At 31.2% G+C, this 72,089-nt stretch overlaps 1 protein-coding gene across 1 annotated transcript; it reads right to left on the bottom strand.

Annotated features, from left to right (window-relative positions):
* Nucleotides 1–37,920: 37,920 nt before the first annotated feature.
* Nucleotides 37,921–50,910, bottom strand: LOC123660462 (neuropeptide CCHamide-2 receptor-like). The gene is made up of 7 exons (XM_045595536.1): nt 50,714–50,910; nt 48,678–48,897; nt 45,654–45,817; nt 44,676–44,869; nt 41,887–42,007; nt 38,912–39,094; nt 37,921–38,424 (listed from the first exon to the last, which is right to left on the bottom strand). The coding sequence occupies exons 1-7, from the start codon at nt 50,908–50,910 to the stop codon at nt 38,262–38,264; spliced, it is 1,242 nt and encodes a 413-aa protein (XP_045451492.1). The 3' UTR covers nt 37,921–38,261.
* Nucleotides 50,911–72,089: the final 21,179 nt, after the last annotated feature.

Here is a 72,089-nt window from a genome sequence, read left to right as displayed (position 1 = left end):
TTACTGATTTTCATAGTACTTCTGTCTGTCTCTCTGTCGTGTGTGTTTTCCTAATTTTTCTATTCAACCCGAGTGGATCCATGTTTGACATTTATATAATAAGTTAGACGGAATATAGGGATCATTATCATTATAGGATTGCATTACATCGGATCCGATCAGTCAAAATCATATCATCAGATATCATATTTTCTGAAGTCGAATCGTCTATATCAAAAAAAATGAGGTATTTGAGAAGACAAATCAACTGTTAAAGATAGATGAATTTATCTCTGTAAAACATGTAAAGGGTCACGATAATCTATCCTCGAATTGTGTTAAAATATGCACGCTATCCGTTAAAGATTGAAGAAGGAAAATTGCTGTCGATGAAAAGAAGAGAGATAAGCAAAATCTTTGTATAAGCCGAGGGTGGAATACTTTCATAAATTCGTATATTCATTCATCAATTTACAACTGTGACTCGCAAACGAAATAAAAAACGATTTTAATTGACATCGACAAGTAATACAACATAGTAAGCAATTAAATACGCATCGTTAGAGAAAACTCAAAAAGTTCTGGTCGAATCAGAATGGGACCACACGACAAGCACTAGCTGTTCTGTTTGCTAGCAAACGAAAAATACCGACTTCAATTACATATTAATTAATATATACGCTCGAATTGAGTAACCTCCTCCTTTTTTGAAGTCGGTTAATAAATATATGGCTGTAGTTCTTTGTAGATACACAAGTGTAGTTTCTCTCTTATAATTTTTATACAAATAGCGTAAAAGTAACTTTTTTTTATCTTGCTAAGCATGAAATCGATTATTATCCTTTTGAACTATAGTTACGTCAAGTTTTCCTCGTAGTATGTATTTGCCTTTTTGATAGGCATAAAAGTTAGTCATACGGTGCAGTTTAGAATTTTTTTCTTTTTATAAAAATTGTTGAGAATGTAAACTACTATACATATATATTGGTTGTTAATATTTGATAAAACAAATCAACAAATATGGGTATTTTTTAAACAATCATAGAAACGACTTCCATGGGATATCTGGTGGATGGCAAGTACCTCTGTCACACAAACATCGTGGATTATGTACGGGTAATTTTATGAGATACCGATTTTTACTGAAACATTTGAAATTATCAACAAAATATATGACAATTTAAATAAATAAGACAGTCAATGATGGTTTTACAATTATTTTTAAAATTTTGATCAAATTTAAATTTGGTAAAAGAAATGGGACGCTTAGTAGAAGAATTTATCCATAAGTTTCAATGTCGATTAAAAATGATTAAATCATAGCTATGTTTTCTTTTAAATCTTTGAAATCTAAAAGCATATATTTGCTTGAAACTGAAACTAAATCCATTAAAATTGACTTATATAAAGTTTAGTTTCCATTCCATTATAAGCGTGCTTAGATCCGTGTTAAGTTTATTTAACAATTTATGTACACCAGGATAGCAATAGAAAATAGCTCTTATAAACAATGCTGGTACAAAGGTACTACTTATCCCATGATGGAATCTCTTCCAGTAGTACTGCCACAGGAAACTAATAAAACAGTCGCAAAATTAGTGTGTACAATCTAAACATGTTGAGAATAAAAATATAATACATAATAAATACATAATTATACAATATATAAATGCACACATACATAATAATGTAACACGTTGATGCAAATAATATGATACTTATACATACACGCATACACATATACGATACATAACAATAACGATAATATATTCCAATACGCATATAGGCACTTAACTAAATTGATTTTTTAGACTACGATTGATTCAGGTAGAATTTTCTCACTCTTTTCTTAAATAGCGATAGTGTTTTGCAATCGCGAATTTCATAAGGTAGGGAATTCCAAAGTCTAACGGAATGTACAGTAAAGGAGTAGAAATAAAAATCGGTACGGTGGGTGGGCATCTGAAGAAGAGAACGCTTACAAGATCTGCACGGAGAATCATCATCGTGAAAGAAATAAAAGCGGTCTCGTAGATACGAAGGAGAACAAGAATTAAAAGTCTTAGAAAAGAAACAAAGTATTCTAAAATTTCTACGATGGCGGATAGGTAGCCATTAAAGCTGCTTACGAAAGTGACTTACATTATCATACTTTTTTAAGCCAAAAATGAAACGCAAGCATAAATGTTGTAGTCGCTCAAGCCTGTTAAAGTAATTCTTCGATGACCTCTAAACAAGTGACATCAGCGTAATCAATGATCAGATGTATGAGAGTTTGCACGAGAGAAACATTAGTCTTGAAGTGTAAAAAATTTTGTAGTGTTTACTTACATTTGAAAAAATACTTGAATTTGTAATTTAATAGTACATTTAATTTTGGCTAATTAGAAAAATAGTTAAAGCCCTCGAGATTCATACAAGAAAAACAAAACCACGCTGACGTGTTAATGTCATTTGATTGAAATGGCTGACTGAAAAATTAAAGTACTATGGAGCTTATTGGATTATGAATTATCTATACTCTACACATTTAATTAAAATGTAATCCACGGATGTCTCCGCAGGAACGAAATTTAAGAGAATTTAAAGAGAGAACAGTGAAAACTAAAACAATAAACTTTAGATTTTTATCTATCTGTATGTTCACATCTTGCAGTTCTGCTGCACAAATACCTAAAGCGTCGTCGTTACAGATGTGATTCTGAAGATCTAACATAAACTTTCCTTAATTTGTAGGGAGCTAAAAATAGAAGCTAGAAATAAAGATACTACTTTTTAAGCAATTGCAGATAACGTAACGAAGTTAACTACAAACAAAGTTTTTTTTTTATTTTAAATATACTGCTTTTTTATTTAAATATAAAATTCTACTTCATTACTATAATTTAATGTATAATTTCAGTTTTATATATATGTTAATACAAAAAAAAATTAAGTATTGCTAGTGCGTATAAAAATCGTATTATGATACGTTTAAGCAAGAAAGTATAAATTAACGTAAAGGCCGGTAAGACCGCATACTTTGGGTAGTACCTATATACATTGTAAAATTAAATAAAAAATGTTATTTGAATAAAATTATTTTATTAAAAAAACTGTATACAATGACTTTTTGAATATCCAATATAAATAAATGCAATAATAGACTAACGATTCGAAGAATATTGATCACAGTATAATTGTAAAAAATTAACAAATACAATGGCACATAAGATACATTACAAAATTAACAACATTCACACAAAAAATGAATTCACTTGAGAATATCCTATCTTAATTAGACAATAATTAAGATTAATGGTTTACACTAGCGTCAAGACGACAGACAGATGATTTCGACAATGTCAAGTAGAATAGAGAAGACACAAAGGGGATTGATTAATATGTTTGAGGTACAATGTAATACCTAAGAAAAATTGGTCTTGTTAAGCTGACAGTGCAACTCTCAATCACAATTTCAAAACTGTACATCTTATATTTGGTAGCAATTTTTCTCTTAATCTAGAAAAATATTTCAGTCTATATTCTGTTGCTAAATACATTAGGCTTTAACGGATAGGTTTGTGGCTTTTGCATCATATCCCTGTACTGTCTCCAGTTTAGAAACCAAAAAGGTTGTTTATCTACTGGGAATGAGTTCAATCTATTCACTAAGCCACGGTCGCCTCTAGCTTCAATAGGAACGTCTTCACTTTCAGAGAATCTGTTGGTAAGGGCGTTAGATTCTACTTCTGGATATCCTACAGCTCGCAGACCAGCGTAAAATGGCCTCTGTGCCTCCACTGCCACGCTGATCACCAACATCGCTAATGCAATTTTATATACGGCCATTTTTCTGTAAATAAAAAAAAAGTTATGGCACATTTAATAAAAAACACCATTAAAGAAAGCTAAAATAAAACCACAATAAAACTAATATCATATTATTTTAAAGTTTATTTACCTCGAGTGTATGAAGTTGTTGTAAATAAATTTTAAATTCTCGCCACGACTCGTTTCTGCTGGGTGTTAAGATGTTATGAATGCGAGTGGAGCGAAACGTGTATATATACTGCGCACACGCCTTTATCATATGAAACGCACTGCACAAAGAATTAGGAATACACAAGAAGTTGCTATTTATAATTCAATCTCCATTTATTATCTAATAAAAATATTAGATCGCATATTAATCGCATAAATAACTTTTTGACTCAGAAATTGAGACCGGAATGAAGAGAATCAATTAAAAATAACATAATGAACAGTGTTTGGTATAAAAACGTAATACTTTATTTTACAAAACGCTACGAAAGAAGTTAAAAAGTCGTGTCAAAAAAGTTAGTAAAGTTGTATTATAAATGATTATCAATATTAAATATTTATATACTTCTGTACATTTTTCTTTCTTACTTTTACATGGTAAAAAATATTGACCCTAATTTTTAATACTGCATGAGAACATCTATTCGTTCCAAAGCCAACGTAAAGACCCAAGCGTCATACGTCACGCGGGATTACTCACAGTTCTCGTTGATGACGTAACATATCTGAGACGCAAGCGAGACAACACTTTAGTATATATATATACCAATGATCTATCTATTATTTTTGCTTTTTATACACATTGGTTTCTCAGTCTAATAATCCAACTACGTTTCTACTAGACGATGGTGTGTTTTTGTTCTGAATCATCGCATTGATTTTGCCTCGTTTGAACTATGGATTTGCAGTCATAGATTTGATCTACGCTGCAAAAATATTTGTATGATATGACGTCTTTTGTTGTGTTACCTGATACTCAACACCAGATTATATTATTATAAATTTTTTTTTTGCCAACACGGTGGCAAGAAATTTTAAGTTCCACCTAATTGATTGAAATTTTGATATTTTTTTATTTTTATTTTATAAAAGCCACGGGTTGCTACTGCCATTATTAAACGTTTTGCAATTGACTGCTTATTCGTGTGTGTTTTTTATTATCGTTAAACTTCAGACCAACACTTCTCAAACTGTCTTGAAGAGTTAGGTAGTTAATTTTAATTTGTAAATAAATACGTTGTTGATCTTTATTGTACCAATGAATTACTTTAATGAACGAATATTACCAACTTTATATTGACTTCGTTGAAAATATGTTAGGTACAAAGTGAATTTGCTGCAACGTTTGAGTTCAACTATATAAACCATATTTCTGTTTTACAACATCGTCTTAAACAAAGACTGCATTTATAATATTAATTTTGCAAAACGATATTTAAGGAAAATTAAAAATAAAACGAAATTGATGACAACATTGCCTTGAAATTTGCATAATAACAAAAGATCGATTTCTTTGTACATCACGATTCCTTATAAAAGATTTTATCTTTATGACTAACTTTGGCTTACCTAGATTTATTTTAATCTTAGCTATCTTAATATAACTTAGTTAGTAATATAATTTTACGTCGAAGTTTTTCCCTATTATGTTTTAATATCAAGGCTCACACTCAACATGGAAAAAGTCAAATCAAACAAACGATAGCAATACACAAATTTTAATAATTGAACGCAGTTTTTATAGTTTATATCTTTAAGCGTTTCTTTTTTTGAAGTTGACGATGGTGGTTTGGTAGATATATAACTAAAAGTGTTTGAATATCTTAAAGAAAAGTATTTTACATTAATGAGAATCACTAGACTATTAAGATTTTACCAGAATATCTGTCTTAGAATATATACTAATACTAAGTCAATATACTAAGTTGATATCCTAAGAATAAACGTATTTTATAATACGTTATTTGAATTTGTTAGAACGAGATACAGTTTTATTTCCGTAAGGATCAAATTTGATATTTATTTTAATGAATAAGTTTCATTTGGTATCGAAAATAATAAACAGATTTTTTACTTTCTTATGTATAAATAACCTTTTACTACTACTTGCTTACTTGCTTGCTGTAAAACGTTGATAAGCTGGCGAAAAACATGTGTTATTTGTTTTAATAGTATTTAAAAATGTTTGTTACAGCGAGATTAATTTCTAAGATTCTATATTTTTACATGTTTTATTAATTGTTACGTATTTATATATACTAAATATAAATATTTACTAACCAGAAAACATTAAAATTATCTGTCCAAATAATTATAAGAAAATTATTTGAATAAATTTATTACTTTATTGAAGATATAAAGCCTTCATAAAAATGTACATTTATGTATTGTATTCTAATACAAATAATACAGAAAACCTAAGTAAAATTAAACTTATACTATTTTCAATAAAAATTTGCAACTTCATTTGTATGCACTTATTTTTATAAAATATAATGTTTCGACGCATTTAACAATATCCATGACGTTATTTGAAAATAACAAAGAGTTAAAACATAAGGTAAATAATAGACATATGAGTAACTTAAGATAAGAAACTTCTAGAAGATGTTACTACGTAATAAAATATCAACAGAAGGACACAATATTTCAACACAATGGGGATTTTCTAATCGAATCGATCTGTTTCCGTGGTTTCCGTGGTTTCCGTTCCTGGTCCTGGGTATAGATTCAATTTCATTGTCTGTGCCCACTCACAAATATATATATATATATATATATATATATATATATATATATATATATATATATATATATATAAAAGAGAGATAGGATTAAAGAAGAAGTAATTGGAGAGCAAACTGTCACTAATTACAAGTTATCCAAATACAATATCTTAATATATATAAATCTGGTGTCACAATGTTTGTCCTCAATGGACTCCTAAACTACTTAACCGATTTTAGTCAAATTTGCACACCGTGTGCAGTTTGATCCAACTTAAAAGATAGGCTATATTTTATTTTGATATATTATGTTATTATTATATTTCAGAAAAAAATAAGGTGATACGAAGTTCGCCAGGTCAGCTAGTTTTCATATAAAAACATACCCGATACACGATTTCATTTCCCGTATTGCACGCCTCATAAGCGAAGCGGACGAGGTTGTGCTCTACACTCGCCTCACAAAAAACAAGCGATTTCTTAAACTAAAATTATTTCTATTTTTTTTTTTATCGCACTTGTAGAACAACATTTACATATAAATGTAATGAAAAATCACTAGTTTCAACACTTATATCATTTTTCAAAGACATTTAGCATTTTAAATAAATTATAAAACTGTTAAAAAAATTATTCCTTGTTCGTCAGGCTGTCAAATTTATGTATGAAAACTGGCGTGGTCATGATAACTGCCAAAAAACTTAACTGATCAAGTCCATTTATTTTTTATACGCTTAAATATGATGTGAAATTAAGTCCTTTCGAAGATCACGGTCTAATTCAATGTAGTTTGTGTCACTTCAGACTACCGCAGTGCACTGCTGGATATAAGCCTCCCCAAGTTCACTCCAGACATTATGGCACGAACTCATGTGTTTTGCACATAGTCACCACGCTGGGCAGGCGGGTTGGTGACTGCAGGGTTGGCTTTGTCGCACCGAAGACGCTGTTGCCCGTTTTCGGCCCGAGTAGTTGGATAGTTATCCCGCCATCGGTCGGCCTACTAAGTTACCTTAGTAGTGGAACTGTGCTATCCCTTAGTCGCCTCTTACGACACCCACGGGAAGAGAGGGGATGACTATATTCTTTACTGCCGTAACTACACAGCACAGCTTATTTATAATTAACAAAAACTTTATTATTTCATGATCAAAAAGTCTCAGGCAGAGCTATCCACCGTATAACGGCATACAAAAGACAAAAGCTTCCGATATCCTTTATCTACTTCACACTACACTCTGTCAGATCATTTTATTTGCAACGATCGAAACTAAAAGATGTAGTTTATTAGTCGGAGTAAAACCGTATGTGTGAAACAGGACCTTAATTTCAATCATCCATTACAAAACGATTGTCCAAACAATTTTAAGTCGAATTTTCTTAGATAGTTCTAGAAATCAAAAATTATGTACACAGCTGTTTAATGAACTACTTAGGTAGATCGTTTGTCCGCACGTGACGTAAAGAAATATAATTTTCATTGCTTATAATAACAGTTTCATTATAAAATTCGATTAAATGTTCATATAAATAGAATCAAATATTTGAATTGTTTATAAATACTTATTATATAAAATAATTCTTCTTTTATTTGTGCCAAAAGGTAAAATAGAATATCGGATGGTTTTAAAAGATAGATAAGAAAGCAATCTTTTATTTTTAACGTTTCGTTTCTAGAACAAGTTATTTGCATACGTATAATAGAATAGCACAAACGATTTTACAGATGCCAAGAAATGAAGAAATAAGTTTAAAATCCACGCTGAAAAGTTTTTAGTAGTCACATAACGTTATTCAGTACAAGATTATGTAAATGACAAAGATGTGTTATTAAAGTCGCCTTATATGTAGGGCATACATATTACTGAAATCGTAACGATTGAGAAAAGCATTGCAGACTTTTAAAACAGTAATCATTTTGTTTCTTGCCGGATCTATAGGCATGTAAAAACCAAGTAAATATTAGGTATTTATGTAAGCGGGGTTGGATATTTCATTGAATTAAGAAATATGTTTTTTCCCGTATACGTATTGAATTTGTTACAGATTTTATGAAAAATTCTTTCTAAGATTTCCACATTTAAAATGTTCCGAATGCTAAAAAATAATTATACGTAATAACAACTGGATTTTTACTTAAAAACTTTATATTTTTCAGTATAATAAGTTATAAAACTCTTTCTTTTATTTCTCTGTTTGAATTTTTCTTTTGTTATCAAATTATTGTGTTTATTATTTATGTGTGTTAGGTATTTGTGTATGTGTACATATGAGTATTTGTGTTGGCGTATTTGTATGTATACGTGTATGTACGAATATATATATATATATATATATTTATATATTTCTTACTAAGTTATATATATATATATATATATATATATATATATATATATATAACTTAGTAAGAAAGATATATATATTTATATATTTCTTACTAAGTTATATATATATATATATATATATATATATATATAACTTAGTAAGAAATATATAAATAAACAAAAATGCAAAACTGATTCATTAAAATGGTGTCACATTTCTGCCATTCAATTTTCTGTGTTAACACTTCTATTTCCTCTTTATATGTGATTGAAAGTTTTGTGAATGTAGTTTCAGTCAGTACTAGAAATAGACCTGTCAGTAACAAGAATTCGCTTTTGAACTAATTTAGATTTCGTGTCCCTTACTTAGTAATAATGATTTATTTGAAAATCAAAATACGAAATACGAGTATCTTCCTAATGTACTTTATTGTTTTTAGTGAGCACTGTTAAAAATATTTGTAACAGTTATTGAAGATGGTTTTTAAGAAAAAGAAAATAAATTTTGTTATTCGTATGTTCGATTTTATTTTTTATTTTTATTTTTTGTTTTATTTCAATAGGATAGTAAAAGTTCATAATAAGTATATACTACTTCTACTACTACAATACTAATTCAAGTATTTTAATATTATTTTTACTAATATTATTGCTCGAATGACCGAATGACAACAGTACAAAACTCCGAATTAACTTATTGCCTATACTTTTATATAAAATAAATTATAATTCTAATAAATAACACAAACGCGTAGTAATTTAAAATATGTTTGGCATGATGAATTATGTCCTAATTATATATAAATAAATAAATATTTATAACATACACACATGGTCAGGTCGTCTGTTCCTAAAGTAAGCAACTTAATGCTTGTGTTATAGGTAACAGCCGACTGGTATTTAGCTACATATTTATTTTTTTATATAAACATACATATAAATAATAGACTCCAGGTCGAGTCGGGTCAGGTCCAGACTCAGGTTGGGAATCGAACCCAGAACTCCCGGAGCAGAAAGCAGGGTTACTACAAACTGTAACAACGGGCCAGTATGTACCTATATGTATAATAATGATAATAATAATAATAAAAACTCTTTATTGTACACCAAGAGTGAGCAAAAATACAAAAATAAAAACAGGAGTTAAGTACAAAAGGCGGCCTTATCGCTAATGAGCGATGTATGAACATATTAGTCGGGAAATACATACACTACAACTGACATGGAAGTGAAAATTGTACGAATAATGATTAAGAGGTAGTACAGAAATAATAATAGCTTCACTGAAATAACGTATTTCAAATAGTATCACAGTCAATGATTCACCAAAATAACGTTGAAATCTAACTTGCTGCTCCGCTCACGTGTATACATTATAAAGTCTTTTGTCTAACGTTATTGTTGGTTTACTTTTTCACAAATAGTTTATTTTCAAGTCATAGATTTAAAATAAATGACAATAGTAAGAAGTTCTATGTAAAATAGATATTATTAAAATTAGGCCTGAATTAAACCTTCCCTAATGGTGAAAACTGCTAACCTACTACAAAAAATTAACATTATAATCGTATATTATAAAATGGTGATAACGTAATTACTGAAAAACGTTGCTAATTAAAAACGTTTAAAAGGGATATTAATTTCCTTCTTTGGCGGAACGGGAAATGACCCTAACATGCTTAATTACGAGTAAATAATCAATATAACACGTACATAGCCACGGACAAGCATAATCGGGTCAAGCTACTTTTTTATAACATGGTAATGCACATCATGAAATCTTGCTTAAAGTTTGGAGCAGCTTGTCTGGGATAGTACCTTAATCTTACAAGATAAATAAATAAATAATAAATAAATATCTACACAATATACACACGGTCATCTGTTCCTAAAGTACTTGTGTTTTAGGTAACAGCCGACTGGTTTATATTTTTTTTCGATAAACATACTTATAAATAATAGATATATAGATATATAAATAAATATTTATATTACATCCAGACTCGGGATGGGAATCGAACCCACAACCCTCGGAGCAGAAAGCAGGGTCACTATAAACTGCGCCAACGGGCTAGTCAAACACATCAACAGTCAAGTCATCACAGTCAAATTACATTCATCTCAAATTAATTCCAAGGCAAGAGTGGCTATATTGAAATATATAATTAAGTTTGCTAGCAAACGAAAAAAACAAGTAATACAATGTAAGGAGACGAAAAACATTGCAAATGCACTAGTCGTCATTACGATTTTCGAGGGTACACCTCGATGTCTCTGGGATACCATCATCAGATCCTGGTTTTCTTATCATGGTACCACCCTTGGGATATCTCCTTTCCAACAAAAAAAAAAAGAATTATTAAAATCGGTTCATATATATAACGAAGTTATCCTTGAACATACATAATATATATGCGGTCGACTTGAGTAACCTCCTCCTTTTTTGAAGTTGGTTAGAAATAGAATTAAATTTTCGAAGAACCGTAGTTCGTAGAACCGGCCAACGTGGTTTTAAAACATTCTTTGGCTACGGTGTCCACTTACCATCAAGCGTATATTACGCTTATTTGCTACCCTTGTTTGTACGCTTGTTTGTACCCTTGAATATATGAAAAAAAAAACAACCAACAGTTTGGAAACGATGTGTAATCATTAATAATGTTAAACTTAAATTTCTTAACACCGTTGTCACGTCTCGAGCACGTCTATCAAGTGGCCAATAAATGTCGTGGAAGGTAGATACTTCGTTTGAATAAATTGTTTTCGTATAAAATATTCTGCATGATTAAAATTAACTGATTTTTTCTAGAATCGTTTGTTGTTGTTGTCGTTGTCCTATTTGTATTTTAAAGAAACTAATATGTACTCCTATCTACCGACTGTGATGCATGAATTGTTTTTTTTTTTAATCATGTGACATCTTAGAATTACAGACCTATTCGGGAGGTTAGTCAAGCGTACTTGATACGTTTAATACTATTTGACGAATACATTCGATGCCGAAATGGCAAATACTGTAAAACTTATACACTAGAATATTGCAGATCACACATAAAATCGAAGATGAGAATTTGCCACTTCGTAACTTTTATAGACTATGAGAAAGTATTTGGATCGGCGTAACGTCGATACAAAAATGCCAAATCGATTATAAGTTCATCCAAGTACTAAAATATTTATACAATACAATGTTTTCGCAAAACTAAAATCTACCAGTCCGTAAAACTACAGGATAATAAGACAAATATAACTGCATTACGACACGTAGACGTAATTTACCCAAAGATGTTTCCTGCTTTTTTGAAAGACCTGTACATATAAGCTTGTTAATTGTAAAGGATATGTCATTTATATTTATGGCGAGTAGATCATTATTATTTGGTTCCCCTAACACATAATTATGATTTACAGCAATTTACAGGCAATATATTTATGGGATTTTTAATATCAAGTAAGGTACTGATAATATTGGCTAGGCTATAGACAATCGGTCTATAGACTTACCCATAATATTAATTGTCATGATTATAGTACTATATTGGCTATACATAATAGTCTCTTGAAATTAATTGGAGACTAATATTAAAACACACAGGAAATGTCGATAGTTTAATAAACTTTTCACAAAAGTGAAATTTACTAATAGTAAGTAGTACAAGTATAGGGACAACTAGAATCAAAGATCAGGTAAAAAATGAAAAAAGTCATAACAACAACTTATAATTTAATTGACCTAAAAATTATAATGATTTCCTGTTAATTAAATAAATAAATAAATTATTTTATAACTAAGTAGGGTACAGCAGGAAATTTCCTGCTCAAAATATGGAGCAGCCCGACTGGAGTAGTACCTAGACCTTACAGAAGCTAAATAAAACTGTTTTCAACCAGTATTGTGTTCCTGTTGGTTAGTCAGGTGAACAGAGCTCCTGGGGGGAATTGGGGGTAGGGTCAGCAACGCGCTTGCAACGCTTCTGGTGGTGTAGTCTTCTATAAGCTCATTTAGTATTAAGTGACTCGTACGCTTGTTTGCTGACATAGTTATATAAAAAAAAATGTATATATATATTTACAACATACACACACGGTCATCTGTTTTCCTAAAGTAAGCAACTTAATGCTTGTGTTATAGGTAACAGCCGACTGGTATAGCTACATTTTTTTTGTATTTTCTACACCCAGACTCGGGATCGAAATCGAACCCACAACACCCAGAGTAGAAAGCAGGGTAACTACAAACTGCTCCAACGGGCTAGTCAAATGTTTTACGCTTAGATATAATTTAACCTAAAATTATTGTCAAACGAGCTGAATTAATTTATATTGTTCCATTGACTAACAGGCTTCAGATTAATAAACATCAATAGAATTTAAAAGCTATCTCTAAATTCAAATTCTGAGAAGGTAAAAAAATATTTGAAGAAGTATGTACGAGTATGTCTCTCCTTTCTTATATTTAAAACTTCTACACAAATTTTATAGCAACTTTTATATCAAAAGAAGACATTCTTTATTTAGAAATAAGCATTATTATTTTAAGAGTTCACCGCGTGAAACTCAGGTTAAAATCAGATTGATGAACGTTTATTTACTTACTGATCCAGTCCTTTGAGGTATACTGAGTATATATGTACTCTCTTGAATATGATATTACGCCGTAAAAATGTGTTTTAAAGCAGTACAGTAAATGTCGAAACAAGCTTATTGTATATTTATGAGAATCCTAATACTTTATTTGTATCCGTATTTATCTTAATAAGTTACACAAAATAAAATAACTCAGCGCATGGAAGTCAATTAACTTATAGAATTCGATAATTGCTGTTTATATAATATACAATGATTTAAAATTATCGACACCAGATACTACGCCTACTTATATTTCATCTAGTACATGGACGTAAAAGAGAAAATAACTTCAATTATTCAACTCATATTCTCATCAATGTTAAAGTTGTTGTTGTTCTAACAGAAGTTTTATTTACAAATCCATTAAATTTATTAATCACTTCAGCCTATATCGCAGTCCACAGCTGGACATAGGCCTCCACAAGTTCGCGCCAAAATTGGGTGACCTCATGTGTGTTACCCATAGTCACCACGCTGGGCAGGCGGGTTGGTGACCACACGGCTGGCTTTGTCGCACCGAAGACGCTATTGCCCGTCTTCGGCCTGTGTATTTCAAAGCCAGCAGTTAGAGGGCTATCCCGCCGTGGGTCGTCTTTATAAGTTACAAGGTGGTAGTGGAACTGTGTGTGTGTGACTATAGGATAACAATCCTTTAGTCGCCTCTTATAATACCCACGGGTAGAGAGAGGATGTCTATATTCTTTATTGCCGTAGCCACACAGCTTATTACCATATCTTATTTCAATTTTTCAAAATAAACCTGTGGTTTGCACGAATTGTGAAATTTATGAATCCAATTTAGTTCAAAAATATAACTACATAAAACATAAAAAGATACCTAAAAAATATTTTATTAATAATATAGGTACACCAAAACCAAATCTTAAATTTAAATAAAAAGAATTTAATAGATAATTGAAAACATAACTGAATTAAATTAAACTGGTTGATCGGTCTATCGGAAGACAGCGTTTAACCGATTGGTGTGTGACGATTATTATAAATAAATAAATCTTTAATCAAACATTTAAAAACTTCTTCAGCGTACAAATATTAGAAACAGTGCATTATAGTTAACATATATTTATACAATACATATAGGCAATACGATTATAAAATACATTTATTGCATTGCCATTTATTATTGGAACATAACAGTAATCAACGACAATAAAAACTATAAAACAACTCAATAAATAATTTTACAACAGTGAGTAAACAAAGAGTAATCGCATCGTCATCGTAAACAATTTTTGTACATCTATATATTAATGCATGAAACAAAATCTTTGTACCCCATTTTTACGAAAATTGCGCGGACGAAAGAGTATAAAATTTCGCAAACTCATAGTGTATATAGGGAAGAAGTGCAGAATGCTATTTTTTTTTAAATTATTTATAAAAATATGTTAAATCAATAAAAAAATATTACACACGTTACTATATTATACTTTTTTGTTAATTGTCAAAGTCTGTAGTCGAATGGAAATAAAATTTAAAGAATGTTCTTTATTTTCATAATTTTATGGTTTTTCCTTGATTTAAATGTTTAATTATGGTCGAATTTCAACCTCTGGGCGACTACTAGTATATAAAATTAATAAAGGTTGTGATAGTAGAATGGTGTACTATAGCATGAAGTCGAATGTGTAGTTGTGTACCTACTGATAATATCGACAACACTGATGTCCGGTTAAACTCGAATGAGTTTATGTGACATCTTATTATTAGGGATAATTGTAATAATTGTGTTTGCTCGCAAACGGAAAAAAAAACGCTTCAATTTCATCGACGAGTAATACAACGTAGATCGACGCAAAAATAGTCAAGTAACTACGCGTTATCAAAGATTACGCAAAAAGTAGTTATCAGATCTCAATAAAATTTATATGTGACTACATGACAAACATCAGCTATCGATTAAATTAAAAATTATCAAAATCGGTACACCCAGTAAAAAGTTATTGCGGATTTTCAAGAAGTTCCCTCTATTTCTCTGGGATTCCATCATCAGATCCTAGTTTCCTTATCATGGTACTAAACTAGGGATATCTTCTTTCTAACAAAAAAAGAATTATCAAAATCGGTAATCCAGTAGAAAATTATGCGGTATAATACAACGTAGGTCGACGAAAAAAGCGTCAAGTAAAAACGCATTATTAGATATAACTCGAAAAGCAGTTGTTAGATCTCAAATAAATTTAAATGGGACCAATTGGCACACACCACCTTTTGATTAAAATAAAATTTGTCGAAATCGGTCTACACGGTCAAAAGTTCTGATGTAACATACATAAAAAAAAATACAGTCGAATTGAGAACCTACTCCTTTTTTGGAAGTCGGTTAAAAATTATAAAATAATTACAGGAAAGCAATTTCAATACAATTGTTAACGAAGCAGCGATCGTAGCACTGCTGCTACGATGTATGCTTCTGCGGTAGCGGTCATAGGTTTGATGGCTCATGACTAAGATTTGTATCGTACAGATGTTTGTCAAGATCGACGCTTTTGTCTTAGAATACATTTAGTAACACCGGAATAAGTCTTACTGGAGGCCGTTTAGTGTTTAGTTAAGCGTATATTTCATCATTTATTTCAATTATTTATCTTTATTTATTACATGTTCTGAGTTGAAACTGTAATGTTACTAAACATAAATGTTTGAGATTCGAAGTTTTAAACTAACATTAATTGGTAAAAGACTTTATTAGAAAATTTATTTAAAAAAATATGATTTAAAAATTGAGTAATAAACCTTTTAACGAAACAATGTTGTAGGTGACCTCAATTTAATATGTAAAAATTTTCCAAAAGATTTTGAAATTTAGTAACTTCACATAAAGGTTATAAAACTTGCAATTCAAAACACGATTGAAATAAGGGTTAACAGGCAACCCACTCAGCAAGCTAAAAACGTTCTTTATTGATTTTTTTACATCGCTAACGAAGACTTCAAATGGAATTTTCGGCTTCAATTCTTAGGCGAAATTCTGTCAAGAATATTTTTATCATACTAGCGGTTGCCCGCGGCTTCATTTACGTAAAAAGTGATTATATTTAAATAGAGGGGCTAAAATTGTTAATAATCCCTATAATATAATATATAATATATATAGAGCCCTTTAAACTAGCCCTTATCGAAAAATCCGTTCTTAGCGGACGCCTACTAACTAATAACTATCTCCCTGGCAAACATCTTTATGCGTCCAGCAGTTTTTAGTGGAGTTAATGACCTAAAAATTTAATATATATATAGAAAAGAATATTACATTGTTATATGTACTATTTATCATCAGTAAATAGTAGTCATAACTAATTTAGAATTCATATTTTAGAACTTTCATTGAAAAAAAGAAGAGGATACGTATTGTACGTATATTATATATAAATTTTGCACGAGCAAAGCTGGAAAAAAACCTAATATACAATAAATAGCTAAAACTAACTTTAAGAACGATCGTTGTATTATTTCAGAATAGCTGCCTAACGAATTGAATTGAAATTGAAAAGTTATTATGAGATATTTCTTATAAAATCTGCTTGCTTCAGTATGCAGAGCTAATACTTAGCGCGACATTCTATAATACTTTACCGTATTTTACATGAAAACAGGGATAACGGTAATCTGAGGAGATACCGATTTGTAGAATATTTATCGTTATTAGCGTGAATTTATACTGGATAAGAAGGATTTTTTTTTTTTGAATGGAGACTAATTTCTTTGGTTTGCTTATTGTGTGTATCAATTCTCTCGTTACTTTTTGTACTAAATACCTACCTGGTTAGATTAATAATTAGAATGAGGTGGAATTTTATTTTATGATTTGTTCTTGGTGTCTAGCGAACTAGTACCGGAACAAATTTTTGGAGGTGTGAGATACATCGCATCGGGTTCACCAGTTTGGAGGAGCGCCAGGGAAACAGGGTGTTAAGTTCCAAATCCACCATCGCAAAGGGAGGATCCTTCGACCAGACGGGAGTTGTTTCTGGTGGGCTACTGCCCCAACGGTTGTTGTCGGGTTCTTGTATATATCTTCAATCGCTCCTGATAACTTTAATATTGCGATGTAGGATACGTCACTTTTAGTTCGTATGTTGCGAGATAGATGTCGCTACAAGTTATTTAATATGTTCCCATGTAATAGAAGGACCACTTCATACAAAATCAACCGGACCCGTGCGTACCTTAATGTTCGACCATAAAACGCTTTTCTTCGCAAAAGCACGTGATCAGACCCTACCAAAATTAATAACCACATCAACACTAATTACGAAGGATATTTCACGAATTATAACCACATCAACACCAATTACGAAGGATATTTGACAAAATTCACGTAGTACGTGTCGTCTACGCAATTATTAAGGACACTGAATTATGAGACTACATTCCCCGTGGTAGGTTTATGGTGCGCAAATATATAATAATATAGAATTCTGGAGACCTGGCAGGAACGATTAAATGCAATGTTTGTCATTCACAAATTCAAGTATATCTGATATATGTCTGATTCTCGTATCATAATGCTAATTACCATACTCCTCTAAAACGACTGGACCGATTTTTATTAAATTTTGCGTGCATATCGGGTAGATTTGAGAATCGGCTAATATCTATTTTTCATACCCTTAAGTTATAGGAATTAAGGAGGTTAACAACATATATGGCAAAACAACGTTTGCGGGGTCAGCTAGTATATAATAAAGAAGTAATCACTTTTTTATTTCGTACAACTAAAAGCCATTAAAATAAAGGTAGAAAAATCCTTCCTCTTCTCGAACTTTTCGTAATGACCTTTTCGATCGCGTTTTAATGGTTGTCTACTTTAATGTCTTTTTTAGAAAGCTTATTTGAAGTTTTATGTTTTTATAATTAAATAAAAAATAAAAGATTTATTTTCGGAGAGTTGACAAGTGTTAATAGAGATAGCGAAATTAAGTGACACACACACACACACACACATACACACACACACACACACACATATCTGGTAGTAGTCTATGCGCTCGCACTTATAGTTTTACGTTTGCTTTTTCCTTTTTTTCGTATATATATAGTATATATATATTTAGGTATATAATTGTAGTAAGTTGTTGAGATCAATTTCCCAATTGAAATGATACAATTATAACAACAACAACAAAGCACTCTATCAAACCTTCCAAATGAGTAACACAATCCATCCATTAATATTCGTAGAACGCAAATCAGCAAATCATTGATTCTAAGAAATCTACGAAACTCAGTAAACTTTACTTAAATCTATTACAGTTCTCGTCTAACATTTAACTTGAATTGAACTCAATCACCTAGCCTTTCGTATTACAGGTAAAGGGATTCCTAGACGGAGACTAGAAATCTTTTTGTGAAGGTATTGTGTATTTTTTGGCTACTGTCGTAAATCAAAATGCATTCTGACGATCAGTGGACAAACATAATATCTATATAAAGATTACGGAGGGTATAAACAATCACGTTCAATCATTATATAAATATGAATAGAAAGATAGACCTAAAATATACAATATTGTGAAAAAAAATCCGAATAACACAATAGATTATTAAAAATTTATATAATTATACACAAATATAAGCGTCAATGTAACAAAATTTAATCTTTTGATCAGTCTACCCACAGCTTGAAATTTAACCTTTATCCTATAATAATAATAGTTCCAAAAGTGAAATTACTGGAAGGCTTTGTAGACCACGCAACCTACCTCACAATATTCTCTGAACATTGAAACAATTTTGATGGAATTAGCTTAAATAAACACTTCCAGGGCGAGACCCTTCATCGCTTTACTAAGGCGTTTTGCCTTTTGTTTACTGTGTTTTGTACCCAAGACATCTCTAGCTATGTACATCTATGTAATACTAATATTATCATAAGTTTTTAATGAAGGTCACTTACGCTTAAAAAAAACAGTAATGTTGAAAGATATATTTTATCTTACAAAATAATTACATAATTGTAATAATAAAAAATAAAATTGTTAAAAACATCATATAAATATATATTCTTAAAATCGTGAATGAATTCGATAAAAGTGATAGTAATAGTTAGTTACCTACGCTTATTTTTTATGTGATTGCTATATGATAAACTAATACGTGGAATTATGTTAATACTAGCTGGTACCCGCGACTTCGTCTGTTCAGTATTAGTAAGTACTTCGAATAGCTTATTATCTTCTCAATATCTATCAAAAAATCGATTCGATAGGTACTACCAAATGTACATTAGAAATATATTATCAATTTTTATTGTATTTATGGTTCACTGTTTTTGCGATAATGGTTTACTCATAAAAGAAAGATACGAGTATATGCTTTCGCTGACTTTTCTGTAGGAATAATTAAAATAAACATTTCTCTCATACATTATATACGTGTAAACTCTACAGTTTTTGCAGCGAACGCCAGAATAGCTCGCAGATGGCAGATTTTTTTCCGACTTACTTGACAATTATCGTTATATTTTGGAGAATTCACATACTATCTGTACAAATTATAGCCTACGTATTATTCTAACGTATAAGCTATATTACTGTAAACTTTCATTAAAATCCATTAGGTAGTTTTTGCGTGAAAAAGGAACAAACATTCATAACTCCATACATCTATACATCCATACATACTAACTTTCGCGTTTATAATATTAGTAGGATGAAGTTTGCATTTTCGATATGTTTATCGACACTCTTCTGTCAAATAGAGAATAAAATTTTTGAAACATTTCAAGTAACGTTTGGAACAAACCCAATAACATTAATATGAGTTTCATATCGAACTGTGAATGAACTCAAACTCTATTGTTTCGTCCAGAGCAAAGGATTTACGGTACACTCCTGCATTGATATTAAACGGATATGAGGTGTCTCGTATCCCGGATACTAACCACCGACCTTCATATATAGTGCCTTACTCGTAAATATAGAAAATGTTTCTTATTGTGGTTACATGATATCTTTTTTTAAAAGTCAATAACAATGGGCATCACGAACGCATTTTTTTCATTAAAGCTACTACCTACGCGTTTTTTGCTTTTATTTGTGTATTAATTTCGAAAACTGTTAATCTTATATATAAAATTTTCGTGTCACAATATTAGTTACCATACTCCTCCGAAGCGGCTGGACCGATTTTTTTGAAATTTTGTGTACATATAGGTTAGGTTAATCGTCCAACGTTTATTGTTCATATCCCTAAGTTATAAGGGGGCAGGGATTAAGGGAGTAAATATCATATATGTCAAAACAAAGTTTGCAGGATCAGCTAGTATTTCATATAAAAACTTATACGAACCATCGTTCTTGAGATCAAAAAGTATGGAATATTAGTTTTGTATCTTATGTAATAGGAGGTATACACAAATAAACAAAAAAAAATTATAGACCTGCAAAACAGATGACACGTGCATATAATTACAATTTTTACTTCTATAAGCGTTAGGCTCAAAATCCATGAGCATTTAAAACATATAAATATATCGATAATATATCACTACTATGAATCTCGCTATCAGGTGTACATGATAACAGCTGAGACTGACAGTTTAACGTGCTCTCCGAGGCAGGGTCGGGAAACCCACAAGGAAATATATCCAAACCTAAAATAAATATTTTTATAAATAGAAACATCCATCTCAAACAGTAATAGAACCCTCAAACCGTTGGTATTTGAGGCAGCTACACGGCACAACGCTCCACTACACCATAGGGGTTGTTACTACTGATGTAGAGTTACCTATTTTTCAAAAGCAATACATACTTAGATAGATAGATATATAGATAGAATTTTATTCGCCATAGGTGTTTTTATGACCATCAATTGTGTAAAACCGTAAAATATTACGGTGGAATTAAAAAAAATTGATCTGATTTCGATTCCTATTTCTGATTTTGACCGAAATTTGCGATTTTATTTCAATGATTTTGTATTACCTTTGAAACTTGCATTGTAAAGACTGTGCTTTTATAATATTAATTATTTATTTATTTATTTATTTACAGAAGAAAAAAATATACAATTTATGTGATAAACAGTGCAGCAAAAACAATGAATAGTTTAACAGTGCACTGTGTTTCTAAAGTAATAATACTAAAGTACATACGATATTATATACTAACATAAAAATATGATATAAAGCTATACAAATATAGATTATTATACATGTGAATATAATTGGAAAAAAAATAACATTAAGTGGTTAAAAAAAAAGTAATAATCATAATAAAAATAATAAATGCGGTCATGTCAATCTCTCTCTTTAAGTTGGTCTAAAAAGAATTTTTTAAATGTGTTTTTATAGTTATTTTTTTTGTTTTTTTTTTTTTTAATTCGATGGCAGATTATTTATTAAGAAAGGAATAATATATTCAAGCGTACGTTTTCCATAAAAATTACTATGCCTAGGTATTTTTAATGTGTGATTTGTAATATTTCTTGTTAGTTTATAGTGACTCATTTTTATTTGAATGTTTGAATTAAAATATTGTTCTATTAATAATGTATATTTTATTTTAGTGTGTATTGGCATTACTTTGCAGTAGTTAAATAATTTCAAGGCGTTGTTTTTGTATTTATTTCTTATGTATATTGGTACGATTGTTTTTAAGATTCCTAATTGGAGATGATAGATTCTATCAAGATGTGATTTAAATGTAAGACCGTAGGTGCTTAGTCCATAAGATATAATAGATTCACCTAAAGATTTATAAAACATTAATAGTGTTTATTATATTATAATGCTTATTGGTAATCAATCACAATTATATATAAAACTTACTATATATACATATATACATGAAAATCTCCGATTTCGTGTGCAGAATCCTAAAAACAAATATTTATTTGTGCCAAACAAATTAATAAAAAAAATTATTCAATCTTATATATAAAATTCTCGTAGTCATGTACATTTTTTCAATCTTCAAAGAAATTCGAAATGAAATAGTACAAAAATCAAACCAACAAAAGGTTGGTTTTAAAATATAGAAGTTTATTATTTATTCTGACACTCTTTAGGAGGCTGTGTGGCAGCAAAGAATATAACCAATAATCAACCTCTCTCTTCCCGTGGGTGTCGTAAGAGGCGACTAAGGGATAACAAAGTTCCACTACCACCATAGAACTTTAAAAGTCGACCTATGGCGGGATAACCATCCAACTGCTGGCTTTGAAATACATAGACCGAAGACGGGTAGCAACGTTTTCGGTGCGACAAAGCCAGCCCTGCGGTCACCAACCCGCCTGCCCAGTGTGGTGACTATGGGTAAAACACATGAGTTCACGCCATTTTCGGCGAAAACTTGTGGAGACCTATGTCCTGCAGTGGACTGCGATAGGCTGATTTGTATGTGTATGTGTGTTAGTACCTATTGCAACTGTAAACATTTTATTCAAATATCTATTATTTGGATTCGAATAAAGAAAATGTCATTCCTCATATTTAATTTGTCAAGAGATACGATTATAAACAAAGACATATTTTTTTAATGATATCAATTATATTATTATTTACTTTATTTTTAATATTTCAATTATTTTATTAAATATTACACAGATTTACAATTCATAATAAACCAGAGGTAAATATTTATATGTATCCCGCATAATCCGTTATGTCAGGGAAATTAATTGGGTAAGTAATAATAACGGGTATCAATATCTTTATTGGTTATAACGCTTTATTGCCATTCCCACTGGATTTAGTTTGTCCCGACCATTTTGCTCCATAATCAGGATTATCCGCCCGAATAAATTTTATATGAACATTATAATACACAGATACTAATAATAACACACATATTTATTTAAAAATACCTTAATATAGCAATCTCGTATGTATATGTATAATAGCATAATCATATCAAGTGTAGTTTGTTGATGCCTGTAAACGTCGTACATGTAACAATCAGACTAGATACAGGCCCCCTTTTCTATAAAGAAGATGATTTGAAATTAAGCTGTTACTTCATATAGGTAAGCGTATTCCGTGTTAGGGAATTTTCCTAAAAACTTACACGAGTCTCATTGCATATAATATGTTTATGTGTTTAGTGTTCATTTATTTTAGTAATTCTTACCGTTACTACAGCCGTCCGTACATCGCTGTTTACTGTCGATATACTTTTTAAATCCTGTCAACTATTTCGTAACTTATATAAAGTATTTTAACGTTCAGTACAATGGAACGTGTGCCGTTTAGCGGCCGAACCCAATATTCAATCTAAAGATAGAGATAGGTAGTTATCATCGACTGCTAATAACTAGCTATCTATCCTTTGTAGTTGTCCCAATAATTCGCATAGAGGACTACTATCTCCAGTTAGCTGTAGATAGACCGGCTACCTGAGCTCTTCCTTACATTCCAGTATACGCAGCGTCACAGACGGCCTTAGTTATGTTACACAGATGTTTTGTAGTATTTAAATGTGTCATACAAATTTTATTCATATTAAAGTAATCTTGTTTTATAAAAATATGGACAAATTAATTTTTACACAGAATTTTTAATTTATAATAAATGATATTATTTTAATATGGAATGCATGGTAAATCTAGTAACGGAACGTTTTAACACGACACGAAAAGACGCTACGACGCCATTACGCTTTATTGAATCGTTGTTTCGTTTGAATTTGTATAATTTTTTTACAAATCAAAATTCAAATTATACAAATCATTGCAAATTATAGGTACAATCATTCACCAAATTGTTTGTTTTATTCACAAGATGAGTAAAGTAAGTATTATTTCACAAGAAACATATTATTTTTATTCAATTAATTGTTGCAAAAGAGCAATATCACTTGAACTGCTACTTGAACTTGAGTCTGCCATTATTTTTCACTCGAAATTAATTTTATTTTAAACAAAGAAAATACTTTTTGAATTAATAAATCTTAGTTATCCCCCAAAAACTATAGATCGGATATTGTTGTTACTAAAGATAACCAACGTTACTGACAGATAGAACTCTATTATTATTGGGACGCTTACACTGTCATTTTCATACGAACTGTTATCTCTAGTAAGCTATCCTCCCTCTCGTCGATAGACAGCTTTGAAGGATAAGATTGCCTATCGTCGACAAGTTTATTGGGTCAGTAAAATGAATGATAGATAGATATTTCTGTCTCTAGTAGGACATAACCAGAGATAGATTGAATATTGGGTTCGGGCGTAGGTGTCTAATGGCCAGTTTCAATACTCTATCTATCTCTAAATTTGCTTACTAGCGATAGATTTTTGACACAATTTATATGGAGTTAACGTCAAAATTCTATCTCTAGTAAGCAAATTTAGAGATAGATAGAGTATTGAAACTGGCCATAAAACACCGACGGTTGTCGTGCTCCATTGCTGCTCGGAATAAATGTTTGTATTTATACAAATTTTTATTTCCAGTTTGGATATCTTTCTTTGTGTGTTTCTCTGTCCTGTCTCGGAGAGTGCGTTAAAATATCGGTCCCGGTTGTTATAATGTATACCTGATAGCGATCATTAATCATGGTAGGAAATATATCTGCCAACCCGTAGTGGAGCAGCGTGGTAGATTAAGCTCCAATCCTTCTTCTAGACTGAGAAAGAGGCCTATGTCCGGCACTATGATGTTTAAGGCTGAATTGACATGGGTAGTGCAGATGGAGACTGATACAAATATATTTTAATTATACATATTTATAAATCTATTACATAAATTTTGAAATGGTTTTAAAAATGATTCTTTAACCACAGCTTACAATTGATGTAGACATCAGAGTAAATACGAATTGAAGCGTATAATTCTGTTTTAAAATCGACTCTCACAAAATCTGAAAAAAATATCTACTTAAACAATTACAATAGGAGTAATAATTTTAAATTTTGCTTATAAGTTTTAGAAAACTATTTAAAAATTCTATTTCAATTTAAAAATTTCTTGAATACGAAAACTCGGACAACGTTTTTTTAATTACACAATTTATCTTTTTAATATAACTACGAAAAAAGTTTGGACGTAAAGCGTCGTATCAAAAATGAGTCATAATTTACTTAATTGTAGCTCTGCCGGAGATTTTTGGAGTGACACGAGCGCGTCAGAATAACATAATCATATTACTAAAGTTCTCGTCGTATTAACCTAAATTGTGACAAGTATGTGGAGAAATTCCTTAATCTGGCGGCTTAAAAAAAGTATATCCCTTTGTTTTGTTTCGACCACCACGCAAACAGGCAAATTAATGTTTTTGTATTATCAGAAACAAGCAGGATGTATATACTATTAATATCTGATGTGATCGAGTACCTACTTACTTCTTTTGTCTTGACTAACCTGTTGGCGCAGTTTGTAGTGACCCTGCTTTCTGCTCCGGGGGTTGTGGGTTCGATTCCCACCCCAAGTCTGGGTGTCATACATATATCTACATATATTTTAGCTAGCATAACATAAGCATTAAGTTGCTTACTTTAGGAACAGACGACCGTGTGTGTATTGTGTAGATATTTATTTATTTATTCGTGACTTACTTCTCTCTCCGCAAATCAAAGAGCGTACATAATAATATATCCTTTATTTATTTTTAACATTTAATTTTCACAATCCGATAGCTTCCCACGACGCTCAAGTAAAACCACACTAAGCATTTTGGCCTCCACTATCATAACTTATTTTATTTATATAGATACACAGAAATTATATAGAAAAGAGAAACACATATTCACACATATGAAGATGACGCGGAAGTAGTCGAGTTATATGTGGATTATACGTTTTGTTTTGTAAACAGTGATTTGATGCTTGTTTTATTAATTTGAAAAAAAAAAACAATTTCTATACGTACAAAACTATATACTCGTACATAATATATTTGAAAAAAAAAGAATAATCTAAACCTAACTTAAGATATATATTTTTTTCAAAATTAATTAATAAATTAATATTCACAGATCACAGTTGTGGAGTAGCTTACTAAATCTAAAATGAAGATTTTTTTTGACACGCGGTCGATTGTTCCTAATGTAGTGTTCCTAACCCTTAATTACTCGCATGGAGTCAAAGCATTTTCTAAAATAATAACATTTTACAACAGCACTAATGGAGGAGTGGACACCAATAATCACTTGTGTGGTACATTCAACGTAGGGAGGTGAATCAAACGGTGGCCGTTAGCCATTTCCTTTCATCTGATAAATGTTTCAGGCATAAATACAATCATTGTACATCGAGTAAATACCGAAAAATCACGTACTCACATGAGGCGTAATTTCTTGCGGCAATTGTCTGTTAAACTTATTCATAATAACCAAAAACGACGACTTGAAGTTAGAGCAACTCCTATGGAGGTAAAAAAACGTCTGATGGAAGTGCATGAGTTGGAAAATCCCGTCCCGCCAACCACTGCAAAACGTGGACGTTGCAACAGCTGCCCGAGGAAATGCGATCGCAAAGTACCAACAAAATGCAAGAAATGTACAAGATTTGTGTGCTATGATCATTCTGACATATACTGTCAACAGTGTTTGTTACAAGAGTGATTCGGAGAGTTCCTAAAAAATACGAGTATTTACTATGATCTCAATATACCCAAGTACAAATTGTTGATTATTGATAATCATTTTAGTTTAACTTATAGATTTTATAGAATAAACAAAGCGCTTTAATAATAAAATAGTTTCATTTACAACTATTTTATTATTAAAGTTTCCAAATATATTAAAAACTACTCATACTATTTGCGGTCATCTGTGACCCCATGTGAGCAGTAATGTAATTATTCTTTGTGCGAGTAATTAAGGGCTAATGTAGTAGCGACATAGCGCCTTTGTTTCAGATACTAGCCAACTGATGTGCATATACACAGCGATAATTCACTTAAGGTCACAGCAAACTGCGTCATCGGACTGTCAGATTTTTTTTAAAGCGCCAAGTGTAACTCATTATTGATACTTAAAACATATTCACTATATAACTTTTTATATTTTCGAAAGAAAAGTAATATTATTTCGTTTTAAAAAAATCATAGTATTACTATATAATATATATATAAAAAAAAAAAACAATTAAACCAAATTCAAATTGTCTGCACATTATTTCTTATCATTAAAGTATTTTAACACAAAAATTAAAGAATACGATTTATAGTAATTTAATTAGTGACGGACTATTGCGACATAAATAATTCTGTCCTCCAACCTTTTTCAAATCAAAGATACCCAGAATACATGACACGAATTTCGAAAGAAATATGAAAATAATTCATAAAATCTTGGTCAGAATAAATTTCCGGTATAACGATTAGTTTAAATTAAAAATTGATTGATTGATTGATTGGTGTTTGCTCGATCGATTTAAAAGCAGTAATTCTAAAATTTAATTTTTCTTCGTAAGTACATCACATTTACAATCTAGATAATAATTTTTCGTGAACACAGTTTTTATCTATTGTGGGACTTATTTTTATTGTTTCATCAAAAAGTGCTGATTTTCTATTTCAGCATTAATTTTGAAGTTTAATATTATTAAATTAATATTATATTGTTAATTTAATATATTATTAATTTAATATATTTCAAATATATTATGTATATAGTTTTGTACATATAAAAATTGTTAAATAAATCAAAAAATAATAAAATAAAAATAAATTAAATTAAATTCATGCTTCTAAATATTCTAGAAGATTCGATACCAACCAAAACCTAATACAGTGAAATTAAACAAATATAAATTGAATACATTTTAGTATAAGAGATTCGAGATTCTTCACTACGTTTACTTTCATTACCAAACGTTCGTTGAATTTTAAAGACGATTTCAAAGTCCTCAGACTTTAAACGTCAGCAAAGCCAGCCAGAACCACATCCATAGTTATCTGGTATCAATCTATTTGGCTATCTAAATTACACCAATAAATTATTTAAGATATACATTCAGTAATTTCCGTTCAATGATATCTTCAAGATCCTACAAATTTCGCGTAATAGGTGCTTCTTGTTAGGATTATTCACATCAAGATTTTAAGGTATAAATCTGTATGTCTGGTTTCATTTATTATGTTTATTCATAGTCAAAATTAGGACTTCAAAAAGGATTTGATTGGCAGTATATTATTACGTTGTACAGTTTAATGACCGAGCTTCAGTTAATTTATTATTTTACTGTTACAGTGAATATATTAATTTACGTGATTTTTGTTTTAGAAATATGTTTACTACTATGATATAAAATGGTATACTGTACTTGTAAGTACCTATAGTGGTGCTACGTTTCAGTTGAGTAATCGTTCATATTTATTTAGTAAAAGCTGACACAATTTTTATATTTATGCGTATATAGGCTAAAGATTTTTGCAGTACTTTTTGCATATTCAAAAACTTAATGAAATAAAGCATTTCTACAAATTACGCGTCACTGTTACATGGATGAAATAAACGATTATGTATTTTTTTATTTTATTTATTTATTCTTTATTGTACACCTCATAGAGTAATTTAATACAGAATTGTAAAGTAAAAAGAATAATGCACAATGAGGCGTTCTTATGTATTATATTATAAGCTTATTCTTATATTTATACTAGCTGACTCGGCAAACGTTGTCTTGCCGCTAAGCGCTATTTAAAAATAGGGGTTGGTGGTAGAAAAGTGAAAACCTAGGATTGTATGTGTTTTTCAACGCCAAATCATAATAAAAGAAAAAATAAATAATTTATCTAAAAATTAAAAAAAACTTAGGGGTGGACTACCCTTAACATTTAGGGGGATGAAAAATAGATGTTGTTCGATACTCAGACCTACCCAATATGCACACAAAATTTTATGAGAATCGGTCAAGCCGTTTCGGAGGAGTTTAACTACAAACACCGCGACACGAGAATTTTATATATTAGATATAACTAGCCGACCCGTCCCCACTTCTTTGGGCGTTAATTATTATTTTGCTCTTGAGCACACTCTCCGAAATATATTCTGTAAAATACAAACAGACAACCTTGCGCCGATGTTCAAGACTTTGTAGTCTAGAGTTAACCAGTGGTTCGTCGCCGATGAGTCTTCTGGCGCGTCGATCCACAGAATCCAAAGCAGCAAGCTGGTACTTGGTAGAGCCATCCCATAAGTGACTGCAGTACTCCATACACGATCGAACTTTTTGTTTTGTGAAACTCGGTTGTTATGTGAAATATATATCTCCGGAGGCTGTTGGGTGACTACCTCCAAGGTCGCGAGGTCCTGATACCGAGGCGCGACGGTCTGATTCGACGTTGCGTCTCATTCGGAGATATACTGGGGTCAGTGCTGAGATCATGGCTTGGCTTGGCATGGTATGGCTTCGGTAAGTACCTGCACCAAATCGCGAGACGGTAGGCGACTCCAGCCTGCCAGAGTGTGGGGTGCCATAGAATACGGCGCTCCACGCGCTGGAGGTGTGCGCCGCGTGGGACACGCAGTGGCGCGCGCTTTCGGCGGTCCTCGGACGGGATCATGGCAGGCGGCGTCATTACCTCTTCGCAGAAGGAGGTCACGGAGCGGGCCAGGGAGAATGACGTCTCTGCTGACCCACTCTGGCGCAGACGTATGTCTCGCCCCACACAGGCGGACGACTTGTCACACATGGTGGTTTTTTAGTCAGTAGGAGTCTCTTTTTGTTTTGTGAAACTCGGTTGTTATGTGAAATATATATCTCCGGAGGCTGTTGGGTGACTACCTCCAAGGTCGCGAGGTCCTGATACCGAGGCGCGACGGTCTGATTCGACGTTGCGTCTCATTCGGAGATATACTGGGGTCAGTGCTGGGATCATGGCTTGGCTTGGCATGGTATGGACACGCAGTGACGCGCGCTTTCGGCGGTCCTCGGACGGGATCATGGCAGACGGCGTCATTACCTCTTCGCAGAAGGAGGTCACGGAGCGGGCCAGGGAGAATGACGTCTCTGCTGACCCACTCTGGCGCAGACGTATGTCTCGCCCCACACAGGCGGACGACTTGTCACACATGGTGGTTTTTTAGTCAGTAGGAGTCTGACATAACCCTCTGGCGCTCCCGTGCTGGAAGGTATCCATGATGGATTTTCCCCGCGTAAAAAAAAGGGTTCGAGGCAAATGGTGTGCCAGTTGTCGGTGATCTCCACGCGGTACACCCTCCAGTCCTGAGGGGAAAAGTGGCCCTTAGTATTAGACGGCGCCATTCACAGAACTGTCACAACGGCGGGCCTGCAAATGCTGCTGGGATTGCGGAAGTGCTATAACGTCCCTGCGATTTCACCATAAGTGCAATGAAGGGATAATTGGAAGTTGCGAGTCCGACAGTTACGTGCCGTGGCCGATTTGGTATAAGTATTGAATGGCTGATTAGCCAGTTTAGTTTCTCAGCAATACCACTAGTCCTTGAGTCAGAATCTGTAAATTAAATATTATTAAAATATATGTATGTCTTATCGAAAATCAATCTTTCTTGGTTTTCAATGTACTTAACCCACGCAATCTTTGTTAAAAGGAAATTACGAACTCCCTTGTAATGGAATCTTAGGAGAAACCGAATCATAATATCATGATATGTACTGAGGCGAGTACAGTCACTAGACTGAAATAACACTTTGAATCTTAAATCATCAATGTAAGGTTCGTTTTTGAATGCATTTTTATTTAGAGCTTTTAAGTGGCAACAAAATTGAATTTTCTTAAAAATAAGTACTTTCCCCTGAGCCTAGCATATGACATTGCTTTCCAAAATTTGCTCTTATTGGAACTAATGTCATACAGGTGAAAGATTTAATTTCAAATTTTCATCTCAATGAACTTAAGAGACCTTTTTGTATTGTGCAATTTTTTTCTTTATATATATATATTTTTTATTTTGATGCCTTTTTTTAAAGTGTAAACAGTCCACTCAATTTCAGTTGCACATATTAAATAGCCTTAATGCATAAGGTGATTCTTTAAAATCTTTAAATTACTCCAAGAAAAAGTATTGTGCAACTCAAACTAACAATTCACAGACTATAATATTTGTAACATATTCAAGTGCTTGAATGTTTAGATGTTTTTATTTCACTAAAACAAGTTTGCCTTTTTTATTGTTTCGAATTTCTCGCAAACGGTATCATCACATCAGCCTATCGCAGTCCACTGCTGGACATATATATTATAATTTTTTGTTAATAATTAGATGATAAGATCTCAAAGAAATCGAGGGGAATCCTCGAAAATCGTAGTGACGACTAGTGCGTTTGTTATTTTTTTTTTTTTCGTCTACTTACGTTATATTACTTTTCGATGTAATTGAAGTCGGTTTTTATTCTGTCATCAACATTAATCTATATGAAACTGTAGTACAAAAACTGAGTTTTTGTGTTGTTTTTCGGATCACCGGTGATAGAATCATAAGCCTTCAGAGCCGAGAGTTATTAAAAAGCGGCTGACCATAAAGTTTGGTACTGCGTTACACGTAAATATAAATAAAAACATTTCTTTTTTAACCAACTTAAAAATTAGTATCTCAAAAAGGAGTATCTTATTAAAACGAGTGTATTTTTTTCAATGTGTGCCTCATAACTTTTATTTTATTTTCAGATTTTGATGATATGTGTTTTCGTGTAAATTTTGAATGATAATTGACGAGTACTTTTGTATTACCCTAATAACATGTATTTAATTGGTATTTTTTTAACTTTAATTTATAGGTTATAGTAAAAAAAAAATATAATAATAATGATGTTCTTATTTTATTGCTTAGTGGTGTAAATTGAAGTCTATTTCTTTGTGTTGTTAACACACAAATTTGCTTGTTTTTAAGTTATTGTACTATATAGTGCAGCCTATCTTTATTGCACTATATAGTGCAGCCTTTATTTCTATTCAGAAATAAATATAGAGCTTAAGCCACACTTACGTTACTAATACATTTACGTTAGGATTTCTCACGTGAAGTTTTCTATGGTTTTCTTCACAGTAGAGTATGAGATGAATTTTAAACACAGCACTTAGACTCAGAGGCTTTAACCGAGATTTATATAGCAAGCTTCGGTTCCACTCGTTTCCTATAATACTAACTTAGTTTTACGTTATCCGAGTGACATTCAAATACCAGGTTATGAATAAAATAAGCTAAAAGCCATGATTGCTGATGCTCATTCATTTTTGTAATAAAAAGGCTGTATTAAATTATGAAATTATTTTCCTTATTATTTGTTTATCGTGATGTGCACTTAACAAACCCACATAAAATGGTCGATCGTTCTTTGTGTCTCAAAAAAAAAAATGGGTTCAAGTGCGATCGGAAAGTTACATATACATGTCACACATACATAAGGTTTATATACCACGCGATTTTATAATTAATTCATACTACAATTTACTAGCATTAAGCAATAACTAAAAATATAGAAATAAGAAGAAGAAGAAATATACTTTATTGTGCATAAAAGTTAAAGTACATAGGTAACTTAATAAATAAAAACTTACAAAATAATAATATGCACAAAGGCGGTCTTATCGCTAGGTAAGCGATTTCTTTCAGATAACCTTGGGAAAGAGGAGATTTTAAAACAATACAGAGTAGGATCACCAAATGGCAAAACAAAGTGAATCCTACAATCAGCGGTCGCGGGTTCGATTCCCGGTCACGACAGACATGTGTATCGACCATATAGATGTTAGTCGTCGTCTGGGCGTTATGTTTGTGTATTGTATGTGTTTCCGGACCCCCAACACAGGAGAAAATTGGATTGGAGTGCGAAGCGTTTATTAATTCTTATTTTACTAAAATATACACAAATAAACATATACATTTTACATTATTTATTAAGTAGGAAATGGTTTATCATAGGCAAGGCATTCCACAGAATTATTGACTGCGCTGTAAAGGAACAATTGTAGAATGGAGTATGATGAATAGGTCTTTGCAGCGTAGTTACATCATTCGAACGCAGTGCCTTGTCAGTTTTCTCTTAGATACTCTGGGGCCCGGGGATTTTTAAGTACATAATAAAGATTATTTAGAAAAGGCCTATGATAGAGTGATGAGGAATAAATTGTGGTCAGCATTGTCCGTGAATGGTGTGAGTAGTATCCTCATACGAGCATTGCAATCTCCTTTAGGGATTCTAGTGCTTGTGTAAAGATAAACGGGGCATACACTGAATGGTTTAATATCGAAAAAGGTGTTAGATAGGGATGTACACCGTGGCTGCTTAATCTGTTCATGGACAATTGTTTGACAGATTTAAAAGAGAGTGAAAGTGGGTTGAGAATGAATAAGTTACTCGTCAAATGTCTCCTCTATGCTGATGACCAAGTATTACTTGTGTCTTCGGTAACTGCTATGAGTGGAGCTTTTGTAAGAAAGGGAATGAAGATGAATGTAAAGAAGACGAAAGTGATGGTGTTTGAAAGAGATGAGGCAGTGACAGACTGCAATATCGTGATTGGAGATGAACAAATTGAACAGGTGAATGAATTTATGTATCTGGGTTCAAAGTTTACAAGAGGTGGAAAGTGTGAGAGTGATATCGAAAGAAGAGTGAATGCAGGAAACAGGGTGAATGGGACTTTGCACTCCTTTATGAGCAGTCGGAGGGTGTCTAACAAGGCTCGTTTGGCTGTGCATGAGGGGTTGTTGGTTCCGACACTCATGTACGGAAGTGAAAGTTGAGTATGGCAGAAGAAATATGAAAGCAGAATAAATGCAGTTGAGATGAGAGCGTTAAGAATTATGATAGGAGTCAAACTGAGTGACAGGATAAGAAATAGTGAGATAAGGAAACGTTGTGGTCTGAAAGACGATGTAGTGACAAAAATTGAGAAAGGTATGCTCAGATGGTTTGGTCATGTCGAGAGAATGAGTGAAGAACGACTGACGAAAAAAGTGTATAAGGCGAGTGTGAATGGAAGAGTTGGAAGGGGTAGACCTAGGCGGACGCTCCGAGACCAAATAAAGGACGTCTTAAAAAAAGGCCAAGTCAAGAGTACCCTAAACCGAAGAGCACGTACGAGTATGAAGGGAATAATGAAAGTCGGCGAAATGAAAGAAGTATGTAAGGATCGTAGCAAGTGGAAAGAAGTGGTCTCTGCCTACCCCTACGGGAAAGAGGAGTGATTATATTTATGTATGTATGTATAGTAAAGTAGTGACAGCATTCTAGTATTCCGACGAAAACAGATTTTCAACAACTTGAACTTTTTACGAAAATCGGATATGTGATCGTATTTTCGCAAAGAAAATACGAATCTAATAGCTAAATTTTGGAGCCTCACAAGTTAAATTACATTGTATTGCCTTCTGAATTCTTCGCTAAAAGAGTGTTTGTACGTGAATTTTAATTATTTGCAGAATTTTATGCGATAAATAGTTGCTAGTAATAAAAAAAAAGTCGAGGAAAAATAAATATGGACGATTAATATTGAGTAGATGGTAATATTTGTCGTCATATAAAGTATTAGATGAGTCACGTGGTTACGATTTATTAAGTATTTACTTGGTAAATATATAATTTAATTCACATGACATTAATTTAACATACATATTACTTTTTATATTTACCCTACGACCGTATTTTCTTCCAATTTTATCTTATTATCCGTATTGTCAAGATTTCTTTACAGTGACCCAAATAACCCACTGTTTGTGATGAACGAGCTTCGAATTGCGCTTTCAACTCTTTTCGTTTTACTCTTCTATTTAGTTAATATTTTCTTTTAATTTATAATATGAACATTGTAAGCTAACAAAAATAATAATTAATGCTAAAGGAGGTGGTCTCGAATGTTAGTTTTTTAGTCGCAATTCGGATATCTATCACTCAATAGAGTCTTAATATATTATACTTTAGCATCTTACCGATTTTTAAAAAGCAGTGACTTGATCACTTTTGTAAAACTATTTTAAAAAAAAAGTAATTTTACTATGTCATTTTGTGTTATAATTCTATATCTGCGCTATGAATAAATTTCTTACAATTTTTTAAAGCATTATATGGTGTTTTTACACATATAAGTACTTAATAATTAAGTTTACTATTTTTTAACTTACGAGTTTGTGTGTCGATTTTAGAATTTCATGTTATTATTTAATAACCATCCACTAACAATAGGTAAACTTTGGGTAGCGTCGCTCTATCTCTGGGTGATGGCACTAAGGCTAATTGAGAGAAGAGCTTACACTTAGCAATTTTGTGTAATATATTATTTCAAACACAAAATTGCCAAATGATTGCCTGAAAACCAAAGAACCTTGCTGTTCAACCAAAGATTGATTCTTTAATTTTATTACTTTTAAAGTATTAAGTAATGTAAAAGAATAGAACGTACTAATAGAACTAAAAATAATACCTAGCTTTTGTGAATACTACTTTTCGCGGACTGTTGCAATTGCTGTCTATTAGACCTAAGTCCTAAGCTATATAAAGTGAAAAAGCATGAAAAATTCATAGAAGAACGAACAAAGAAAATCTACCATGATGTTCAGAGTCACTTGCCTTTTTAACCGACTTCAAAAAAGGAGGAGGTTACTGAATTCGACCGCATATATATAAATATATTTTTTACGTATTTTCGGGGATAAATTTGTAGTTTATGAACCGATTTTGATAATTCTTTTTTTTTTTTTTGGAAAGGTGATATCCCAAGTATAGTACCATGATAAGGAAACTAGAATCTGATAATGGAATCTCAGAGAAATCGAGGGTAACCCTCAAAAATCGTAGTGAGGACTAGTGCGTTTGTTAATTTTTTTCTTCTACTTACGTTGTCTTACTTGTCTATGTAATTGAAGTCGGTTTTTTTTTTCGTTTGCGAGAAAACACATTTTTTTTTATTTGAGATATTTGTTAACTAATAATAAAGTTTTGCAGGACAGGACCTTGAGGAATTATCTCGTGGAGATTTAATAACATCAAATAAAAACATCCGAATCTTGTCATTGTTCGTTATTGTTAAAACAGATATATACGAGTATAAGTGTGTCAAAAGAAAAATGTCAATAAAAGCGTAATGAAATAAAACATTCTGAGAGTTTAGTTTTTATTTAAAATAAGATCATCTTTTACATTTGTTTGCAATAAACGTAGACATAAAGGCTTATATCAATGTGGATTACAAAGCTTAAGGTATTTACAATATAATTGGCTTCTTAATTTGTTTTAGACTAAAAAATATTACGTTTAATTATATTGTTACCAGATGTGACAGTAATAAAAAATATACAAATTGTTTCTGGTATACTTTTGTAAATTTCAATAAATTAAAAAATTTATAACACTTCAAATTCTATATTTATTAAGAAATCTATAAATCGTCTCATATTCTGATTTCATTCATTATAAGAATTACAATTACAATATGGCCTACTGTTGCATTTTTAAATACACATTCCTTAGCAAATTTTGCAGCAATTCTAAAATATTAATACATGGAACATAAATATAAAAATTTAGGTGCAAATTTTTGGCAATAAAATGATTACGCTGTAAGCCGCTTTTTTGCGCTTGTGCAAAATGTCGTTTCATGAAGCTTAATATTAACGCAAACCCGCTTACGTAAATAGACGTGACGTATATTAATATTACACCTATATTTAACATATTCTATAAAACAACATACCTACGTTTATTTGTATTTAACTTCCTAGTAGCATAGTATACACATTAGTTATAAAATATGCACTATTCATTTGTCCATTTTGTTTGCTGGCATCTGCTTCTAAAGTTCGATTGAATCTAAAAGAGATCACCGTTTAGTCACCATCCATATATTTTTTATAACATAAATATATATTTACGATAATGCTAATAAAAACCATAAAACAAATATCACACGCTAATCTTAAAACATTTATTGTAATATAAATAATAGAGGTATAAAATGGAAACGTCAACAAATCGTTTGTGTTATATTTTACTAAGGTACGAAATATTTTCGCAGTTATGATCGACATCAAAGAATATAATGGGCCCTTTCAAGTCAACAAAGTATTCACAAAGATTCCCTTTCCAGGATTCACTCTTGGGTCCGTGGGAAGTTCTTAAAATATTTGATAGCGTGATTGAAGGAATTATTATTTTTATGATCGAAATATCTAAAGCCTTTCTAAGCATAGAAATATATATACATTATATCTAATTAAATAGGATATTACATTATATCGCTCACCATGTAAAAGACTAGTTTGTTTTGGTAAAGATTTTATGTAAACAGCAAGGTAGCTAAGTTACTATAGTTTTTTTTTTTTTTTAAAGTTGCTGTATTATTTGCCATGTACATATAAAAAACAGCGAATAATTTTATTTCAGTTGTTTTACATTAGGTTAATATCATATAAATAATATACAAGATACATAAAATAATTTTAGATGTTGTTTCTTCAGAATCCAGTAAATTTTGTTTGACTTCCAATAACTTAAATGTATACAAGCTATGTACAAGCTTTCAGCGATAAAATAACATGAAAATCAATTCACAATAATATACTCAATCGTCTTTGACATCGTAAAATTAATATATAATTATATTTACAAATGATTACATCATATCACATCTAGAGTACATTAATTGTACATGCATCAATACAGGTAGGTATCTTAAATTTATAATGTCTTTTAATAGGAAATCTAAAAGATATGGCAAAATTATATCCGTCGAATAATTGTTTAATTCTTATACGTAACTTATTACATTCATTATAACCATTACATATTTATTTTTTATCTTAGCATACATGTGATAGGAATGGCGGATTAATTTTAAACCCGTCTCCATCATGATCTCCAATAGGACGCTACCCACAAAGTAATGACTTAGAAATAATTACAAGTAACTTATCTATCGATACATTTCTCATTAACATCAGAAAGGAAGTCATTTGAGTCCCTGATTGTCATGATAGTGACTCCATCTGCACTGTTTCTTGATATTATATTATTCTTCTTCTTCGAGCTGCCGTAGTCGTAGTTAGATATAACTACACTTTCCGTTGGGTTCCTGCTGAAGTATTAATCAATTTAATTATTTCAGAATTAACGTGTTTTTATGCAAATCGAACTATTAAATAATCTTTAATTTAATTTAGAATGTTTATTGTTGTTTTTTACACTTTATGTAGAGTTTGGGTAGAGATTTTAATGGAAATTTTAAAGATCTTTTGGGGTTGAGATTTTAATGTAGTTGTTTTTGTTGCTCATTAGATTACAGCTTAAAAATTATTAATAGCACTAAATATTTACCAGACACATAAGTATGTTAAAAATGCACAACATCGTACCTAAAACAGCAACGTTGTTGCTTTCCTTTTACCAGCATTTCAAGTTTCGCCCTCTTCAATAGTCTAAAACCCGACGGTTGAAGAATATCCTTCTTACAGCAGAGATATCGTAGGTAATATTTCTTGTAGACGTCGCTCATGCTGTACAAGGCGATCGGGTTGAAGCAGGAGTTCATAAATCTGGATATAAAGATAATAAATTCGTACCTATTACAGCGATGTCGTTGTGTGCTTCTAAAGGACGTCTCACAAACAGCAGTTCTGGATAATCTAGAACTGCAAGTTGGGTGGAGCGCGCTTCGACGGCAGCAGAGATATCGGTTGAAGTGTTGTCTGAAGACGCCACTCACGCAGTATAAGGCGACCGGGTTTACGCAGGAGTTGAGAAAACTGTTTGGTTTTGAAACAATGTTAATCAACTGTCCAGAAAGTTTTAGAACTTGAATACCTACTAAAATAATTAAGATTTAAGTTGTTGCATTTTTAAGTTTAGTTAATATTACCAGCCAAACCAGTATTCTAGACAATATGAGTATTAAATTTTGACGAATAACTCAGTGGGTTGACAGATTGATACATTGATTTTTAAGAATTTCAGAATCTGCACCTTTTTACTTTCTGCCAAAAGTAACCTGCTTAAATTACGAAAAAAAAAATAGCTATAAGTTAAGTAATTGTAGGTATCCTCCACCTTTAACATACCATAGACAAAATAGTATGAAAAAAAGTTTCAGGTGGAGACCGATACCTAAAAGTAACTTTTAATTCATATTACTTATTTTTGTGTTACCCACAATTTAGGGAATTCTAAATTTTTTTTAAATATTATATCAAAAATCGACCGTTCAGATCACTCAGAACCGAATATAAAACTCATCATATCAAAAATTTCGATCTAGCGGGTAAATCGTTCCATACCTTAATTGACTAAAGCTCCGAAACGGTCAGTTGGAGATGCAGGTTCGATCCCCGCTGGAACGGTCGATTCTTGATATGATATTAAAAATATTTACTTTTAATTGGTTCTAACCTAATATAATAATAATAATAATACTTTTTATTGTACACCATTAAAAGAAACAACAAAAAAAACATAAAATGAAAGATGTACAAAGGCGGTCTTATATATATCAACGCTTGGGACAAAAGAGTTTATCTCAAACTCAGGTCTGTCTGATAATATACATATTATGACGCTAAGAGTGTACTATTAATAATAAATGAAATACCATTTACAATTCTCTGGCGGTTTGAATAATGAAAAGTCAAAAAGAGCTGTATGATAAATAATCATTTGCTCGTGGTTATTTATTGAATGGTGTTTGTTATTACGAATATTTTATATTCGTTGCTACGCAATTTAATAATGTAGATAGGAGTACATACATTTCGTAGAGGACAGTTATTAATATATATTTAGCAATTTATTATGAATATTTTAGTTTATAACGTTTCCAATAATGTATAATATGCTACTAACATAAAACCATATACTTTCATATTATATTTTATGATATACTAGCTTTCCGCTCACGGCTTCGTCCTCGTAAATTACACGATCTTGGCACAATTTTTGTTTTCTTAAAATACAGACAACATACATCTACTTGATCTACTCGGCGACATTGCATTAGTAAAAAAAAAATTAAAATCGGTTGAGCACTTTTTAAATTTATCCTATAAAAAGATTCAAATATTTAAACAAATACAATCAGTAGTGATAAATTATGAAATATGACATGTGTAAATAGTCAAATTATAAACTAACAGCAAGCGAGGTTTTGTAAGTCCGATAGAACGAGACTTTCGCTTTTATAATTAAGGAAACATCTTTTGCCATACTTTCCGGCTTGTTTTGCTATTTCGTCTAATACGTAGAAGAGAGCAGCATAGTCTAGTTTTTTTATCTAATTATCTGTAACACAAGACAGCTGATCGTTAATGAAATATTAAAAATAACCTAACTTAAGCGATGTCTTTGTTCAGAAATCAAGAACACTTCACAATTGTAGAAATCAGCGAAATTCTAAGCCCCGACAATTTCCTTTACACAATTAATTAATGTAAAATAATGCAATTACAATTGAGACGTTTCAATAATTGTACGTTCATTGTTATATACCTACAAAAACACTTAATAAAAGAAAATTTTGTTATCGTATTCAAAAGTTGAAAGATGGTAATACATGTTCAACAAGACTCCTCAACTTATATTTGTATATACAGGAAATTTTTTAAACTGTCCAATATTCAATTATTAATAAAAACCAATTACATTGCGTATAGCTTATAGTTATACTCTTATATACAATAATGCATTCAGGTAACATTTGAATGGTTAAATATTAACAATTGCAACAAAAACAGGAAAACGATATGCGTAATGTTTCCAGAAATGATGCGGAAAAATGCCTAGTGATGTCACCATAAAATACATACACTACTTGTATCTTCACTGACTTACTGAGTCATGCCAATAAGTATAAGATGATACTCATTTAATTAAAAATAGAACGAAATAAACAAGTGCTATGCGTCGGTCTTGCATTACCATTGTTGGCATAAACGCATCGTTTTATTTATATGTGACCTGTCTTTGTCACTCAGTGATAACGCATCGTTCTTCTGATTAATGAATTTTCAAAATTGGTTTATCGGTTTTTGAGTTGGTCTCATCAGAAACATTCAGAAATAAAAATAAAAAATAAAAATCTGTCTTATTTACGATATCAGAATTGAATAATTCTAGAGATCGCGATGGCTCACGACTTAATATTACATTACACAAAAATATATATAGTAAATAAGCATAGTTATACTCAAAATAAATGTTTTCACAGTTAAGTTGTTTTTAAAATCGTTTGTAGAATGATGATTATGCTGAAATATTAAATTGCTCCTCTAACTATACATATAGGAAACACCAAATGAAGTAACATTAAATATTTTTCCGAGAAATATTTGAAATGATGTTTCATTGTAACAACAATAAGTAACTTTTCCCTTTAATTTATCATACCACCAACAAAATAATTATATACCCATTTCATTCTACAACAATGGCTGACATTATCTCGACGATTGATGCGAGTTTCCTCAGGCTAGACGAGATGCAAATTACTCATAAATTTTCTTTCATCGTTTTCAAACTCAGTAAAGTATAACACATAAATTTTACGAACCTTAGACAGAAGGAAACTATTCGAAGTGCGTGGATGAAATCGTTATAGTCGTTTTGTGCTGTCGGTGACAGGTAGAACCAAAGTTCTAGCGCGTGGTACGGCAGAAAGCATATGAAAAACACTGAAACAAAGGTTTGTGTTACATTTTACATTTTTTTTTCTGTTATTCAAGAGAAGCAAAAAGTTTATTTATGAGGAAATATAGTTAAAAAGACTTTTATTTACACGTGTCATGAACAATAAAAAAAAAATTTGCTATCAACATTAACCTCATTACACAATTAATATGATATTATATATAAGCTGTTGCATTTGTAATATGACCTATTACAAGGTCTTAGATACATATTAGACTATGTAAATAAATAAATGGTTCACACTTAATGGCTCCCAGTAGGATTCTCTCCCGTGTTGGGGGTCCGGAAACAGGGGTCCGGAAATACACAAGCACAAACGCCCAGACCACGACCAACATCTATATGGCAAATAGTTAACACATAACGTCTGTCGTGAGCGGGAATCGAACCCGGTACCGTCAGCGCAACAGCCAGTGGTGTGACCGCTGCGCCAACGCGTCAACTATGTAAAATTGTTTATATTATATTATTAATAAAAATTATATTTTTATCTTAAGTTGTTTTCCAATGTTAACCCGACAACTTTTCCGGATTTTATCGCGGTTTATTAGGTTTTTTACAGGCCCGGCGTTTCGAATACTTTATAGCTACCATGTTCATGGGAGGTCTGAGGTGTCAGTCGCCCTAACATTACAAAGTTATTCCAAACTACCCTATGATACATCAATATTTTAATTAGTCCTCTCTAAGCAGAAAGTGCTAACTTAGTCTTTAATCTATGACATATTATGCTTGGATTTTTATTTCATTATTTTAATAATGGGATCCCAAGCAAGTGGTAATAGCCAGCCATCTTCTTTATTGAAATTTTGATGTTTTTTTTTTAACTCCAATAGCCTCACGGATCAACCTTGGTTAGAATCGGTATTCTTTTGCGAGGACCTGTGGTTTATCAATCTAATATGACGGCGAACTTTATGTAAACTATGTTCACAGATTGATAAAAAAGTTGTTCCATTATAATCTATCTTAAGTTTTTTAACATCGTCATCATTATTTTATTTAATAAATAATAACGATACTGAAAGGATTTAAAAGTATAAATAGATTTGTTAATGTACCATGAAAAGTAGATTACTTGGAACTAAAGAGAATATAACAATAGCATTTATTTGTTAGAGGCTTCTCATATTATGTTACAATGAAAAGTAATTGGCCGTTCCAACATTCCGAACAAAAGGAAAATAATACTAATAATCCGTAGTAAAAGCGTCTTTTAAATAGATTTTTTTGGTATCCTAATTTCGTATTCTATTATCCTTGTAAATTATCTACCTCAACGCTTATATATTTTAGTTAAAAAACTCAGACACGTGAATAATTCTTAATTTAAATTTTGTATACCTATTTTAATTAATGTTATTAAGACTAGTACAGTTGCCTTTGAAAATAACAAAGGAACAAACCTCAAGAGGCCTTTATTAATATTATCATTAAGATTATCGCATTGAAACCAAACCCATCTTATTAATATACTGGAAAACAATATTAATGCATTGACAAGTACATACATAACCTCTAAAAAAATGAACCGGCAAAATATATGTTCGCTCATATCTTTTGAACAACTGAAATACTCAATTAGAAAAAAAAGGCGGTTTGTTATGTGTAAATAAGCACTAAGCACTAACTCACAAATGAGGTTTTTTTCAAAGTGGTGTAGGCTGCCTTTTACCACATTACTCATCGATAAGCTAGTGAAGTGTCATTTGGCGTAAATACGATATCTCTTGAAGTGTGATCTAAAGATTTGAAATGATTGCTCTATATTTATTTTCCATTATCACTTAGTATCAATTTCTCAATACAATCATGTATTTACATTCATGGAAACGATACGACTGGTAGAAAGAATATTTGAAAATTACTTCAAAATTGTCTGTCGCTTGGGCACGTCGTTAATCAAAATGAACTTATGTTTCTTTTTTGTTTAAATCTTACTGACACGACAGTCGTTTTCTTGTCTTAACTATGAATATTGAATTAGAATTGGTATAATTAATTTAAAAAAAAAATGAAAAAAATCTTATGAACAATTTTCTGTCAATTCTATGGCAAACGTTTTTATTGTCCAAAGCGATAAGGTTAGATTTAGAAGTAATTTTATATAGTAGTTGAGTATTCTTACATTTTCTAATTTTCCGCGCAATTATCTCAATTTTCTCATTCACAAGAAACTTCACCTGACAATAACAAACACAACAAAAAAGATTAGCGAAATCGGTCCAGTCGTGATGGCACGACCAAGGGAAATAGGGATTCGTTTATATATATTATATAGATTATCATCTGCAGACCTTAAATTGCTCATGTCTTTTGTAGACATCATCCATTGCGCTTATCCGTGCGATTTATTACATAAGACTGCAGATTGACAGTCCTAGCTCTATTACAATGTCTTTAATTTTTAAGACATTTTTAATTTTTTTTCAATTCTGAAATGATATCATATGCGAAGACTTTTCGACAGTACGCATTTTAATCATTCCAAAGAATAATTTATACGTATTTTTTTTTCAACGCTCATCAAGGACTATGATTTAAATACTATAAATTAACTATAAATGTACAAATATACGTATACCAGTAGTAAAATAACTGCTCCTTGTTATTTTCTTCAAAATATATCTACAAAATTTCGTAGAAACTTACCTATGACAAAAATCAAGACCATGCAGGCAACAGACTTCCTCGCCTTAGCTTGAGCCTCGCCTTGTCCTCCATGTAGCGCACCCGGCATCTCTTTCGTACTCGCCAAAAGCCGTTGTGCCATTAACGAGTAAAAGAATGCAATCACTAACAGTGGTAGAGCGTAGTAAACAATTGCTTTGATTATTGTCATCCATCTGAGGAAATAAAAAATTCTCTTGCGATCAGAATATTAATGCAATTTGATACAATATACAAAATGTTCGATTCCTAACAGCGTTCCTTCAAATGGGGGGTTCTGTAGGTGAAACTTATGCATCAAATGCTATAAATATAAAAAGGCTTAAGATTTCTGCGTCTTCCTGCTTTACTATATTTTTATAAAAAACTAAGTACAGAAAAATATGGATATTCAACAATGACAAACTCTTGTTAACATTATATAGAGTGACATTTACTTTTCAATTAATGAAGCAAACTGTTGAACGAACGAATTAGCTAATTGTTTTTTAAACGCTGTCTCAAGTGCATATAGTCAAAGGCGCACGCCATTATTTTTATTGCACTGGTACATTTGTAAAAACATCATCATTCATCATTACAGCCTATACAGTCCACTGCTGGACATAAGCCTCCACGAGTTTACGCCAAAAATAACGTGAACTCATGTGTTTTGCCCATAGTCACCACGCTGGGCAGGCGGGTTGGTGACCGCAGTACTGGCTTTGTCGCACCGAAGACGCTGCTGCCCGTCTTCGGCCTGTGTATTTCAAAGCTAGCAGTTTGATGGTTATCCCGCCATCGGTCGGCTTCTTAAGTTCCAAGGTGGTTGTGGAACCTTATTATCCCTTAGTCGCCTCTTACGACACCCACGGGAAGAGAGGGGGTGGCTAAATTCTTTAGTGCCGTAGCCACACAGCAGTAAAAACATACCATTTATTAAATTAAAAAGAAATATTAAAAATACATTTAATCACTCACTTTGCATAATTATCCCAGTCCCTTGGATATGGCGAACAATATACTATTGACACATTTTCATCAATTTCTTGTGTAATTGTACTGGAAAAAATCGCCGCCGGTGTTGCAAATAACAGTGCAGCGATCCATATTATTGTCGCACACACGAGTGGCAACTTGCGAAGCTGAAAAAGATATTTTGTTAACAAAAGAACACAAAACTTCTTTCTCTTCTAGTACAAGATTTCCTTCTCGTATGAATAATATGAAAAAAGAGGTTATACATTTTATTCTAATACAATTATTCAAAATATTTTTAAAACAAAGTTTTAAAGTTATTTACACACTATTGTAGTTTCCATAATAATAATATATTCACATGAAATAGCAAAAAGGCGTCAAATTTTACTCCGTTAAATCATTTTGTTACTTTAAAAAAAATCAATTATAGAAACGTTTATTTTGTATATAAGAAAAAAAAATAATAATATTATTATAATAAGCCCTACAATCATTTATTACTAGTCTACGATTATCATTTGGAATTAGGCAAAATATCATATTGGAATCGAAAAAAAAAATGTTACGTAGAATTTCGAAAACATGAAAATAAGGATCATCATTATATATAATATATTTTACCGGAACACGTTACAGGTATCACAAGGGCGAGAAAGGGCGTCATTGCGTATCCATGTATCGTACACAACGACTTCATTTATATGAGGGTAGTTTTCGCTTTTCATCCTCAATATATGTCAGACAACGAACACATACATTAGGAAAATTGACGTTTCGGATGAAGGACTTTAACTCTAACATTTTCTTATACTTTCTTAGCATGAATATTAGAAGCGCTTTCTTTATTTGTGTCAAGGTTAAGTTACAAAAGATACCCATTGAAAAGGCCGCCTGTTCCTACTGATGTAGCTTTGTTCTTTTTTTATGTAATTTTTTTGCTAATTATGTATTGATGTGCAAGTATTGTAAACAAACAAATATTATTCCTTTTATAGAAAATAAAGTATTTTAGTTTAAATATTATTAAAAGAAAACAAAAATAAAGAAACGTATGGGTGGGTATAAATTAAATTTTTTTTTTCAAAAACAAAGAGCTACCATCGGCCTGTGTTTTAGCGCTACATTATATCTTGACACAAACGTCGTGTGTTCAATTCTGCTAGAAGTGGATATTTGCATTTATACAAGAATTTGCTTCTGGTTTGGATGTATGTCTTTATACCGTGCGTATTTCCGCAAATATTAGTTTCTGGTGTAGGTGTATGGGCTTGCGGGTCTCCCAACCGAAGTGAAGCACGTAAAGCCATATTTAACGTCTGCCACTTTATCATGTGCTGTGAGTAACATTCGTTCACATAATTTTTTAATTATTTTGTAGTGACAATTCCTACAACCAAACAACTAGGAAATACAATAATTTTATTTAAGAATGTATTTCAAAAGGCCTTCTATCCTGTTATTCCTATTCATGTCATTTCAAAAATAAATGATATTATATTCTATTTAGTAGGGTCACATCAAAATAAGGGGCATTTAACTTGAATACATAAAATATACAGTTATTTAAAATTTGAAAGACTGACAATGAAGTACATAGTGTTAACTCTCTTTTAAATTAAGATCTCGCTCCAGTAACCTAATGTATAGTGTGAAGCAAAACACAACATACTTAAATGCTGTTACGACCTCAACAATGAAGTTTCACTAACGAGCTGGCTGTTCCCAACTTCCTAATTAAGGGAACGCTTAGTTTAGGACTAGTTATATAGCAATTAACAATTATATTCACCGCCTTCTATAATAAAGGCAAATAAGGATGCATTTAAGAATTTTACTTGTTGCTGTATATTATAATTAAAGCATTTTGATATTTTTTATTTTGATTTTTTGATCCAGTTACTAAAATATTAATGAAAACCTTTTTGAAGTGCTATTCTATCTTAAAAACTTTAGGAATTAAAATACTATATGTTTACGTTCAACAATATCTATTTTTTTTTATATTTGAAATAGAAATTTGAATTTTTGATGTTAAATAAAACCTTCCTTTGGTTTTTTCGAAGTAAAAAATTTATTAATTAATAATTACGATATAAAATTAAACATAACGGAAGACAAATATTAGTAATAATTCTTTTTTTAGTCATTGCTTATCACTTTATACATAACTAGCCGACCCGTACCCACTTCGTTGGACGTTAGTTAATTATGTTTTGATGCAAATATACAGTAAAGTTTTCATCTCACTCTCATATCTCCGACTTGATTTACATATATACTATTATTTTTTTCTATTTTTTTTTGTCAATGACAATAAAATATACCCTATATCACTCCTGAACAGTGTAGCTTTCTGTTAGTGAAATAATTATCATGATCGGATCAGTATTTGCGAAAATTACCCCTACAAACAAACAAAGTTAGAAACATATATTAATGTAGATATAAAACAGCTAACTCCTTAAGAAGAAAATTAAAGCCACACCAAGAAATAGTTAACAAAGTTTATTCCTTCAGGAGGAAAGTCACGTGTGCTGCATTTCATGAATAAATCTTTACGCATGAGTTGAAGGCAATATCGTTCAACCAGAAAGTCTCTTCGCTAACTGCTTCGTAGACACAGACAGTTCACGAGAAAAGATTCATTTCATTAAAAACGTACTGTATCTGGTAACTATTAAAGTTCAGTCCTGCCTAATAATACTTTAGGGAGGAAGGTGTCTCTGAAAAACAGCACTGCATGGGGTCGTTATCTTATGTCGGTCTTATGTTGTGCTGTGACATCCATTTGTCGACGAATCGTTTTCTCAATCACTTTATACAGAAATGTTTTACACTGAAAAAATGTCAGTTTTATTTTTGTTCTGTTTTACTCTGTGTGCACAGATACAATATAATTATAACAAATACTTTTATATATTATAGTAGCAGAGGCATTTTTTTTACTGTAGGTTTGTACATTTTCGAATGATATAATAAAAGTCTATAAAAGAAAAAGATATAAAAGAGTATGAAATATATTACCTGAAGCTTTCTGAAAGGGTTGACAATGGCACAGTATCGTTCGGCTGATAGCGCTGTGAGCGTGAAAACGGATACCCCGATACTTATGTCCTTCCCCGTCTCCGATATCCTACAAATGGTCTCCCCCCATGGCCACGATTCAAGGGTGTATATGACGGACACAAAAGGTACACAAATCAGTATAACGAGCAAGTCTGCTAGCGCCAGAGAGAATATGTACCTGCAAATAAAATCTGTATTAATTTTCGTTTGTCAAAAAAATTATTATTATTTATAAGATTACTTTTTTATCGCAAACAAACTTGTTCGAAAATATCTTTAATAATGAAAAAAATGTATTTAAAGTATTGGTAACCAAATATTTGCAATTATCAGAAAAAACTATGTCCGTTTGTAACTTTTTTTCCACCAAGCTATTTTATAGGGATGGAATTGGATATGTAAATAGTTTGACGCCTAAAAATGATGAAACACATGATAGAGAAAATATATAGAAAAGAAATCACAATGACCCTTAGTGAAATTTTTCCTTTGTGTCTGCTGCTTTTATCCCATTGTGATTTATATGCTAAAAAGGCATGAAAAATCCAATTGCATAACCATTTTCATATAACGTTTTTTTTTGCAAAAACTTTGTTGTAGTAGTGCGGTGTTTTTCGGAGTACAATCTTTAAATTTGTACTATTATTATTTATGTGTTTCTCTCCCAGTCGTTTGTTTGATATTTTATAAAGAAAATTGTACCGCGATGACAATCACGATCAAGTCAAATTTTATAATATTCAATAATGAAAGCTTGAATCATAGAGAGCATGAAGAATAAAAAAATGTGAATCATATTTAACTATTTAACGGAGTAAAAATAGAATTGCAAAAATCTAATTGATTAGTGTATATGAAGCGAGAGCTTTTAAAAAAGATTAAACTCAATCAACGGAGACAAAAGACGAATTCAGGAATTTTCAATAAAACGTACTTGTATCTGTCGTCGTTTCTTTTCTGATTTATTACGACTACGAAACGAAATAACAGAAATAGCGGAGTTTAAGTTTATTTAGACTAAAATATTCATATTGAAATTATTCATTACGCATATCTGGAGAGAATTTGTCTTACAATAAATTTGTGGAGTACTTATTTAATATAAGAACCGAGTCGTACAAAGGTTGTAAGATCGGCGTTAACGAATTTTAATCAATTTAATCTGATTTCGAACAATTTGTGTGAATTTAAAATGTAAGATTGACATCTAAGGCTTAATAAACATTCCTGCGCCACTCACGTACTTCTGATGAACACATTGATACTATAATTACTTTAATCTTTATATATATATGTAAAAATAATAGCTTTTAATACAATACAAAATCATTTATTTCATCCGTGTTAAAATTTACACGTGAATTGTAGAAATGTTTTATTTCAATAAGTTTTTGAACATACAATAAGTACTGCGAAGAATCTTTATATGTATGAATATTATTTTTTACATAGTATCAGCTTCTACTAAATAAACATTAACGATTACTCAGAACTGATACGTAGTATTTTTTTTAAATATTTCTATCAATTTGTTTAATCCAGATAATCTCTGAAGCGATTGAAATTACTTTCCCCGATTTCCACAATATATATCAAATTATTAGAGGTAACTTTTTAGAGGACTAGCCCGTTGGCGCAGTTTGTAGTGACCCTGCTTTCTGCTCCGAGGGTTGTGGGTTCGATTCCCAAAATAAAATAAATATTTATTTATATATTTATATATGTATTATTTATAAGTATGTGTATCGAAAAAAAAAATATGTAGCTATATACCAGTCGACTGTTACCTATAACACAAGCATTAAGTTGCTTACTTTAGGAACAGACGACTGTGTGCGTATTGTGTAAATATTAAAAAAAAAAAAAAAAAAAAAACTTAGGCTACTTAATTTAGAAAGGAATAATGCGGTTGCGTTTTGTCATTATCTGTTTTTTGTAACGAAGTTAGCAAATATACTAGACACAATAAAAATCTATAACATTTGTATACTTACGTATTTGGTGCATTTCGCATTCCCCTATGTCTGACATACACTATAACTAGTGTTCCATTTCCTAAGACTCCTACGATGAAAATGATCGCAAATATGATAGGCACCAGATAGGTTTCAATGCGCTCTTTGTAAGGCGTGTAATCGCTCTCCGAGTAATTTAAGTCGAACGGCGAGCTTAAATTCGATTGTACATACATTTTGCCATCTGTAACAAGGAAAGATATATTCGTATTAGTAAGTTTGTATGAAATTGTAAGTGGATAAATTGACATTTGTTACTCATACGTTAAAAGACAGAACCGTTTGATGAAGTTGTGTATGTCAATAGTACAACAATCTATAGGATAATTTTTAACCAAATACTTCGTAAAAAAATGCACCGAGCCTTCAAGTATGACTAGTTTACAATAAAAATAACACCATGTTTTCTAGATTTACTATCGCAAATATTTCAAAAATCATTATAAATAACAGTTTAAGAAAAAATTTACCTACATCTCATACCAACAAGTCGCATGTATATTTTATTCTAACAGTTTCTAAGCTTTATTGAATTGTCGACACTGGTCTGCCTTCCTTGCTTTGAAACTTTTCTCCAATCAATAAAACAGAACTGCGGTTTAATATGTTGCGCTAGTCTACTCGAATAATAGCATAAAATCTGTATTAAATCTTCTTCTGTGACTTTCAGGCTTGCCAGAACGTTAACCTTCGAATACTTGATTAATTTTTGTATAAGGCGGTAAGTTTGTCAATGTACCATTATTTAAGTTTTTTTTTTGTCTTATCCCGCCCTGTGTTGTCTACGTCTAAATATTTTTTATTTTATTAAATGACAAAAAAATTAAAAATAAAAATTTAAAAGTCATATATAATTATAAATACAATCAATTTCTTAATTTCAATCTTTTTAAAGTTTGCCATAACTTTTTTTTAAGAAATTTTATTACGAGTAATGGATATTGAGCAAATACGGATAAATAAATTTAAATTAGAGAACTATCGTTAATTAATCAAATTATGAGATTAATAGTTATGAAAACCCGTTTAAACATACACAGATTTCAAATGTTCAGTTCAGGCGAGTTCACATTATACAGACAGTAAAATGCGAATGACATTTTGTTTTACACAAAATTGCTTTCCAAAGTTGTACCACGCGACTTTTTTCATAAATGCTTTTGATAGTAACAATTTATTTACTTTCTATTCTAATTTATAAAGATTGAATATGATAAACTTTTTTTTAAATCATATCATTCGTCTTTCTTGAAAACAAAATGTACAAGTTAAAATACATAAATATTCTTTTACTTGATTTTTAACTACGAGTTGAAATATTTTAAGAGATAAAATATTTTTGAGCCCTATAATGCTTCAATCGAGAATAGAAAAAATTAAAGAAGAAATAAGTCGATATACATTAAAAAGGTACAGATTTAGATCCACTCGTTCCCCATTATATGGAAATCGATTCCTAAGGGGTAAATTCAAAAACAGTCAAGTAAATACGCCATATTAGATATAGCTCAATAAGTACGAGTCAAATCTTAATTAAATTTAAATGGAACCACATGACAAGCACCACCTTTCGATTAAAAAAAGAATCATCGAAATCGGTCCACCCAGTCAAAAGTTCTATTGTAATATACATTTAAAAAAATACAGTCGGATTGAGAACCTCCTCCTTTTTTTGGAGTCGGTTTTAAAATCATCGCCTTCGGACTGGATTTGAGCTAGCGCTCGTGATTCTAACCGGGAGGTCTTTTGGAAAATAGTAGAAGAAATGTTTGTTTGTCAATTTGTACTGGACTAATGTGATGCATTAGATCACCAATAGAACATTTAATATTATGTATGGGTAACCTAAAATACGCTGTGCCGACGATCTACATAAGATTGCCAGTGTAGGCTGCATGTTGATTGCGGACGACCGGAATGTACCGGAACGGAGCAGTAAAATGCAATATGGCTGAATTAAAAACCTAAAATATGGATATCGTATACAATCTTACTTATCATACTCGCTAAATTTCGCAACTCTAAAAAGTGTTTGTATTACTGCTGTGCTTTTCGTCAATTATGTACAAAAAAAATCACCCAAGAAATCTTTTAAAACATTTTGAATAATCACTTTACAGCGGTGTAGTTCAAAGAATGTAAGCATGATTTTCGAATGAATTCTACTGAGAAAGAAAGAAAAAACTAACAATAACTTTCTAGAGATTATATAAAATGCCTACATAGTCGTATATACAAAGAATTCAGCAAACTAGCGCTATACTCTGTGCTGTAAAAGTCAGGTGACTCGAGACTCGAACTACGCTCGTTCGAAAAATAAAAATGAAAACTGTCTTACTGTTAAGTCGGTTATTTATATCCTCTTTGACTGTCTTCATAACTTTTTTTTATATGTCGATTTTAAAGTTACTTAGTAATGAGCCGTAATTTCTTACTTTTTCATTTATTTATTTTTCATTTATAACTCAGCTATGAAATGCTTACTAATAGTTCGTATGTGTGTAATATATACAAATGTAATATACATAAATAAATCGTGAGCAGCCCACAGATCGTCTATTTTGAATGAAACACAGCTGTTTACTTTTTCAGGTTATAAGGGGAATCAATTTTTTTAACTTTTTATCAGCTTATACTCCTTGCTTCAGCAGCATTTGGAAAACCGATATACTAACCTGTCTATTTTTGGCAATAAAGTCTCACACTCAACGGCTCTGACTAGATTTTACTCATCTGTCGGGGTTTCAGTATTATACACAATACACAAACATAAACGTCCAGATCGTAGCAGACATCTGGGTAGCCTATAAAAATATTTACTTTGAGCGGGGATCGAATCTACGACCGCCAGCGTAATAGCAAGTGCTGTAACCGCTACGCCAATTCGTCGTCAATATAAAATATAAGTCAGAGTGGTCGTGAAAGTTTAAAAACTTTCATACCATTAACATTTAGTTTATGACTACAGATTGACACTCTAATAATAAATGACCATTCAAATGAACGGTTGTTTATTTTCCTCCCAGAGCTGTATACAGTTTCGAGCTAATTTTGGATGCGATGCATATATTAAACAGCTGACGCTCCAACTTTGTTCACTTATACTAAGCTTCAAAGGTCACAGAAAACTAAAGACCGTATAAGGCTGGATTTTCCGATGCTTTTTCTTCTCTTTTAATATCTATTTGTTTACATATAAACATACTTAAAATTTTATATTCTATATTACGAAGAACAATCTAGTCATTGTGAAGAGTTTAGAAACTTAGATTAGATAACAAAAAATATTACTAGCATTCCTGTATGAGAACGAAAACATATTATGCTAATATGGACATACGAACTATTCATGTTGAGTCATAATATTATGGGGATAATTCAAATATAACCTCATGGGAACAAGGAATATGAATAAATTTGTTGATTTGTGCTTACATACAAATATTCTTAATTTTAAAACTGATATATAAGTGTAAGTATCGGTAATCACTGTCATTATCCATGTGAATTCACGTCACACTGTCATATTTATTCACTCTGTCTGAGGAATAATAGAAATGGTCTATATACAAAATTATATACTTTTATAAATATCACTATTTCTATGAATCAGTAATATACTTTAGAACTTTTAGCTTGATTTCGTAAGTGGCCCTATGTTTTATATACTTAATATAATCGATAACATGTGTAAATGAAGGTTCAATAAAAGCTGCAATGCACTTGAGATGCTTCTAGCGTTGCAGACGTCGATAGGCTTCGGTAACCGCTTACCATGGGGTGGTCTGTACGTTTGTTTATCGCCCTAGTCGTATAAAATAAGAAATTATCTAAAGATAACAAAAAGTCTTCATTAAAAACTTATAAAAAATAGGCTAAAATTTTTTGAAATACCTTCAGTGAATAATGTAAAAAAAATTAAAAAAATAAAGCAGATATACGTACATAGCATGTACTAATGAAAAGTTTTAAAAGACATACATAAACGTATATATAGTAAATAATTTATTGTATTTAGTTTGATAATTATATCAAAAAAGTAACAAAAGGTTTAATAATGAAAGTCTAACAACTCCAACAGTTTTCAAAATTGAGACTTCTCTCAACCACAATACATTATCTCCTTCGTGTCTTATCCATCCTATGAAACATTTGCGAAATCAACATAACATAACAGCATAACAATACACTTTATTGTACACCAATACAGAAATAATACATATCAGATTGATTTTAACAGAGTATCATAAGGTACAAAGGGCGACCTTATCGCTGAAAAGCGATCTCTTCCAGGCAACCTAGGGGCAGAAGAGATTGTATTGCGTCGGTGTAGGTGTACAAATTGAGACATAAACGTTTGAATCAACTGTTACTGGCAACTGAAAATCATACAAAGAAAAAACCAACAAAATAAAACTTGTTGAAACAATTTAGCCAACCAACGGAGAGATGAAAATATCGCCGACATTATTGTAATAATAGAGAGCCAAAGTTATACTAGAACACATTCGTAGGTCTCTTATGGCGCGACTGACCTGTAGGTTAAGTCGGCGATGACCTTTACGCTCCAGGCTAATTCCCAATTCGTACTTGGGTTTAATAGTTTATGTGTTATTAATGAAAAAAATATTTGTATGTATGCCTGCTGTCTGTTACCTAAAATATTTTAAGCTGCTTGCCGTAGTAACAGTGGTAATTTGGCGCAATTTTACGGTTATTCTTATAAAGAAGTAGCGATAGTCAACACAGATAACACTATCTAATAACACACATAAATCACAAACGCTCAGAGCAAGACAAACATTTGTATGATCTGTAAAAATGTTTGTCAGCGGGTATCTAAACCCACAACAGTCAGCGCTTTAGTCACATATACAACTGCGACAACGCGTTGTCTATCTTAGGGTATATCAAAATATGTATATGTGTGTACATATTATAGTTAAACACAAGAACGACGTAAATTTAACAGAATGTCAAATTCAGTGAATAGGTAACGAATATTTAACATGAATCGCTCACGAATGAGTGAACATGTCAAAAGCAATATCGAGAGAGTGCGTTGCTTTTGATAAGTATGATTTATCGGTTGAAAAAGATATTTATATTAGAGCATCTAGTCTATAGATTACATTATCCGCGCCCATTCCCCTGGGCATCAATTTATTTTTTCTTCCCAGCGGCGCCACAGCCCACGTTAATGTTATACTTGACGTACATCTTAAATTATATATCCAATCAACGTGCTATTTTAGGCAAAGTTCATCTTTGAACAATGGTCTTGATGATGAAATAACATTTATTTATAAGATTATATATTATAATTATATAAAATATAAATATTTATCCCATAATAATAATTACGATGCTTAATAATTAAATCTAAATTTTGACTACCATAATTTTTTCATGACATTCATATATTTACAAAATATAGAGTTACAAACTTTTATGCCCTTTAAGGATTAATATTTTGTGTAGTACATCGTATTAATCTATCACTTAACATTATTGTTTTGTCCCGACTTGTTTCTCAAATATATTTTGTTTGACTTAAAACTTTTTGTTACAAAAAAAACACACACATATATATATATACAGACTGGGAACGTCATTTTAATAAGTAAGAACCACAATGGCGTTTAATATTTGAGATTTGTAACTAAAATTATATATTAGACTCTTAGTTCATATATTTTAATCTAATTTATTAATGTATATGTCATATTTTAGTATCTTGTTTCAATAGAAGTAATATTATTTGAAGTTATAATATCATAAAAAAAATTTAACTGAGTAATCCGCAGATTTTCGTAATACGAGTACGTACATGCACATTGCATGGTTGTTTTCATTAAAAAAAACTCCAATATTCAGTGCAGGTTGTCGAAAATTTCACAACGAGTAAATTTGTGGTAAACGATGAAAGGAAAATGTTATTTCCTTGAAAAAATATCGTCTTTTTTTAAGAAAATGACTTTCATTCGCGTAAACTTCATATTTTCGGAGCAAAGTGACGTAGAATGTTCCGTCAGATTTGAATCACCTTTAAGCCAAATTGCTTTTAGTTTTGGTAAAAAAAAAATACGGAAATACTCGACAAGGACTTAACTGAGAGACTTGGAATATAGAAATAAAGCTTATTTAGACACTTTACACGAAAGGTAAAATAAATTATTATTCTCTATTATAAAAAAAAAGAAAATTGTTGAACAGATTGTGTCAGTAAACTGTCTAGCGCTAATTCGTTTAGATATAAATTAGTTAAAATTTTAAAACTTTTCTTGAACACGTAATAAGTTTGTATTAAAATTCTTCATCTAGTAAGTAAAACTGGAGACAGGTTAATTTTTGACAACCGACTGAAAAATGTTATAGAGAGTTTATTAATGATTAGCAGACTGGTACAATAACACAATTTAACTCATATTACCGTAAAACAATTGTAGCTTGCTACTCCATAAAATATTATTTTAGGGAAAAAAATATATAATAATATTGTTAAGGACACACAAAGAAACTAGCGCCATCTAGCGGCAACCATTGAAACCACGCAAAAACAGAGACCGCATGAAACTCTCTACTCAATACTAGATGGCGTTAGAGGAACAACTGTGGAACTATATAGAAGTATAGTCTCGAAAACCGGGTACATGCGCGAACTTTCCAGAATGGTCTGGGCCTCGTCTCGGCCGATATAAATAGCCGCAGCGAGGCGAGCGAGGGCAGTTCAGTTTGAGCTATCTTCGAGGGGACTTCAAAGTGAAAACTAGTGATCAAGAGTGGTACCAGTGATTTAGGACATCGTTAGTGCTTAGTGTTTGAACTTAGTGCTTAGTGTTTGAACCTAGTGCTTTGTGTTGGACCTAGTGTTAGTGAATAAAGTCTTGAAAAGAGTCAGCAGGTCTTTCTCTCCAAATCCTTCGAACCCTAACACGTAACAATATAAACATTTATAATGCAATGTTTAATACACTGTAATTTTCCTTAAGGAAGCAGACTTTCTAATTAACAAATAATTTTTCAAATAAACTATACTAACAGTATTTACTTATTTTTTGACGTGACAACGTCTAATAAATCGATGAAAGCCGGCTGCATGCACGAAAAAGGGTGACTCATTGTCCCGTTACGCTTATTGCACACTTGCGCCACATCTACATCTCTCTTCCACTCGATTGGCCTATGCGTCCGAAGAGATGTTTTGTTATGACGTTGTCACGTTAAACTATCGTCCGTAAACCAACTTCACAGACAACCAATTTTTTTTTTCAATTTTATATAAAAATCTGGACTTACATTTTGTGAGCATTTACAAAGCAATCTGTAATATTTATGAGAATAACGAACTTTTGTATATTTCTAATCTTAACTCCATCACAAAATATAACTAAAAGAAGTAATTTTTCAAAAAATTAAATCATAGCATTTTGTTAAAGCTACCGAATTCAGTATTAGCTATTTTTTGACGATTTTGTTAAATACTTATACGTATTTATTCTACTAAATTACACTAAAGCAATCTAATTTACCCTCTTATAATTCAATTTCAAATTGAATTTCGCGATATGTTGGATGTAAACAGCTATTATTAAGCTCATCAAAATATTCTTACACAGATCTAAGTTTAAATAATTATTTTCCTGAAATTTATTTGTTTTTTATTCCTAAATACATGAGATTATGTCTAACAGACACTAAGTGACTATAGATGATATACCAAAGACACAAGTGAAGTAACACATCTTGTTGTTGTGACAAACCTAGCATTTATTGTTGTACTTACGTCTCTGAGATACCGATACCTCGTAACATCAAAAGTCAGCACTGTGCGGGTAGCGGTACCTAACCATTTTAGGTAGGTACTGAGCGCGACGGTATTACATGATGCTACATATATATCATACACAATGACAGAGCCATATTATTATTTACAAAAATAACAACAAATTAATAAATTGATAAAATGTCTGTAAATGGAGAAGTGATCATCTGGTTGCGTAGTCGGTATGATTACATATAACAAAATAATACAATATCTCCTCTCCTCGGCTCTTTAGCGATAAGATCACCTTTTTAAATCTTGTATTATATCTTTCTTTGTATGTCTGTATTTCGGTGTACATTAAGAATAAATAAATAAATAAAATAATGAATTCCCTATTTCTAACGTTTTTCTATTTAAAAGCCAACAATATGATAAATTTGCGATCTCAACATAATTAATTAACAACTAGCGATACACATGTGTACAGTTGTAATTATATGTAAATTTATTTTCATATATGTACATTAAATCTAAATACATCAATTTAAGAAAATAAATTATTTTCATTCTCTTTTGTGTCAGTAAATTTGCCTTAAAATTTCTAGAAATCGCGTTTCAAGTCAATTAAAGGTGTTGATTTAATGTATCTTTATGTAAGAAATTCAATTACAACAGATAGTTTTTAAATTATATAAGAAAAATGCTCAATTGAAGTCACGATTATTTTATTAAATAAAATAAAAATATTTCGTCCAAAAACAATATCTACATTTTCAAAAAACTAACAAAACAAAAAGTAAGTAGTCATTTCAAAATTACTAGATATTATTAAAATTAGGTCCATTAAAAACTTAGGCAATGGGTACATCAGTGTTATTCAGCAACCTTAATTCATTCTGTGACTTCATTAGCGTTTACATAAGCCATATTCAATGTAATTGGATATTTGTAGTAACTTTCGCGTACTGTGTTCGTATTGTCTTTCGAACTCACTTCAGCATCGTTAAGACACGTAGAAATCCTAATTTGTACCGATTTCGCAGTTGGAACTATGTTATAATCACTTGAATCACATTTTATTTTTGTGATTAGCAACTCATTACTTAAATCTGATTTGTTTTCTTTATCATCACCAGATTCTGTAGTTGTAGTGCTTTTTTTGTTTAAAACAGCCTCACAAATTTTCTCCATGATATCAGGCGGTATAAATACGGTTGGGCCATTATTACAGGTATTAGTTTCTGCATTTTCTGCATAATTCGTAAGTACTCTCTTTTTTATACAATCTTCTGTTCCTGGATTAAGTTTATTCTCAGTTATACTATTATATTTAAGCTTTTGATACATTTTTTCTTTCAAATTATTATTATACGGTATTTCATAACTTTCAGGACTATAATTTGAATCAGTTGTTAAATTGTTTTCTTCGTCGGATCGGGAACGGATGTACGAGACTTTACCTTTTGACCGTGATTTTCTAATACTTAAAAACAATATCACAGCAAATAATAATAAGTATCCCGCTCCCACCAAATACAGAATATGATACGGTGTGCATTGCATTTCTCTAACTTGTCTCTGAAAAAAAAAACATTACAAACCTATTATCTGCATAAACATATTCTCAAATTTATTATTTTTATTAAATAATATTTATTTTCTTTAAATATTTAAAATAAATTTAAGTGTAATTAAAATAATTTAATATGTATTTAATTCGTATATCGATACATAATATTTTATTGAAAATTTCATCACTACAAAAATTAAATTTTTATTATATATATTGGACAACCTTTATGAGTGAAAAATAATTATACAATTCACATTTCATAATTTTTTTACATACATTTTTCTGTATCTATTGTGTTTTTTATGAACTTTTTGATATTGGTTATTTTGATTTTGTCGCTACAAGTTCTTTTATATATTTTTGCTATCTGCAGTTAGATAATCAATTGTTGTTGTTGTTGTTTGATGTTTACTCAATTCTACTCCTATAGAGATTTGACACCGGGAGAAAAAATATCTATAACTCTAATAAAATAATGACCTCATCATAATTCTAAAAGTTATTATGAGATACCTATACAAGAACTGAGGCTCAATTTAATATGGCTCAATTCGTAACTAGAATTGCCTTACAAATTTGAATGTCTCCAGCTAGTATTTCTTTTCTATTTTCTCATATTTCTTAAATAGTTATAATATGTTAAATATTACTTAATATAAATATGGATGAAATTAATTTTCAAACTCTAATTTGAGACAGAATATTGCGATTGATATTCAACATTAAAACTTTATTTTTGTAGATTTAACCTAAAAAATCAATAATTTGCACCAATTATAGGTGTACACAACGTTACTGTCCTGTACTTTATATATATACATAAGTTAAAACTGTATTACTATTCTTGACTTACAAAGATTGTCGAAAATATCTGAAAAAATATATATAAATTTCTTATCATTTCAAATTATAGTAATAAATAATAAACACATTTATCAATCATAATCACATTTGCCTAAGATTAAAATCTAATACTGTACCATATTAATGAAGCTTAAGAAACATTTACGGCCATAATTTTATAAAACAATAGATACATATAATTACTAGCTGACCTGGCGAACTTCGTATCACCTTATTTTTTTCTGAAATATAATAATAACATAATATATCAAAATAAAATATAGCCTATCTTTTAAGTTGGATCAAACTGCACACGGTGTGCAAATTTGACTAAAATCGGTTAAGTAGTTTAGGAGTCCATTGAGGACAAACATTGTGACACGAGATTTATATATATTAAGATAACCGAAAATAATTCAAATCAAATATGTAACATATAAAGCAAATAAAATGTTTAACGACTTACCTAAACTAGTACTCGAAATAAATTGTTACAGGAAATAAATACTTCATGCTCCTGTTTGGTAAAGAATAGAAGTTATTAACGATGTATGATTTATGGTAAAACTTCTTTACACAAATCACTATGTACTACCGTTTATGCTTTCACAATATATACTACCGTATATGCTTAAACACCAAATAACCAAAGTGACTAATAATAAATCATTTAATGTTATAATTGCTACAAGGATAAATAACACCAATGACGACAAACGGTCGTTTGCTAGGTTATCATCATTACATAGTTTGAATTTTATTTGCGTTATTTCACATTTTACTCGATGAAATTAATATAAAACAGCGGCGAACTTCGTACAGTCATTTCTTTTGTGTAAATAACAATTTAATATTTTGCAACAGAGGTCGTCAAAGTTGTCTGTCAAATACAAACCAAAGAGCAAACTAAACTCACCGTCCTTTCTTAATGTAGCATCATGTAATGCCGTCGCGCTCAGTACCTACCTAAAACGGTTAGGTACCGCTACTCGCACGGTGCTGACTTTTGATGTTACGAGGTATCGGTATCTCAAAGACGTAACTACAGCACCAAGAATCTAGTCAAATACAACCTTAAAGTAATCGTTTTATCTGGTCCTCACAATTCGAAAATACTCAGATAAAAAGGTGTTTAGGCAGAAAAAATAAAATCAGTGTTCCTAAACAGTCCGTTCTTCGGTTTTCGAAACCAATCAAAATCAGCGATTGAAATATAACTGCCGATTTTTGCCGATTTTTATTTCATACAGCGGTGATATGACGAGTTTATAATGAACCACTTACCAAGAGAACTACGTTTTATAATTCAAAGATTTCCGAACTAATTCACACTCCTCGTGAATCTTAACCGTGATCTAAGAGACCATCGGGAACAAAATTATGCAGCATTTGTGCAAAGACAATTTTCCTTTAGTGTTCCATGCGACTCTGCAGACTGTAAATATTGGTCTATGAAAAATGTGAATTTTTGATATCTTTTCTATTTTAAATTCTTTAATGATATAATAAATAAAATAAAAAAGAAAATGTCAAGTTTTTTGAACTGCAAAAAGTATGCGAAGTTAATAAAAGCTAGTGTAAAAATTTTCTAGAAATTTAATGCTGTAAAAAATACAAAACAAATATTTAGTTTTATTTCTACACCCCTTAATTCATATTATATTAACTAAGTCTATTATAGATTATTTTTATTTAATTTTTTGGTTTAATAGTAATATAGCATTAAGCCCGTCTTTTGTACGAATCTTTAATGTATTGTGCAATAAAGTATTAATAAATAAATAAAAGCTATTTTCCTCGAGCAAGTTGTACTTTAAGAACAAGGTGACAGATATCATCAATAATAGTGTTTGCTAGCAAACGAAAAAGGAACCTACTTCAGTTGCATCAACAAGTAATGCAGCATGGGTATACGAACAGATTTGACAAGCGCACTGGTCCACTACGATTTTCGTGTACATACATATATATGTGTATGTATGTATATGTATACAGGGTGGGGATGACAATACGACAATAACTTTGACATCGTATATGTAATGATATTCCAAGCCCACATACAAAAAATCAATAAAATACATCCAGTAGTTTAGTCAAAAAATATGATTTTTCATTTTTTAAAATTACTACGTGTTGTATAACATTAATAAACGGTCACCCGCAGGTTAACGACCCTTTGAGCGCGATCGGTAGAAACATAATATTACGCGTACGCGTAATTTAAAAACGTGCAAAATTGTTATCTATTTTGGTAGGTCAGTGTTGTGTTAAGACATATTAAAAACATTTGTTAAATAGTTTTAATATTCAGTATGATTCTAATAATTTTCTTTTTATAATTTTTGTTTTTTAAAAATTTATTGTTTCTTTTAATGCTTAAATTTTAAATTCTGAAAATCTAAATTCTGAATGTAACATAGTTTTTGCAAGTAGGTAATATCACGGGGAGCACACATGGCATATCAACAATATTTAATAAATTTAAGTATTTCATTGACTATATTTATTTCAAGATCAAAATATTCGCGAAACTTTTGCTCGAGCAGTTCAACAAATGCGATAAAGACAACAAATAACAATAACAACAATTATTAATAATAAAATACCACGTTATTACATTAAAATATTAAATCTTGCAACAGCTGAAAAAAACAATCAACGTGGCACGTGTGTTGCAATGACCCTGAGAACGTCTAACGGTGTAAAAGACAACTGGCTGTGCCAGGGCTGCTAGAAAAATTTGTCACACTCATACAAAATTTTCTGTGGTCATATTTTTTAACAAAAGAATTTGTTGGCTTAAAATTCGTATCATTTTCGTTTCTTCTTATTAATTGCTAGGCTAATAATGTGCCCTTAAGGGTATCATTGGATAAACTGTTTCTAAGTTTTGTTTTGATTAAATTAACTTCTCATTCACATTACAGATTGCACTGTAATGGGGAAAACATAACAAATTTAAAGCAAATTGAGCCAGTGTTTTATAATTTTCAAATTGTTTTTTATTTCAAAATGTATTTCTTTTTCAAGTCGCAATTATTACCACAAGATAAATTATAAGTTTCATTAGAAAGCAAACAAATACAGCCTTTATATGATTTTTCAAAGAGTCCTCATTCATATAAAAGTGGTAGGTTCATTCAAGTAAGGGAAATTAACGAAATTCAAGCTTGCCGGTGAATGATGTTTCTTTAATTATGAAATGCTTCCAGGTAATAGGAATATAAAAATCGTACATTTTGCGTATGATTTTAGTCTAGCGATCGTACATGAGTAAAAATTAAAAAAAAAATCGTATCGATTAAAATCGTACATCTGTCAGCCCTGGTGCGTAGGCTAACGTAAACAAAACATGTTATAACCTGTTTTTAGTTTTTCCCTGAGTTGCCGCGTACGCGACAAGCGGCCAGTGGTCTCTGTGCCGTTTATTTAGGTACTCATGTTTCTTGATGTCATACGCGTTGATTTGTCAATTTTCTACATATGCGCACGAGTTTGTTCGTTTTAATTAATTATTGGATTATCTCGAAAGACTTGGAGTGATTGTGCGATATTTTAACGCTTTATTTTTATAGTGACAAGAACATTAACGTAGAATAAATGCCTAGTTTAATAGTTATTAGGTGAATTGTGCGAAATTAGGCGCTAGTGTTAATAGTAAGAATAGTTTTTATTTTATTTACAATGCCACGTTATAATTACACAGCTTCGGAGTACATGATTTTTGTTTACGGAGAATGCCACGGCAAGGCTAATTTAGCAATACAGAAGTACCGGGAGAGATATGGGAACACCCGTATTTGTCCAACCGATGGCCGCACTATTTCAAATGCTTTTCAGAGGATACGGGAAGATCAATGCTTAATCCCGCATTTTCTGTGAAGTTTTGTAACAAACGACTTGTACGTTGAGTACAAGTACGTTGAGTACTTGTACGTTGTTACAGACGTAAATACAGTTGATGATTTAAAAAATAGAATTATTAGACCTTTTAATAAATTAAAAAATATGGCCACTAATGGCGACATCATGTCAAAATTAATGAATTAAATTATAAGAAGATAATTATTTTAGATAGAATTTAAAAATTTAGTAACCTACAATGACCGACCAAACAAACCAACGTACCTAGTTCGTAGTAGTTCGTTGTGTCACCGCGCGTCATAACAGGTCAGTGAACCTATAGTCACACATGTTGTAGTATAATTTTATTATATTTTTCTTATTTAGTTTGTTTGAAAAAATCATTTTTTTGATTTTGACGTTAGAACTTTTTTGATGGTTTTGAAATACTCCTATAAACTAGTATTACCTGTGTTATCAATTTTTGTCGTATTGTCATCCCCACTCTGTATATATGTGTATATGTGTGTGTATGTGTATGTGTTTACTGTCGAATTAAGTAGCCTCCTCCTTTTTTGAAATCGGTTCAAATCTCACAAATTTTGGCCGCCAAATTCTCGTTACAAACTCGCCTCTGGTACAACTCGGTCGTTTGTTCAATGTTTCTCCCACTTGATTTGTTATGCGTAGTGAACGGGTCTATATTATCGACTAGCCTTTTCGTTTAGTTCGCACAGTTATAAAAAAAAGCAAAATCTAAAATAAGAGTAGCCTCCAAAGATTACATCGGATATTTGCCAGTGAAAGTCTCGTCAGGATCGGTCCAGCTATTTCAGAGAGAGAAAGAAAATGTTATTTTGGTATATGTTCCGTGTATGCATCTAAACACATTTGGTGAAAAGCCGTTGTTATGATATTGCAAGCGGACACTCCAATTTATTTATTTTTATTTTATTAATTTTATTTATTTGTGTAGATAGGTTTAAGTTGATAGAATCCTGAATTTCTTAGTTTATTATTTTGTTATTTCATTTTAGCATTGAAAGTTTGATTGTAACAGTGCTATTTGTTAATTTAAGGCAAACCTGTTATTGGCAGCTGGGTTTGGCGTTATTATTGGCATTAGCTGTACAGGTTTTCTGAATAAAGATATAGAAATATATATAAGCATGTTTTAATTTGACGTCTATCAGACTAGCCAAATATTAACAACTAAGTCACTTCAGCTGCAGAAGGTTATTACAAACCTTGCTCTGACTGTAAGAAACATATCGAAGTTACAAACAAGAAACAAACACAACAAAAGTGAAAGAAAGTTGAAGAAAACTTTCTCATTTTTATATTTCTACGTTCTATTTCGGCTGTACAATGATAAAGTCAACTAAAAAAATCAACCAGTTAACCAACTCCTTTATATACATATATAATTGTGTTTGCTCGCAAACGAATTAAACCGACTTCAATTACATCGACAAGTAATACAACGTAAGTAGACTTCACTCAAGTCACTAGTAGTCACTAAGATTTCCGAGGAGTTTCCGTTGATTTCCCTGGGATTCCATCATCAAATCCTGGTTTCCTTATCCACACTTAAGATATCTCCTTTCCAAAAAAAGAATTATCAAACTCGGTTCATAAACAACGAAGTTATTCCCGAACATACATTAATATATTATACGGTCGAATTGAGTAACCTCCTCCTTTATTGAAGTCAGCTAAAAATGAATCTAAGGGAAAACTGACGATATTATCAAAAATAAACGTAATTCAGAATTTGTGGTTTACGAATGTGTTGACTAATTGTATTGGTTTTGTTATTACAAGTTATAAGCGAGCCGAATATATTAGGTCACGTAAAGCAATTAAAACTAAAAATCAAATAATACTACTCAATTATTACTCAAATCTGTAAAGACGACGATAACTTTTTATTCTTAACTCAAATCTATAAAACGTTAGTTTTTCATGTCTAATAATAAAAGAAATAATGCACAGCAGGAAATATCTTGCTTAAAATTTGATCTGATACATTTTCCTAATGTCATGAATTGTTACAATTTCTGTTTTGGTGTGCGAAAGTGTTAAGTACCTCAACCTTACAGACGATCACAGCAAATAATACTGCTCTTAGTCATGTTGTGTTCCTGTAGTGAGCAAGGTGAGCAGAGCTCCTGGTGAGTGTCGGATATAGGGTCGGCAAAGCGCTTGTAATGCTCTTAATGTTGCAGGCGTTCATACATATAGGCTACGGTACCATGAGGTGGATCATTACCTTGTCTAGAACATTATTTTATTGTCTGCGATGCTACACAATATTTTATAGCAGCAATTATCATTGGGCAAATGGGATATTGATTAAAATTATAAATACTCGTAGTTCGTAATATTACTGTGACGGCTTAAATTAGTTCAACTAAATAGTTCCGGGCAAATGTTAATTTAGCCACTAGACTGGTAAATTCTAACTCAACATAGTAATTAGTTTGATTAGCAAAAATATAGTTAAGCATAGTTCGTCCATGATCCTGAAAATTAAACAATCTACAAATTATTATTTAATATGTTAGCGTCCGCTGAGCTGTGTTATATAATCTCATCAGAGCATCAAGACAACTATTTTTCAATATGATAACAATCGGTTCGACCATTCTTTTTATCAGGCTTCATTTCAATCAAGTAATAAAATTGAACTTAAATTAGCACTCTATAAAACGGTTTTTCTGTCTTTGTTCTTTGTTTTATTCTGCCAATTGAAATAATATAATTATATTGACTTTAAACTTCATACATAATTTTTTCGAACTTCATATAATAACTATATTAAGACATCTACTCTATTATTGCTTAAATGATTTCACAGACACAACACGAATGCAGTTAATTTACCTTATCTAATTCAACTTTGTTTTCTGATTTTGAGAAGTGTAGATAGGTTGACCTGGTGTATACGGATTTTGAAAAAGCTTACGAGCGTGTAAACTACGACATCACATCCTTGAGCTTAAGCTGTCAGAGTTTGAGGGCTGAAATCTTACCACAAATAGGTTACCGCAGGACGGGCTTAATTGCACCTAAGACGCTGATGCCCGTCTTCGGTCTGTGTATTTAAAAAGCCAGCTGTTGGATGGTTATCCCACCGTTGGTCAGCTTCAATAGTTACAAGGTGGTACTAGAACTTTGTTATCCCATAGTTGCCTCTTACGACAGCCACGGGAAGAGAAGGGGTGGCCAAATTTTAGACTTTTTTTTAACATGGGGAAAATCCATCATGGATACCCTCCGGCGCGGAGACGCCAGAGGGTTCAGACTCCTACTAACTAAAATACCACCACGTGTAAGCAGTCGTCCGCCTGGGTGGGGCGAGATGGGGTCACTCTAGAATTCGCCACCCCAAAACATCTAGACTACCGTAGCCACACAACAAATAATTACAATTAAATTAATTTAATAGAACATTTTAACTTTTAAGTATCACGATAATTATTGTTTTTAAGGAGTAACTTTTCTTTTTAATCGATTCAAATCATGCAGAGATTTAAAAAAAAAAAACGGATTATTTTTGTTTACCATTAGTAAAGATAATAAAAAATAAGCATCTAATATTATAATAGTAAATGAAAATTATTTTAACAATTTTAATTTGTATTCTGGTTACTTTTCGTGGTAAAATAGGAATGAAAAAATTAGCAAATCGTGCATATAGACTCATCCCCTAATACGAACCGCGTCAGTCCAATTACAAACACACGATTCTGTTGTGCAAACGTCTGTAGAGGGCCCTAATTATGTAACAGATTAATTTATACTAGAGTACTCATGCGGTTTCACTCGCGTTGACATCACTATAGATTTTTACATTATAATTATGAGGTAATGTTTTTTTTCTGAACAGTTCCAACAGAAAATGTTTCTTTTTTTTTTTTAATTAATATTTCTAGTTGATGAGGGTCACAATAACATGTTATTATGTTAGTTATTACTGTGTAGGACAATAACAATACATGGGAAGTCTGGAATGTTTAGTAATTTTTACCATAGAATAGGATCTATGTGTATCACTTGAAAAAGTATGAGTCGGCTTGGCTTTTAAGTTTTATACCAAAATAAACGCCATAATTCAAAATCAAAATTATACAGAAACCGAACCAAAACAAAAAAAATGGAGAATCCAAAACTGCACGCCTCCACGCACTCTTTCAAACTATTGTTTGCAGCTTGTATCTAGCAGCGCCCTCTAATAGTTTTTTAACCGACTTCCAAAAAAGGAGGAGGTTCTCAATTCGACTGTATTTTTTTTTTTTTTTTTTTATGTATGTTACATCAGAACTTTTGACCGGGTAGACCGATTTCGACAAATTTTGTTTTAATCGAAAGGTGGTGTGTGCCAATTGGTCCCATTTAAATTTATTTGAGATCTAACAACTACTTTTCGAGTTATATCTAATAATGTGTTTTTACTTGACGCTTTTTTCGTCGACCTACGTTGTATTATACCGCATAACTTTCTACTGGATGTACCGATTTTGATAATTCTTTTTTTGTTGGAAAGAAGATATCCCTAGTTTAGTACTATGATAAGGAAACCAGGATCTGATGATGGGATCCCAGATAAATCGAGGGAAACTCTTGAAAATCCGCAATAACTTTTTACTGGGTGTACCGATTTTAATAATTTTTAATTCAATCGAAAGCTGATGTTTGTCATGTGGTCACGTATAAATTTTATTGAGATCTGATAACTACTTTTTGAGTAACCTTAGATAACGCGTAGTTACTAGACTATTTTTTCGTCGATATACGTTGTATTACTCGTCGATGTAATTGAAGTCGGTTTTTTTTTCGTTTGCGAGCAAACACAATTATTTAGAAACCAATGATCGACAATACAACAATACTAAGTTAGATTAATTGATTTGGTTCTTGCAGACAATCACAGATGGCTCTCATTCTATATTATTATAATAGAAACTTTCGGCTTCTTAGTTAATACTTTCCTGACATAATAAAAAGAGCTCATTTCGTCAAGTGATTCTCGCGTTATTTTGTTACCGTTCGTATATCCTAAATATTTTTAATCGATTCCTTTTACTCTATAATAGTATAATATATTCAATAAAGACTTCGGAATGGAATTTAATTTATTGATTGAGTGTGTATTATGTATAAATTATTTTATATATTGTTATAAAAATGTAAAGGTTTAAGAGTAAGCGCTTCCCGAATTTTTCATTACGGAAAGTAAGGCGAAGCCTCCTACGGAGGCGTGCAAAGGTGCGCTCAAAGTAGATAAGTATATGAATATATTTTTTTTTAAATAACAGCCACTGAAAATATGGTACTAACAATAAAATGTAACATTTAGAATTATTTGTAATTTTATCATCAATAGAGAGCTCAAAAATCAAATGATTCCATTTTAAAGGAAAATTGATTTTCCTTATTCTTAGAATTTAACCAGTACATAAATGACAATTTCCTAAATTATTAATTTCATAAAACCTTATTAAAGTATTTCACTCACAAAATTACTCTTATTTAAATTTGTCCCATCAGCTTTGCAGTAAAAGACAGACATCTAATTGAAGTGAACTTTGAGAGATAATTTTTGATTGTCAAAAGTTCTAATGAATGAAATTTAACATAAAAAATATTTCTAATGATAATTAAGTCCAAAGTCGACAACCATTCTGGTGTAGTATATTCATGTAGACGATTTCGATTTCTGTCCAAAAGAATATTTGTAATTGTGAAAAAGTATATGATTAAGATCAATCAAATCTGCTCTGGGTGTTTTTCTTATGGATACCTTCACTAGCTAACGAGAACACATAAAGCTGCTAGCTGAGGTTGTTAAAAGAAACAGTAGATAATAACATTAATATTGTCAGGAAAATAGAATTTAAAAAAAAAACTTTTGTAGAAAGTTTAAACTTTTTTCTACTGTCTAGTTTATTATTAGTCTCCGATTTTGTATAGACGCTGTTGTTTAAATATGGAACATTTACAGATTTATTCGGTTCGCTGCACTTCAGATGAACGTAAAAATATTTATTTACGTAATAGGTAAATAATCAAATAAACAAAAAACAAAACACAACTACAGTTTATCTATATAAACAATTAAAATAATTAGAACATTATAAATAGATAGTCGAAAAAATAGTCAATTATATACGAATTGTTAGGGATCAATCAAAAACTAGTCGTCATATCTCGCTCAAATTTAAAAAAAGGATCGTCAAAGTCGGTATAACCGATATGTAATTATGAAGTAAGAGACATAAAAATCATTCATCCCCCTTTTTCATCATCCTCCTTTATCAAAGTCTTTTAGAAGTAAAATTGAATTATATAATTAAACGACCTGTACAAGGCGCATTGAAATAAAAGGATAGTAAGTACAATACAGATTTTCAAAAATTGGAAATCACTGCATATTTTTTGTTTAGTATAATTCATTTTTTTATATCCATTTCATCCAATATCATATAAATCTCTTTTCAATTTCGGCCATCAAAATAAAATCACATTTCATGCAAAAAGCAGACTTCAGTAATGGCGTCATTTCCGTTTTTATTACGTCTATAAACTTTTAATATTAAATTTTAATAACTTATCGTCATAAAAAATTACAAATACTGATATTTGAATACAACAAAAGCATTTAAAAAATATAGACAGATATAAAAATATATTTCAATTATTTCGTCATTAAAAAAAAAGAAGGACTTCATTCAATATTAAATTTTTACATATTAGGAAAATTGTCATTATGCTTTGTTTGTAATATATTTGTGGTGTACAATAAAGTATAAAATAAAATAAATAAATATATAAAATTGTATATTTTTTTCATTGTATTAATAGTTAACAATTTTTTTAATAACCTTAATAAAACATCAGGCGGGAGTTTTAATTTACAAATTCTATAAATTGGCAACAAGACTAATAAGAGCTTTAGTGAATAAAATGTACCGACAGATAATATTTATTTTTTTAATTAAAAAAAAGTGTCAGAGTTCTATGGATCCCAATAATTTACGAGTATATTGTAAAATATCAAGTTAACTGAGTTAAATTGAAAAATTTAATGTAAAGATTAAAGGGTCTAATGAACCGGGTATACATTCGGCCTGTAAAATCCCACTGGTGAGAAAAGGCCTATTTCTCCATGTAGGAGAAGTATTGGAGCTTAATCCACCACGATGCTCCACTGCAGGTTGGCGGATATGTTTCCTACTATGAGTACCTAACGATCATTATCAGGTATTTATGATAAAAATCGGGACCAACCGTTTAACGTGCTCTCCGAGTCACGGTGGGAAGAC

The sequence above is a fragment of the Melitaea cinxia genome, chromosome 15 (assembly GCF_905220565.1).
Source record: "Melitaea cinxia chromosome 15, ilMelCinx1.1, whole genome shotgun sequence".
Taxonomy (NCBI): domain Eukaryota; kingdom Metazoa; phylum Arthropoda; class Insecta; order Lepidoptera; family Nymphalidae; genus Melitaea; species Melitaea cinxia.
The sequence above is the reverse complement of the archived record's forward strand: the minus strand, read 5'-3'. Positions and strand labels throughout refer to the sequence as shown.

Bases quoted from the DNA above. Each gene is read 5' to 3' on its own strand.
- LOC123660462 (XM_045595536.1), bottom strand. From the start codon at position 50,910: ATGTATGTACAATCGAATTTAAGCTCGCCGTTCGACTTAAATTACTCG. The intron at 45,818-48,677 runs GTAATATATTTC...TATCTTTTTCAG, and splicing joins ACCCTTTCAGAAAGCTTCAG to CTTCGCAAGTTGCCACTCGT. The intron at 38,425-38,911 runs GTACGAATTTAT...ATACTTCAGCAG, and splicing joins CAACGACATCGCTGTAATAG to GAACCCAACGGAAAGTGTAG.